Source organism: Eschrichtius robustus, chromosome 4, assembly GCF_028021215.1.
Source record: "Eschrichtius robustus isolate mEscRob2 chromosome 4, mEscRob2.pri, whole genome shotgun sequence".
Taxonomy (NCBI): Eukaryota; Metazoa; Chordata; class Mammalia; order Artiodactyla; family Eschrichtiidae; genus Eschrichtius; species Eschrichtius robustus.
The window spans coordinates 149,393,746-149,463,628 of NC_090827.1; the positions used below are offsets into that span (position 1 = coordinate 149,393,746).

Sequence of the window (69,883 nt, forward strand, 5' to 3'; positions counted from 1 at the left end):
ATGCACGCGTGAGCACACGTAGGTGGGCGCCTGCACACCCAAAGCAATACACACACCACATCAACACACACACACGTGCACGCACACACATTGCACATACATATGCACGTGCACACACGCGCACACACACACATCTCTATAAAACAACTATTAAAAGTTATACCCTCCATACGCGTCAATGGGGAGAAAGGCAGTAAGTCAGAAAGAGAAAAATAAATATCGTATATTCACACATATCTGTGGAATCTAGAAAAATGGTACAGATGAACCGGTTTGCAAGGCAGAAATAGAGACACAGATGGAGAGAACAAACGTACGGACACCAAGGGGGGAAAGCGGGGGTGTGGGGTATTGGGGGGTGAATTGGGGAATTGGGATTGACATGGATACACTAACTAATATGTATAAAGTACGTAACTAATGAGAACCCGCTGTATAGCACAGCAGGGTCCCTCCACCATGGTGCACATGTTAGAGAACTTCCTTCCAGATTTTGATAGAAAGATGTATAGGCATACATCCTAAGTTTTACCAAAATGGCATCATAGGGCCCCTCTGGGGTGTGACCTCTTTTGTCACCCTGGGAGGTAAAGTGACACTTTCCACTTGCTCTGAGTGGAAGCCTGCATGCCACTGCCGTGCCCCATGGCACACCATCCCTCAGACCCCCTGCCACGTGGCGTTAAGTCACGCCTGGTTTGCAGTGTCATAAATAGCGCCGTGGGAAGCATCACAGCTCAGAATCTGTGCAAAGCCTTAACTGTTCATCTCCTTGGGATACATTCCTAGGAGCCTGCTGTGAGCAGCGTTTCGCCTGTACGAGAATCCGTCCCTGTCCATCTGTCTGTCTGGGTGTCCCCGTCCCCCAAAGGCATCCTGCACAGGTTCAGGACACAGAGGGCGCTCCCAGACGAAGCGGGCGCTCCACTTGGAGGGAAAGCAGTGTGGGCAGAGACCTGGGGGTGACCACTGCCAGCCAAAATCTCCCCAGGTGGCGCAGAGGCGACAGACATGGGATGGCGGGGGCTGACTCCATCATAGCATGAGGCCCTTTATTGCCAGTAAACGAGGGTTGGGTCTTTTCAATTTTGGTAAAATAGATATAACACAAAGCTCACCTTTTAGATCATTTCTAGGTGTACAGTTCAGCAGCATTAAGTAATTCATAATGTTGTGCCAACGTCACCACCATCCATCTCCAGACAGATATGTCACTGCAGGGAGCCTGGCCAAGCAGGGAGGCAGAGAAGTGGGGTCTGCAGGGCCCCAGGAGATGGAGAGGAGGGGCCTGAGCCCCACCCTGAGGAGGCCCTGCAGCCCAATCCACGCACTGGAGCGCCAGGCCCGGAGCGGGGGAGGGGGAAGGGGTGCGGGCAGGGGGCATGCCTCGGAGGTGAGGTCACCCAGGACGGCTGGGCCAGAGCAGGAGCCCAAGTGCTGTGTCTGCACAAAGTCAGGGAGGGCTGGGGGGTGACCGGAGCTGGCCTAGCGCTGGGGCCTCACAGGGGACAGGGAACCTCGGGCCATGAGGCTGGAGCTCCCGGCCCATCCCGCAGGGAAATTATGGGGGCCCCCGGCCGCGCGCCGGATGGGAACAGTCTGGCAGGCTTTGCACGGACCGTATCCACACAGGGTGCTGAGGTTAAAGGGGCATCATGTCTGCAGCTCAAAGTGCCGAGCCCAATGCTGGGCACCACTGGGACGCGGCCCGGATGGGCACCATCCTCGCTCAGCCCTGCCTCGCCCCTCCTGGCCACACAGCGGCCAACGCCACCCTGCAAGGACACACGTCACCTCACCCTCCCGCCCCTCCCCCCCCAGGAGCCCTGCCTGGAATCTTCGGCCAGAGCCCACCTCTCCATCCCTGCCCACGCTCTGGCCACAGAGAGCCTCCTTCAGCCTCCTCCAGGGAGTGGGACATTCCGGCTATGCTGAGTGCTGCCCGGTGGGGCCGTCCACGCCACCATCAGTGCCCTCTGGCTGGGCCTGGGGGGCAGGAGCTGCGTCCAGTCCCGGGCAGCACGGCCCTGGCCATGGGCACTCGGCCCAGAATCTGGATCCTGGGAAGCAGCTGGCGCCCCCGCGCTGTGAGCAGCAGCTCCGTCTCTCTGCACCTCGACTCCCTTGCCGGACACACTTACAACTCTCAGCCACCTGGCAGCTCACAGGCCGAGCGTCGCCAGGTGGGAAGGCAGGTGTGTGCGGTGGGGCGGGGCAGTGTCCCTGCCTGTCTGCCCAGCTGGTGGGGAGACACGCTGCAGACAGCGACACGAGCCTGCCACGGGGAGGGCGAAGAGGCTGCCTGGGTCCCAGTGCCGGGGTCAGCACCTCTGTCCCCCACCCACCCCCCCCCACCCCCCCCACCCCCCATAAGCTGCAAGCCTCGAGGGCAGAGTCGTTAATGAGCCAGTGTCCCCAGGGCGCTGCAGAAATGCTGTGGATTCTTCCTGGTTTCAGATGTCAGCGCTGCCCCTTCCTGGGCTGGGTTCCCAGCCTCACGTCAGGCTGGACACTCAGACGGTCTGCCCTCTCACCTCACCCCGCCTTTGGTCGGGTTCCCCAGAAGCAGACCTGAGCCTTTGCTCACTGTGTTGTGGATATGCAGGGGGTGCCCCTGTGCTTAGGACACCCACGCCGAGGAATTGAAGGTAAAGGGATGTCACGTCTGCAACTCGCCCTCAAATATCCCAGGAGAAAATCTGTGCGAGAGACAGAGACAGGGAGATAGAGAGAGACAGAGGTAGAGAGACAAAGAGAGACAGAGACAGAGAGCGAAGAGGAGAGAATAGGCTTTGCGAGGACTTCTTGAGGAATGGACACTAAGATCAGAGCCGCCCAAGGAAGGGAGAGGAAAATCCCCAGGACGATGGCTGGCTCCAGAACACGGGAAAGGTCAGGCCTGGTCGTCTCCAGGGGGTCTGGGACTCAGAACTGTTGCCGAGGGGCACGTGAGCAGGATAGGCGATGGACAAAGTGCTGTAAATCAGAGTGGGGAAGGGGAGAGGGTGTCAAGACCACTCGGTGGGGAGAGTATAGCCTTTTAAACAAATGGTGCTGGGACCACGGCATCCCACATGCAAATGAATGAAGTTGGGTCCCTACTTCACCCCATATACAGAAATTAACTCAAAATAGATCATAGTCCTAAATGGAAGAGCCAAAGCTATAAAACTCTTAGAAGAAAATGCAGGAATAAATCTTTGTGACCTTGGGTTACAAAGGCTTCTTAGATATGTCAGGGTTAGGCAGAGGCTTCTTAGATATGTCACCAAAAGCACAAGCAACAAAAGAGAAAATAGACAAATTGGACTCCATGTTAAAATTAAACTCTTGTGCTTCAAAGGATACCAGTGAAAAGACAACTCACAGAATGGGAGAAAATATTTGCAAATTATATATTTCATAAAGGGATTTTATCCAGAATATATAAAGAACTCTTATAACTCAATAATAAAAAGGCATGTAACCCAGTTTAAAGTTGGGCAAATAATCTGAATAGACATTTCTCCAAAGAAAATATTCAGATGGCCAATAAGCACACGAAAAGATGCTCAGAAATGCAAATCCAAACCACAATGGGATACCACCTCATATATAGTAGGATAACTACACTAATTTTTTAAAAGACAGAAAATAAAAGGTATTGGCAAGGATGTGGAGAAATCAGAGCCTCACTGCTGATGGTAACGTGAAATGGTGCAGTCACTTTGGAAAACAGTTCCTCAAATGGTTAAACATAGAATTACCATATGACTCAGCAATTCCACTCCTAGGTATGTACCCAAGAGGATTGTAAACTTATGGCCACACAAATTTACATATGAATGTTCACAGTGTTTTCCATAACGGAAACAAGCCAAACATCCATTAATGGATAACAATGGATTACAAATGGACATGTAATATGTGGTATATCCACACGATGGAACATTACTTAGTCATAAAAAGGAATGAAGAACTGATACATGCGACAACATGGTTGAACCTTGAAAACGTGGTGCTCAGTGAAAGAAGCCAGTCACAACAGGACCACGTGTTGTATGATTCCATTTACATGAAATGTCCAGAATAGGCAAATCCACAGAGACAGAAAATAGATTAGCAGTTACCAGGGGCTGGGTGAAGGGGAAATGGAGAGCGACAGCTGACGGGTACAGGGTTTCTTTTTAGGGTGATAGAAATGTTCTAAAATTAATTGTAGGGCTGGTCGTACATACTTGTGAATATATTGAAAGACCACTGAATCGTACTCTATAAAAGGGTGAATTGTATGGCATGTGAGTTATATCCCGATGAAGTTGTTATATTGTTTTAAAACCAAGGAGGGGAAATTCTATGGCAGTCCACTGGTTAGGACTCAGCCGTGACTCACTGCCGTGGCCCAGGTTCAATCCCTGGTCGGGGAACTAAGATCCCACAAGCCACATGGCACAGCCAGAATAAATAGATAAAATAAAACCAAGGGGGATGGTTAGAAACTGAGATTTCAGAGGTGGAGCAGTTTCTGGTGATATAAGAGCCGGGACCAAGGAGGGCTGGAGGAGGAATTCCCTGTGGTGAGGAGTCCTGGGAACAGGTCACCAGATGTGCTGTCACACAGTCACTCGGTGGGGCTGGGGACTGACGTCCGGGGTTTGGGAGAGAGGGGAGGGGTGGGCTCGGGCCAGGGGAGTGGATGAGAGTCCAAGAGATGATGGGTGGGTGAGGGGCGTGTGTTTAGGCTGGAAACCGTCATCCACAGGGCTGGGAGTTGTGGGGTACATTTAGTCCTGAGGTACTTAGAGGAGGCAGTACCTAGGCTGAGAAGGGGGGACGGGGGCCCTGGTTCTTTACTGCCTGGTCAGCTGGTTACCTGGCGGCAGCCGAGAGCGATGTAGTGCACAGGAGGGTGAGAACCAAGTGTGCCCTTTTTTTTTTTTTTTAATAAATTTACTTATTTTTATTTTTGTTTATTTTTGGCTGTGTTGGGTCTTCGTTGCTGCGTGCGGGCTTTCTCTAGTTGCGGCGAGCGGGGGCCACTCTTCGTTGCGGTATGCGGGCTTCTCATTGCGGTGGCTTCTCTTGTTGCGGAGCACGGGCTCTAGGCACGCGGGCTTCAGTAGTTGTGGCGCACAGGCTCAGTAGTCGTGGCTCGCGGGCTCTAGAGCGCAGGCTCAGTGGTTGTGGTGCACGGGCCTAGTTGCTCCGCGGCACGTGGGATCTTCCCGGACCAGGGCTCGAACCCGTGTCCCCTGCGTTGGCAGGCGGATTCTTAACCACTGCGCCACCAGGGAAGCCCAGTGTGCCCATTTTAAGGAGGAGGAAACCGAGGGTCAGAGAGGTGAAAGAGCACTGACACGGTCACACAGCAGGACGTGGCAGAGCCTAGAACTTGAGCTTGGAGCCCCCTGCATCCTGGAGCTGGCTCATGGCTATACCATGCGCTGCCTCCCAAAGTGCCAGGCGTAGGCCATGCCCACGCCTCCTGCAGGGATGCTCAGAGCCAGCTAGCGATTCTCCCCTGACATGTGCGGTCCAGAGAGTGCCAGTGGACTTGGCAGGCTGGCTGCGCACGGTGGGGTCCACAGGGTGGGGAGCCCCATGGCCTCCCTGGTTCTGGATGTCCAGTGTGGCCAGGCTCTGGGCTCCAGCACACATGCAGTGCCTGGGGACTGCCTAGGGGCAGAGAAGGGCATGGGCTCTGGAGTCAGACAGACCCAAGTTCAAATCCTAGCCTTGGGTGAGACTCGGTGATCTCTTGGTCTCAGGTCCTCACCTGCACAAAGGGAACCTTGTCATGGGGGCATAAAAGAGACAGTGCCCAGCAATGGCAGGTGCTCTGTAAGTGGCAGGTGCATAACCCCCACCACTTGTCTGAGCTCTCCTCTTGAATCTATGTTTATTGTCAGGGTCTGGCTGGGCACAGCCCCTGTACAACAATCTAAGTCACAGGTAACTAACTGCAGGAAACTCAAATCAAGCTGACTTCAACATTACAGAGGATTTACTGGCTCAATCGACTGATAGCTTAGAAACAACAGCTTCAGGCATGGCATGATCCAGGCTCAAGACCAGCTTGCTTTCTCTCCTTTTCTCAGTTCCACTCCTCAGTTAGCTCCATTTCAAGGCAAACTGTCCCCTCAAGGTCATCAGATGGCTGTCAGTCCCACTTTTCCTGGCTCCCACGCTGAGGGAAAGTGTCTGGGCAGAAGGAAATGTTTCTTCCTAACAGTGTCAGCGAATGGTACCTTATGTGGATTGGCTCTCGTTGGGTAAAGGACCCACCCCTGAACCAATCACCATGGAAGGGGGATGGGATATGCTGACAAGCTCAGCCCATCAGGGCTCACGCTTGAATGGCACTGGGTTCAGACCCACCTGAGTTTCCTGACGGAGGACAGGAAACCAGGCTCCAGTTGATTGGGAAAATGGGAAGTGGTTCTCAAAAAGCACCAGGATCTGCCTCCAGAGCTTATACTGTCACAGGGTGGGTGCTGGGAGGTCTGCCCTGGGTCCAGGCTGAGAGGCTGAGGTAGCTGCGGAGAGCCCGGCCTGGCAGGAGAAACATGGGTGTGAGGTTCTGCCAGGCCAAGGAACAAAGGGGGGCAGGCTGTCCTGGAGGGTGTGTGGGAGGGGCTCCCATCCCTGAGCGGGTGCAAGCCCATCAGGAGGACGCTCACTGGGGACTCTAGACTCTTGTGGGACTCCCTCTGGCCCGGAGCAGGTCATCTTTGTGACTGTGTGACCTCAGTCTCCAACTGGCCACCCCACAAACCAGGGCCCAGCTGTGTGGCCCGCCGGTCAGCACCCAGGTCTGCCGTGCCTGGCTGTGTGGCCCTGGGTGAGTCACTTCACCTCCCTAGGCCTGAAACATGGGGATGGTAAGAGTTTCTGCACAGGGACCCCGCCCCCCCGGGGGTTAAACCACACCTGGGCACAGAGCATGGAAGGAACGGGTTTGACATTAGGACCGTTGACGGGGCGGGGGCCTAGGGAGCACCTGTGTCCCATTAGCGGCAGGAAAGCTCGGAGCGGAGTCCCACCGGGCCAGCAGGCGGCCTCCTCGCCCTCAGTTCTGAAGTGCTTCCTCTCTGGCTCACCTTCAGTCTAGCAGCCCGCTGGGACCGTGTGGACACAGCTCAGGGGTCCCGAAGAGCAGTGTGGCCCAGGGGCGAGGGGAAAGGGGCGCCAGATCCCTGCCCATCACTCCCAACAAGCCTGTCCATCCTGACGCCCTGGATGGCCAGAGTGACTGTTTCTGGGCATCAACTTGTCCCCCCAGCTCCGGCGAGGATGGAGGAGGGCCTCAGGGGCTGAAAGAAAGGCTGGCGGCTCCTCAGAGGGTGGACAGAGGCCCAGCAGCCTCCAGGACAGCTGCTCCGTTGGCTGGGGGGTGAGTCGGCTGTCCAGGGAGGGCCGCCTTGCTGGACAGGATGTACCCTTCCAGGAGTGGGGTGGGCCGCTCTGGTCCAGGGGAGGGTCACGTCCAACTCCTGTCAGCATTGAGGTGGGGCAGGGTGATTTCCAAGAAGGGCTTGGGCTGCAGACAGTCAAAGCTGAGAATTGTTGTCTTAAAAGAAGGGAAAAGGACCAAGCCCTGCTGGCCAGGCGGCTCTGATCTCATCATTTCAATCAGCCGGGACCCCTTTAAGACGTCTGCCCGCTCCTTCCTTTCAGCTTTCCTTGCCTGGCCCTCATTCAGGTCTGCTGGTTCCAAACCAGCTTTTGTAGGAGAGGCACATTGCCTGGGTTCCAACCCCGATTCTGCAGCTCCCTTGCTCGCTGTGTGACCTTGGGCAAGTTATCGAACCTCTGTGCCCTGCTCTTTTCATCTGTGAAACGGGCATGTCAATGGGAGGATGTGGTGAGGACCAGACACAGATGCTTTGTGCTGTTACGTAGTAGAGGCTCAGTCATGTGACCTTTGGTTAACAATTAGCCTGGCATCTCTGCAACCCACCTCCCCTTCTTGGGCCTCAGTTTTCCCTTCTATAAAATGGACGTGGAACAGAAGTGTGGTGCTGGGGTAAGAGCATGAACTTTGGGGTCAGATCCAACTATTTTCTAACCCTGGGTCCATTGCCTAACGGCTTCGGGGTCTTGGGAAAGCCACTCAACCTCTCCTAGCTTGGTTTTCTGCTCCCGTGAGGTGGGTGTAACTAGTGCCCGCCTTGTGGTACTTAAAGAAACTCCCCGAGAAAGGGCAGAGCTGGGCCAGCAGGCGGGGCCCAGGAGCGGCTGTCTCCGGGGCTGGGACTTGGCCCCAAGGTCTGCCTCCCCTCTTCCAGGCTGTTGTCCCCCCACCCCTCCAGCTGCTTCCCTTGACTTGCTCCCTCTGTCCCCTCAGAGTTAACGACACACTCAGCCCTCACCTCCTGTATTCATTTTCTGTGCCGCAAAACAAATCGCCACAAACCTAGTGGCTGGAAACAACGCACATGTATTGTCTCATGGTATCTGTGGGGCAAGACTCCAGCACGACTTAGCTGGTCCTCACTCAGGGTCTCACACAGTGTTGGCTACCTGCACCCCCGACTAGAGGCTCAGCGGGGAAGACATCTTCAGGCCCTTCAGGCTGTTGGCAGAATTCATTTCCTTGCGGTTGTAGGACTGAGGTCCCCACTGTCTTGTGGGCTGTCAGCTGGGGGCCACTCAGCTCCTAGAGGTCACCCCAGGTCCTTGCCTTGTGGCCCCCTCCATGGGTCCCTCACACTTCCAATCTCTCTACACTTTGAGCCTCTGCCTTCAGGAAGGGCCCAGGCCCTTTTAAGGGCTCACCTGATTAGGTCAGGCCCACCCATACTCAAGGGGCATATGAAGGGTGTGTACACCGGGGGCAGGAACCTTGGGGGCCATCTTACAGCCCTACCTACTGCCTCTGTTGGTCCTTAGGAACCCCAGGAGGAAGTTTCCTTCTTTTCATTCTCTAGATAGATAGAAAACTGAGGCCCAAGGTCACAAGGCAACTAATAGAGAAGAAACATGATGACCAGCCTCTGATGTTTGCAGCCTTCTTTTTTTTTCTTTATTATTATTATTATTTTAAATTTTCTTTACTATTATTTTTGCTTTTTGGCTGCGTCGGGTCTTAGTTGCAGCACACGGGATCTTCACTGAAGCGCGTGAGCTCAGTAGTTGTGGCGAATGGGTTTAGTCACCCCATGGCATGTGGGATCTCAGTTCCCCCACCAGGGATCGAACCCACAACCCCTGCATTGGAAGGCGGACTCTTTACCCCCGGACCACCAGGGAAGTCCCTGCAGCCTTCTTTTGTAGATAAGGGAACTGATGTTTTCTCCACAGTCTCCTGGGGTCCAGCAAAGTCCAGAGGTGGGAATTACAGGAGCAGCATTTAGCTCAATCGAAGGAAGAACATTCTAACAATGGGAAGGATTGCCTTAATGGGTAGTGAGCTCCCCGTCACTAGAGGTGTGCAAGCAGAGTGTCCACCTCTGTGAAGGGAATGCCCAGATCTGCTGGTCTCAGTCACTGTGTAGCTTCTTTCGGCTCAGTCTCTGAGACTTACCTTCCTGCCACCTGGGACTGTCATCTGGCTGGAAAATGCTGAGCCCAGCATGGGGTGATCAGAGCTGGACTGCAGGCAGCTGCTCCTGACTCTGCTGCCTTCGTGGTTGGGTCAGGGATGGATGTGAGAACCATCATAAGACACGCTGAGACTTTTGCTGGGACTGCAGGGGAAGAGGCCCCTTAGAGGAGGTGAGTCTGGTTCTGCTGGCAGCCATCCTGCAACCCCTAGAGCCTGAGAATGAAACCAGCGCCACGGGGAGCACAGCCCAGATGGGCCAGAGGACACTGTGAGTTCCTGGATCAGGCCATACCTGACGTTAGCTCACCTTGCACCTTCCAGGAAGGTGCACCGATAAGCCCTCTTTTGCCGAAGCCAGTTGGAGTGGGGCTTTCTGTCGCTTACCTGCAAACAACTTGGGGCCAAGGCATCACCTTGCACCTGGATCTCTGCAGAATCCCCCGCCAGGTCCCCTACTTTTTGCACACCCCCTTCTGGCCAATCCAGGCCCTCATGTAGCCAGAGCGAGCTGTCTCAAAACAGCTGACCTTGCTGTGCTGCCCCTTCTCCTCCTCCAGGGGTCCCCACTGCCCTAGAGAGAAGGCTTGCCTTCCCTAACCCTGCTGGCCCCCTCTGCACCCCTGCACCCTCTCCTGGGGCTCCCTGTCTTCCTGCTCTGTCCAGCAAACCCCTCCCCAGCATTCAGAGCCCACTCAGGGAAGGCCCTCCTTTCCCCTGGGCCCCAGAGTGGCCCCCGTCCAGCCCCCAGGCTTCCCTCTGTCCCAGCATCCTCCGTGTGTGCTGTCATGGTGTGGTTGCCCCGAGACAGTGCAGTGAACTGGCCGTGGGCATGTGCTCTGGAGCCATACACCCTGGGTCCGTATCTTGCTCCGTCTCGGGCAGGCTCTGTGCCTTTGGCCACCTTACTCCACCTCTCTGTGCCTTGGCTGCCCCACCTGCAAAATGGGGATTACAGTAGCACCTATTCCCCAGGGTCCCCTGAGCAGTCCTGAGTGCTAGCTGGTGCCTGCCCCTCCCCCTCTGCCCCTGGAGGCCAGGGGCCAGGGAGGACACAGGGGTGAGGAGGGAAGTCTCTCTCTCAGAGAGACTCACCTCCTCCAAGTGTGGTAAGGGCCAAGGGGCTGGGGGCTGAAGACAGAGTGGGTCCCACCCACCCTGACCCCCTCCTCCCCCAACCCTGTGCCGGGGGCCCACCCTCTGAGTCACCCACTAACATGGGCTGACGAATCTTACTGCAGGCCGAGGTGCGGCTGGGATGCGAAGTCCCCAAAGTGACCTAAGTCATGACCTCATCCAATGTGAAGCCTTAGACAAAGTTCAGGTCAAAGGGCAGAGGCTTCCCAGAGCTTGGAGAGTTCGACCCGAGGACCAAGGCCCGGCCGGCTGTCCAGCTCTGTGCAGAGACGGAGGCCTGCGGTGGAGGTCCCCCAGGGCTCCCGCCTGGATGGACTCAATTCCATTCCGATCAGTGTAAGTAACCTTGGCCAACGCCCAGCCTGGCCAGCGCTGGGGAGATGAGACACTGTCCCTCTCTGCGAGGGGCTGACATCTGGAGCAGAGTCAGGCACGACCCAGGTGGTGACCATACTATGATGGCAACCTGCAGCAAGGTTACTCTCTATAGCAGGAACCCCTACCTGCAGATGCAAGACCCTGAGCCCCACAGAAAATATCCCTTTGGCCCAAGAATTCGGGGGCGTCTCCCATAGGGCGCTTCTCCTGAGCTCACAAATGAGGCAGAGTCTGCAGGGAACACGACTGCCCTCTGCCCACCGCTCGCTGCTCTGCCGGTGGTCAGGGACATGCCAGGCAACCCCACCGGTCTCCCCGCCTGGGCCCTTGGGCGCCAGGCTATGGGGAGAACGCCTCGGTCCCCTGGGCTGTGTTTTGCTAGAGGGTCCCAGAGCAGAGTGTCTGGGGCCCTCGTTGACATGCTTCTGACGGTCTTCAGTCCTCATGGCCCGCTCCCCTCTTCTGGAAGCTTCTCGCCCTGCTGTGTTGTGTGCCGAGAGTCATATGGGCTGACCCAGCCCGCGCACTGAAAGGTTCGTGGAGCTCTTTCCCTGCGGTGTAGGGTGTTACATGGGAAGGCGTTCTCACGAGCGAGTGAGGCCAGCTCTCAGCAAGTTCAGTATCACAAGCTCCTGCTTCTGAATGAGGTTCTAGGATGTCCCACCAAGCTTGGGCACTTACTGCATAGCCCCCCTGCTCCCCCTGGGCCAGGCTGAATCCCACCTGCTAAGGAATGGAGCTTCTTGCAGGATCCCTAGGCTGGCTTGCCCCTCATTCCCACTGACAGCTGTTTTCTGGGGAGCCACACGGGACCGGCTGTGGAAGGTGTCAGGCCATCCTGCAGAATCCTTTCTGAGGCTCCCTGGGGACACCTCTTTCCCCTTAGTAGTGAGAAGTCAGGCTGCTTTGGAGTAATGGCTTCTTTCTGCAACATGGACATCATGTTTCCATCTTCGCCTTGGCTACCAGGAAGCCCGGAGCCTAATTTATGGGCATATACTAAAAAATAGCATCTTGTGACAAGAATTTGTATCTTAGCTCCATCTCTGGTTTCCCATTATTTTTCTATCACTCTTTTTTGCTTTACTTGGTTTCTCTTCCTTCCTTTTGATCTTGTTCTTGTTTGTAAAAGGCCTTAAGTAGCAACGGTGGGGGTAACGGGGAGTCAATATAAATGAATGAATAATAAATAGGAAGAGCCTCCACCTTCCTTGAAGCACCTAGGGAGCATCCTAGGCCTTCGAGGACATTCACCCACAGGAGGGGAGACTCAGATCCCGCGGGAGGGGTTCCTGCAGCAGGCAGGGAAGCCACCAAAGGTGCCCTGCTCTGCACCCAGAGGCAGGATGGAGAGGGAGCAGCAGGGGGCGCTGCTCCCTCCGTCTCCCCGGCAGCTGCACTAACATGTGGAAACAGATTCCCTTTTTACCGACAGAGCACTCTGGGCCTGGGGCCAGCCATGCTCACTGCAGCCTCTGTGAGAGGGGCCTGCCTATTTCAGGCAAAAACAAAGGCAACCCCAGGGACTGCACCCCAGTTTCAGAGGGGAGAAGGGAAGCGACGGATGGGTCCTTTCACTTCGGGCCTCAGTTTCCCCATCTGTACAAGGGGAATAAATATCCCCTTTGCACGACGGTTGTGAAGGTCAGATCAGGTGACCGTTGGGGGCAGCGTGGTCTTGAGGGAAGAGCATGGACTGAGTCCCAGGCTGCCACACACCGTGACCCGTGCATCCCACAGCTTCCTTCAAGGATCGCGATACCCACCTCCCAGGGCAGCCGTGAATATGGCACCAAATCATGTAAGCAGAGCACCTGAACAGCCGCAGGGCCCAAGAACAGCAGGCGTTGTCCCGTGTAAACTGTAGAGGGCTGTGAGAGCTCTGGTCTGCAGCTGTGGCCAGCCCAGGGACCTCTCTGAGACTCAGTTTCCCCACCTGCAGACAAAAGGTTTAGAAGAAAGGAGCTCTCGGTCCCCAGGTCTCTGCTTTTCTGTGCACTGGAGCATCCTGGCAGGGTTGGGTGTCTGGCATGCCGAGGCCCCCCAAGGAGCCTACTCTGGGTCATGGTGCCCCCAGGACGTCCTGGGCCCATGGGCCACTCCCTCTGCCCCTCAGGCCTGCACCCTCCCTAGAGGAGAGACAAACCAGGAGCCCTGGCCAGGGTTGGGGGAGGCCCAGACCAGCCCTGTGGTCCCCCACCCCTGGCATTCTGGGTTATTCCAAGGAAGACCTGAAATTCTCCACATCTTCAAAGCAAAATGCATTTCCAGTTTTTCGAGGCAGAAGTGCATATCCCATTGCCCTTTGTCAAAGGGCCTTTTAGAAAGGGAAGACCCAGGCTCCTCCGGCCCGTTCTCCTGCTGACCTTCAACCCTACGCACACGGCCACTGCCTCTCAGGGGCCCCAGCTCCCCTTCTGTACCCCAGCCTGAGCCACTTCCTCCAGCGTGCCTGTCTGATGGGCCACATCCCGTCTGACCTCTCAGCAGTGCCCAGTCCCTCAAGGACGCCAAGGCCCTCAGGGACCAGACACAGTCCCTCCCCCCCCGCCCCCAGCTCCCTCTCCCTCCTCTGAGCCAGGGGTTCCTAATCTGGGTGTCTGAAAACTTGGATGAAAAAAAAAAAAATCTTTATTTTCACCAGCCCCTCCCCTGAAGCCCAGCATATCCTTCCATGGTGAAGCAGGCCCAAGCCACAGGGCCCCTGTGACCCTGTCACCGAGAGGAACACAGGTATTTCCCCCCATGCTGCAGCGGCTGCAGGCACCTCTAGACCCCCTTGTGCTCTGAAATCTGGCCGGGTGTCCCACTGCTGGCCAGATCTTATTTAAGGGGTTCACAGAGAAGACATGTACTTACCGTGGATTTATTTGTAGTTTTATACGTTTAAATAACTGGATTAATAAGAGCACTGCTTCCCCTAGTAACGCCGTGCAGCTTGTTTTATGCATTTAAAAGACATCATTCCGAGCAGGGCTCTCCAGACTTCACCAGGCAGCCGAAGGGCCTGCCAGAGAGGGTACAGACCCCCAGCTCCAGGGTCTGCACCCGAGGGCTTTCTCTGCCGAATGGGTCGCCACTCTGACTTGCCTTTGCTTCTGGACCCTTGGCCTAGGTGGGGCAGAGCTCCTGGCTTGACCCCGCCAGCCCCCAGGCCCATGACCACATCCAGATCCTGCACCCTCTTATTTATTTATTTATTTGGCTGCTCCAGGTCTTAGTTACGGCATGCAGGATCTTTAGTTGCGGCATACGGGATCTGGTTCCCTGACCAGGGATCGAACCTGGGCCCCCTGCATTGGGAGCACGGAGTCTTAAACACTGGACCACCAGGGAAGTCCCAGACCCTACACCCTCTTGAAGCTCACCTCCAAAGGAGGGTTCTGCCCTCTCCTTGGATCCCCACAGCCCTTGTCGCGCTGATGACATCATGGTCACCAGGCTCTGGGCCCTCGGGCGGGGCCTGGGTCTGAAGTGGCTTTTCAGAGACCGTGTGCGGAATAATCAGGATGAAGCAGCCTCCCGGTCCCGTGGGCCGACCGCGTGCCACGCACACAGTGCTTGCGGACGTTCCTCCGCCATCCACTGCGTGGGACTCTCCCTACATCCTGTGAGGCAGCAAGTGCTATTCCTTCCCCTTTCGTGCAGAGGAAACTGAGGCACAGAGCTGTAAGACAACTGCCAGGGCCACAGAGCACCGAGAGCCGGGCTGCAACCCGACAGACCCTGTCCAGAGCCTGGGGGAGCACATCCTCCAAGCTCTAAAGACTGAGGACAATGGGGTGGGGGGGGGCACTTCCTGAAGGTTTGTCCCCAGTGGAGGTGGGGAGCCAGGAGGGGTGACATCCATCCCTCCCACCAACGTGGATCGGTCCGAGTCTGTCCGGAGGGCTTCCCGGCTGAGGCGGCCTGGGGTGCGGGAGGGGCGCCGGGGGCGGAGGAGAGGGAGGGGAGGCAGGCTGGGGAGGAGGAGCTGGGACGGTCTGGCCTTGCCCATTTCTATGAGGGGGAGGGTGATGGGGGGAGTAGCTGAGGTCAGTGGAACTCAGTCATGAACTCGGCTAGCTCAGGGATTCCCAGGGGTGCCGGAGGCCTGCACACTGGCGGCTCCTCCTCCCCAAGGCCCCTACCCGGGGGCGGGGTCGCAGAATATCCATCACACCGGTTTCCCAGACCGGGCAGGCCCAGCTTTCGGCCGCGGGTGGGTCCAGGCCCGGAAGGCCGGGCGGGGGCGGTTGGGCCGGGGCGGAGCTGGCGGAGGGGCCGGGCCGCCCCCTTCCAGCGAGGGCGGGCGGGAGGCCGGCGCCTTTAAACGCGGCGGGGCCGGTTACCCGCAGACCGTCTGCCCAGAGGGAGCGGGCGCCTCCCCAGTCCCCCGGGTTCTCCGCGCCCCGGGCATGTCTCTGCGGTCCCGGCGCCCGCCCGCCTGAGCCGCCGGCGCGTGTGGCCGCGCTCCCGCCCGCCTTCCCTCCGTCGGCGCCCGGAGCAAAGGCCTCGGTGCGCCCCTGGCCGGTCCCCCGCGCTGCCGCCCGCCGCGGGCCCGTCCGCCATGCAGGCGCGGGCGCTGCTCCTGGCCGCCCTGGTCGCGCTGGCGCTGGCCCGGGAGCCCCTGGCCACGTCGTGCCCCGCGCGCTGCGACGTGTCACGGTGCCCGAGCCCCCGCTGTCCCGGCGGCTACGTGCCCGACCTCTGCAACTGCTGCCTGGTGTGCGCCGCCGTCGAGGGCGAGCCGTGCGGCCGCGCCGTAGACTCGCCGTGCGGGGAGAGCCTGGAGTGTGTGCGCGGCGTGTGTCGGTGTCGCTGGGCGCACGCCGTGTGCGGCACCGACGGGCACACCTACGTCAACGTGTGCGCGCTGCAGGCGGCCAGCCGCCGCGCGCTGCAGCTCTCCGGGACGCCCGTGCGCCAGCTGCAGAAGGGCGCCTGCCCATCGGGTAAGCGCTCGGTCTGGCTGCTCCGCTAGCACTGCGGGGGGGTGGAATGAAGCAGTCTCCTGGGGAAACAGGCTCAGAGCCGGGGCGGAGCCTCAAGGTCCACACTTCCCGGGCACAAGGGATGGTTTTTTTGAGAAATCATCCAACCAGCCTTCTGGTCTTCCAGGTGGGGAAACTGAGGCTGGGAGAGGTAAAGTGCTGTCCCCAGGGTCACAGAAGTAGGTGAAACCCGGTGCTCTCCTAACCACCCCGAGGGGCCTGGTCTAGCTCTACATCTCTCCAGCCTCTGGCCTCATCAAAACTTACCCATGTTGTGTCTCATTTCCCCTGGTCCCCATATCCCTCCCTGCCTGGGTGTTGGATGCAAAGCAGTCTTTCCTGGCCTTAAATATCCAGTCTGGATATTCAAGAGACACCAGTTGAGGGACATGTGGTGTCTTCTTTCTTGTCTTGCACTGCGCTTAAAACGCATGTCCCCGGAGGGCTGTTTAGGAATGGGGAGCGGGCCTGTGGGGCCTCTGGACCGCTTGGAGCTCCGTGGGGACCGGCCGTCGGGGTAGGAAATTTCTCAGTCCCGTCAAACCTTAGAACAGCCTCCCGTAACCTGGCCTTGGCTCTGGGTGGCTTCTTGCCACACAGGTTGACCCTGTGGAAGAAAATGCTGGGAAACCCTGCTGTGCCCTTATTTGTTTGGGGCATTCCTCTTAGGAATGCAGGCTCAGGCGTTGGTTCCGCAGGAGCTCTGAGTGCAACCACCTGCGCTGGGCCCGGAGTTCACGGCGATGCAGTTGTCAGGCCCCGTGTGTGCCCTCAGCCCGCAGCTGCCCACCAGGAGATGCTGACCGCCAGAACAGGCTCTACCGTGGGGAGCACGGCTGCCTGGGGTGCCGGGAATCCTTCAGGGGTGAGGGGCATCTAAGCTGAATCTCCAAGGATGAGGACACATCTTCCAGGTAGCGGGAGGGATAGGCTTTCTGGGAAGAGAAGACAGCGTGAACCACCACGTGGAGGCACGTGCATGGTGAGCCACGTAGCCCAGAGCAATTGTTGTGCAGGGGATGCGTGTGTGCGCGCGTGCGTGCGTAGGCTTGTGAGAGACGCCCAAGGCTGGGCAGCTTGGCTGGGACAGGACCACAAGTGGCCCATAAATGTCGTGTTTTAGGCTTCATCCTGTAGGCCAGGCTTCCCGAATCATGTCTGGGATTCTGAAAATAAGTGTCCTGTGGCCCCAAAAGTTTGGGAAAGTGAACGTCAGCCCTGCAATGGGGATTCACACTCCGCTTGAGTCTATCAGAGCTTCTGAGAACACCTACAGCGAGGAAAAAAAAAAAAACCCACAAAATGATAAAACCCAGGGTTTCCCAAGAGAACTTCAACAGAGCTCTTTCCTGGCAGGACACACGTGACCTCCTCCTGGCACACCGGGGTTCCGGGGAGCCCGGTTTGGGAAGCGTTATGTGGGATTAGCCATGATTATACGGGAGAGCCACTGAAGGGTTTTAAGAGAAGTGAGGGTGATTAGGTCAGTCTTGTGTTTGGATTGTGCCCAGGAGACTGGGAGCATGGTGCCACTCGACGTCATGGAGATGGGCGTTATCATTTCTTGAGCACCCACTGCACCTTCTGACTTGGGGCTCGGAACCAGCCACCTGGTGGGTCTGGGAGGCAGAGGGCTCAGGGTGGGCCTGGCGCCTGCCCACTGCAGCTCGGTGGTGTCTGTGGGCCCCTTCCCAGTGCCAGCCCCCACAAGTAGTGGATGCTGTTAGAATCAGGCTTCAGGGTGCCGGGGGTCAGCAGGGAGGTTGGAGGTGGTCTAGGCATTTTGAAACCTTTATTCTTGACTGAGGGAGTCCACGTCTGTGAAGCACCTTCTCTGTGTGTCCCGCTGGCCGTGGGCTGGTAACAAGGCCCCCTGTAATGAGGCAGACCCCATCTGTGTCCTGGAGAACCTCAGACGGTGGGGGAAACACAGGAGGGTGAGAAGAGGACGGTAGCTCCGTGACCACAGACAGACGTCTGTCCAGCACCTGGGCTCAGTAGGTGCTGTGGAATGAAAGGCTGGCCCACGTGGTGGGTGTCCCTCCTTGCATGCCTCCAGTGATGATGGGTTCACTACCTATCCGTGGAGCTCTTGTGTACTCCCGTGTCTGTGCTAGGCAGTTACTACACGGTGTGGGTGAATATCTGTCAATGGGAGAGTAAAACCCAGAGAACTGTGTGCAGAGGGTCTGCGTAGAGCAGAGGTGTCCCTTTTCACAGCCTGCCTGCCTACAACTGCAGACAAATAGGCCTTCAAGCGTGCAGTTAAATCAGAATCTCAAGCCCTGGGCGGTTCACAACGTGGCATTTAATCATCAGCTTTTATTGTTCAGCCCCAGTGCAGGTGCCAACAGAGGCTCTCGGCTCTATTTATTTAAGCGCTTTGTTGGCTTTCGATTTTTAATCCTCTTAGCAGCTTCCTGGGGCCTTGTGGGTCTCAGAATTCTGCATTCAGGACTCATCAGGCATCCCCACTCCTCTCACTCCCCCTGCCCAGACAGCAGAGCTGAACTGCAGCATCTGTTGGCTCCTGAGGACTCGTGAAGAGCCAGGAGTCCAGCCAAGAGGAGCTTAAGGCCCAGGGTGCTGTGCAGCTGTCCTTTTCCCTCCAGGGCTTGGCCTGGGAAGCACCCTCGCCGTCCACGCTCACTGAGCTGGTCTGGAGGTGCACTGGGATCCCACAGCACCCCGTCCAGTCTGTCTTCCCAGGCCTCTCCCCTTCCCATGCACCTCCACACGGCGGCCTGAGGGGGCGGGTATGAGACGCACATCTCCCCAGCCCAGAGCCCTGCTGTGACTCTGGGACCACTGCCTTTGGGACCAAGCAGGACTTCTGATGCAGCCTGCAGGCTCAGTACGTCCTGGCCTCTGCAGCCTGCCCACCATCACCACCACCAGCCGAGTCCTTGTGAAATCCCTGATCATCTGTGTTGTGAGGGACAGATGACAATGTGTGGAACTCAGGGGAGGGAGAACCCGTCTCCGGGATGGGGAGAGACATAGATCAGGGAGGGCTTCCTGGAGGAGGTGGCATCTGAACAGCCATGGAGAGGTTGATGCAAAGAGAGCCTGTGCTGAGGAGGACAGCAGGAAATGCTGAGCATAAGCTGGTGCCAGATGGAGGAGCTGTGAGGGTGACCCATCTTTAGGAGGTGAGGGACCCCTGAAGGCTTATGGGTAACAGGTGTGCAGAGTGGGTACAGGGGCCCAGCTAGTGCGAGTCTGGTGCCCTGAGGAGGAAGAACTGATGAGGCCTGAGCTAGGGGGGACAGCCGAGGGGGGCAGGCTCCAGAGGCATTAGTATCTCCTGACTGATGGGCGTAGGGGGTCAGGGTGGGTGGCGGGGCCTCTCCTGGAGCAGCGGGTTCGGAGAGTTGTGATCAGGTTCTGGCGGGGGGCTCTGGCGTGGAGGGTGTCTAGTGGGGCACGGGGTTCCCTGACAAGAGCCTGGCTGATGCGTGGCCCTGTCCGTGTGTTGGTGGCAGTACTGCTCTGTTTGTGTCACTGAGAAGGGGTGGCCTAGGTTTGGGCCAGGGTAGCAGGCTTATCACCTCTTCAGGCTTTGGGGGCCCCGCCATGACCTGTGAGGCCTGTGGAGCCCCACCGCCCCCCCCGCCCCAGCCCAAATCCAGGTCCGTCCTTGCCTTCAAGTCCACATCCGAGGGGACCCAGCAGAGGCACCCAGCCGCTTTGGGGATGAACTGCCCTGACTTGGTCACACTGCGAGCATTGTGCTGGGTGAGCTGGAGCAAGGGTGTGCCAGGCTCAACCCACTGGCTGCGTCCACCTGGCCTGACACGTACCTCTCAGCTGCCGGGAGCTCTGGGGATAATGAGGCCAAGCAGAGATTCACTTGGCCTCCGTGGAAGCCTGGGGTTCGTGCACACTGGATGACGGAGTAGCCCTCGGCTGACGGAGTAGCCCTCGGCTGACCGAGTGAGCCGGCGTGTCCTGCCAGAGGGTCTGAAAGCGGCCTCCTCCTGGGCCTGCTGTGAGGGTGAGAAGCCACCAGGTTTTACCAGGGTCAAGGGCGAGACCCTGTGCTCTGGGCTAAACACACATCGTGTCTGGGTGTTTTTGTCAGGGCCCTTTAGAAGAAAAGACTCATCAAGGTGTAGTGGGCTGCCCGAGGTCACCAGGTGGGGAGGCACAGCTGTGCTGAACCCGGGTCCTCCTGACTGCATCTAGTGCCCTGTACCCCGGGCAGGCCTCCAGCACCTTGAGGAAGTGGCCTCCCTGCTTGGTTTTGATAAGGGTGTTGAATAAACAGGTTGGAAAGAGAATAAAATCACAGACCCCTTGTCCTCAGTGTAGCAAAGATGTGGCCAGGACGTGTGGGTGTGTGCGCATCCCAAACTGAATGCCCGGTCTGGTGCAGAGGGTAGCAGTGCACAACCTGCCCAACTGTATTCTGTAGCCCCTCTAGCAAATAATGGGCAGAGCCACAACCGAGACCCAGTTCTGTTCCCGGCTGCTCAGGGGTGAGTCCCAGCTCTACCACTTCCTGTGGAGAGACGCTGCAAGTCTAAGCTCTCCACACCTCAGTTTCTTCATCTGTGAAATGGGGACAGCAGATCCTCCTCACTGGGTCATTGACAATCAATGAGATAATGAATTTCAAGTGCTTTGCATGATGTAAGCGTTAATTAATAGGCGTTAGTGGGAATAAACCTAAATGTTGACCAGTGGATGTATCTGACATAAGTGGAGTTTGTGAGGGGAAGGTGGGGCAGTGGAGGACGGGAAGGAGCTGGAGGGCAGTGTTTGTGGAGCGGCTGCCACGTGCCAGGCCCTGCCCACGGCGGTTCCACTGGCCTCGCTTAGTACCCACGTCACAGCTGAGGAGCCTGAACCCAGAGGAGTCAGCTGATGGACCAGTCAGGGCAGGGAGGGCTTCCTGTAAGAGGAGGAGCAGGGGCTGACCCCACCGTGGCTTCCGTGGCTTGGGCGGCCCTGTGGGCAGCCCGGAGTCCTGCCTGGCCTGTGGGGCCCCTTTGACAAAGCACAAACGAGCTGATAGCCGAGCCCTCTCCTCCACAGGGTTGGCTGTAGCCCCAGTGGGATTCACAGCCAGAAAAGCCAGGCTGGCCCTAAGCTGAGGACTGGCCAAGGCTGGGCTCTCCTGGGGGCGGGACAGCCGGTCACCCTGGCTGAGGACCAGCACGGGGAGAGAGACGTGCCGGGGGTCAGGGGTCTGGGACCTGGCTGCGGGCCTTGGCGGGTCTCCTGACCTCTCCGAGCCTTTTTCCTCACCTGTAAAATGGGTGAAGATCCCTGCCCTGAAGAACTGCTGTGAGAACTCCCTGCTGTCATAAGTGCCCGGAACCCCGGCTGGCGTGGCCCACGGAGAGGGAGGCCCGGCTGCAGCCCTCAGCCCTGGGTTCCAGAGACGGGAGCCGGGGGGGTCGCAGACAGCAGCATCGCCCCCCCGGGAGCTGTAGCCACCGTCTTTGGCTGGGGGGAGACAGTTCACTCGGGGACGGGCATGTTTTCAAGAAAAAGAAAAACACAGGCAGGGAGCCATCCTGGGAACTAATCAGACCCGGAGGGCGGCTCTTGGGGCTTCAAAGCCTGCCCCTTGTGGGTGGTGGGTGGGGCCTGGGGTGAGGGCGAGAGGCTGTGGAGGAGGCCCTGGTAATTCCCCTGCTCCCCTGCTGCTCTCCGCTCACCACTGTGGGTCAGGGGCGCCCAGCCACGGGGACAGTCTCGAAGGACAGGTCTGGGAGGGGTCGCCAGGTGCCTTGGGCCCCAGACGAGTGAGCTCAGTCACTGAGCCCACTGAGTCAGGGCAGGCTCCCCAGGGGACGTGTGTTGGCCTGGGCCTGGGGGTGACGAGGGAGGGACTGATTACAAAGGTTTGGGGGGGGGGCACTTCAGAGCACGCCTGCTTGGGGCACCAGAGCCGAGGGTACTGGGTCGGGGGCGTGCAGCAGTAGCAAGGCTGCAGATGTAAATGGGACCTGGACACCCAGGTCCGTGAGCCCTGCTGAGAGGTTGCCATCTGGCCTGCAGGCTGTAGTCAGCGTTATGGACAGATGGGCGCAGCCTGGGACCTTGTGGGCACCTGCGGATGGCCCCTCCATTCCCAGCTCTTACCTAACTACTGGTTGACGCAGGGGCGGTGTCTTCTGATTGCAGGAGGCAATAGAAGAAGGGGCAGTGACCTCGGAGTTAGAGGAAAGAACTGGGTCTCAGTCCTGGCTCTGCCCATTGTGTGCTGGACGGGTAACGCATACGGTTGTGCAGGTTGCGCACTGCACAATTCCAAGGCAGGTAGTCACGCTGTGATGTTTGTTAAGAATGGTCCTGGAGCTGTGCAGTACACAACCCGTGCAGCAGTATCAGTGGCCCTGCGGGGTGTCTGGGCCAGTCAGTGTCCCACCCTGGGCCTCGATTTCCCCATCCATTCCATGGCAGTCGTGACTGTCCAGAGCTGGCACATCATAGGTCCTCTTTCAGGGTCTGCCGCTGTGCCGGAAGCCCTGCCATGCAGAAATGTGGGAGGCGGAGCCCCGGGCCCCACCTGGCTCCCTGCCAGCCCTTCTCCCCGTCCCTTTCCGCCCTGGCTGTGCCCCTTCCTCTTGCGGGAGGGCGCTACCGCTGGACACCTGGCCTTGTTTGCTTTGCTCTGTGTCAAGTTCTTCCTGACTAGAACTTCCAGAGCCTGTGGATTGCAGCTTATTTCTGAAAACAAACAAAGAAAATGCTAACAGCTGAATCTGGTCAAGACTGACTGTTGACTTCAGAACTTTGGCTCCAGGACAGTGTGAGGGTGGGGATGGGGGTTGTCAAAACCCCCAAATAAACAGAGTCTGCCTCCCAGCCGTGGGGCCCAAGGTTTTCATGTGGAAAGAGGCAGTGGGAACCACGTCTTCCCTTCCCACTGATTCATGGGATGATTCATCTCTGTGTGGGGAGGAGGACCAGGAAGCAGGCCCTGCCCGCCTCCCACCTCCTCCCCGCCACCCACCTCGCCGGCTTAAAGGGACAGGGCCTGGCGGGGCCTGTGGCACCGGCCGGCTGACCCAGGAGCTCCGCACGGGAGCCCCAGGCCGTGGGGTCAGGGCGGGCGCGGGCTCTGAAGTCAATGGGACTGGGCGCTAGCTCCAGGCCTGTCTCCACCCTAAACCATCTTTGTCTCCGGCCTGTTTCCTGGGACACACTGACGCTGCTCTTGTGAGGCTGCTCCCCCCAAAAGCTGGTTAACAGGCTGAACAATGTGCTTTGTGGCGGTGTTTGCAGACCTACTGTGTGCTGGGCCGGATGCGGTCAAGCAGAGCATGCTCGTCCTTGGGTTAGGGTTAGGGTTAGGCCCTCCCTCCCATGCCCCCTCTCAAGGGCTGCCTTGGGGGTTCGCGTATGCTGGTTACAGCTGGGCTATCGGGGGATCCGGACATGTCTGTGTCCCAGAGGAGCTGGTGCCTGGGTGGGAGGTGAGCCCCGCCCGGCTTCTCCTTGGAGCTTCCACAGCCCGCCAGTCACCAGGGCCCTGCCGGGGATGGTGGGAAACACAGCCCGGCCTCTCGCTGTCTCACACCCCAGCCCAGCTCACAGCCCGTCCAGGCCTTCCTCTCTCCCTTCTGTTTCTTTCTATATCTAACTTGCTTACGGGAGAACATTTGGAAAATCCACAAAAGGAAACAAAATCACTCATAACTTTACCTCTGCCCCCGAATATCCACCATGAAATATTCTGATGTGTTTCCCGCCAGCCTTTGGCCTATGAATATTTCACAGAGGGTTTTTGTTTTTAAATCGTCATATGAAATTGAATGCCGCCTATTTTAAGTGATCTCTGGAGAGGCCACATTGGAAAGAAAAGCATTTGGAGGGAGGCCGCCGTGCCGTCCAGATCTGCGGGTGGCCAGGTCAGCTCCTTGGCTGCTTGGGCAGCTCGGGGCGCGCAGCCTGCGGGACCTGGGCTGGGTCAGCCAGGGGCTGGACAGACGCGCCTAAAGCTTTGGAGTCACTGAGATCTGGGATCGAGTCACGTGGCAACGCAGCCTCTTCTGATCAGATGTTTTCACCCCTCCTCTGTCTTATTCACACTGGGCCCGGTTTGGAGTCGGCCGAATCCACCCATAGCTGCCCGCATGCGTGATGCTGTGTCTTTGCATCTCTGTTCCCCTCCCGGTGTGCTCTTCCAGGCCTGGATTAGGGGTGCCACTGGACTCCCCCATCTCACCCTGGGCCTCCCCCTATCCCGTCACTGGTCACACAGTGCTGTGCCTGGCTGGTCACTGGCCTGTCCCCGGCACTGAGCACACACATGGAAGGCACTCAGCCTCCCTATGAGAGCGAGTGTGGTGGGTGAGGCATTATGCTGGGAACCCCAAGGAGAGCTGGAAGAAGACTGCCAGGAGGAGGAGAGATTTGAGCTGCACCCAGGACAGGCCAGAGCATCGTGGTAGGGAAGACTGGGGAGTGGTCCACGTGGGAATGGTGGATGATGGAGCAGAGACTGGGGGTAAGTGGCCCCCACGGTTTACAGAGCAGGGAGGGGTGACACCTGGCCTCACCCGCCTGGGCTTGCCTGTTCCAGCATGGCATGGTGGGCACGAGCCTTGGCCAGAGGAAATCCAGGCCTGGTGCTGAGTCCTCCCCCTTGCCTGGAGTCCTCCGGGACCTTGGTGATGTGGGGGTTGCCTGGCAGGGGAGCTTTCTTGTCAGAAAGCAAAACCTGGAAGGGGCAACAAGGTTGGTGGCTGGCTTCCTTCCCTGCGCCTTTAAGATAGAGCATGAAGGCAGGTTCCCAGTGCCCTTGGGATTGGGCAGGCAGAGCTAGGCTCGGGCCCCACAGGCTAGCTGACGGGTAGCTTCTCCTCCAGAGTTTCAGGGACTGTTGGCTATCCACGTGGAAATAAACATGCCTGGCACCCACGTGTGCTGGGAGAGGCAGAGCCGTGGCCCGGCATGGGCCTTGCCCACAAACACAACCTCTGACTCTTAGATGCCACCCCTCCACTGGGCTTTGCCTCTGGGAGGAGGGCTCTGGGCACAGCAGCCCCTGGCGGCCGCAGTTTGATCATCAGGGAGCCACGAGGTGGCCCGCAGCGGGCCACGTCTCCCAGCCCGTCTCCAGCCACCCCTGATAGGCGGCCTTTGATTCAGGCTGACCGCAGGGGGCTGGGCCCGCCATGGCCGGCACCCACAGGCTGGTTGAGAGGCAGACATCACAGGATCCGTGGGGTGGGCCCTGCTCACCTCCCCGGCCCGAGGAGCCCCAGGCAAGCTCTCCTCTGGGCCCCGAGTCCCAGCTCAGGCTTAATTCACAGTCAGGGCCTTGAGGGGCCACGGGGGGGAGGGGAGGGCCCTAAGGAAGGGAGCCCTGTAGCCCCTGTCCTGGTTCTCCTCGAACTGAGCCTCAAGTTTCCCCACCTTTAGGATGGAGCTGATGACCCCTGCCCTGGCTGCCCCCCGGACAGCTGCGGAGATGAGTCGGGCCGTGGATGGGGACCGCACTTGTCCACAGATGTTTATGAGGCGCCGACTGTGGGCTTGCACGCCGCTCCTGTGCTGCACCCAACCTGCTCCCTCCCGTCCCTTTGGACAACCAGGAAAACCAGATTTTCACTAGATCCTGATTATCGGTCACTTCCCAGAGACCATCGAGAGACATCAGCTGCAAAGCTGGACCTTACAGGCCGAGCCCTCTTTGTTCACCAGCATCAGGGAGCAGGGTGGGTGGTGGGCTCCCCCCTTCCCCTCCCACCCCTGCTGAGGCAGGAAGCATTTCAGTTTGCAAGTCACAGCCTATTCCCACAGCTCCCTGGGGGATGGGGGTGGAGAGGCACCTTTGGTCTCACATTTCAGGTGAGGTGTCGAGGCCCAGAGAGGGTAAGTGATTTGCCTAAAGCCACACAGCTGGAGCTCAATGGTGCTCAGCCCAGTACTCATTTCAGGCCCAGGGAGCCCTTACAAGCAGGGCTGCGCAGCGTGGGTTCCAGACAGCGCCGGTCTCTGGCGGGGACCTGGGAGACCCCAGCATGTGCCCGAACAGGGAGACCAAAGGGGTGTGGGCCTTGTGCCACCCACACGTCTCAGGCCTGTGGTCCTGGCGAGCAGCAGCCCCACTGCTGACGGCAGCAGAAATCTGAGCCGGCGAATGTTCCAGGGAAGGTCGTGAGCTGCCTGGCAAGCCAGCCTGGGGCCTGGCTAAGTTAGACACAGATCAGGGTCGGGGTTGGGGGGGGGGGGCCTGGCGACTCAGACAGCGGCAGCCGACCTGGCCCAGATGGGGGCCACACCGTGGCCAGGAGCGGGCAGCTCAGAAGGGACCACCCAGGGGCTTCTGCTGTAACCTTGCCCAGCCACTGCAGTAGCCCAAGGCCTTGAGGGACAGGCCAGAGCTGGCAAGGGGAAGGGTCGGTTTCCTCACGCCAGGGCATTGCTGTATCTGAGAGAAAGGGCAAGGGCCCAGGGGGACTAGCCCAGATCCAGCGTGAGCGTCACGTCAGTGCTGTGTGGCCCAGGGCAAGTGTTCTGACCTCTCCGAGCCTCCTGGCCGGGCTGGCGATGTGAGGTGAGGAAGCTCAGCATTAACCATCTTTGGGGCAAGTGAGCCCCCCTTCCCAAATGTCTGGGCCGCACTAAAGCACCTGGTTCTTCTGCCAGTACAGGTCTCCACCAGCTGACCAGCCCGCGGTACAAGTTCAACTTCATCGCTGACGTGGTGGAGAAGATCGCGCCGGCCGTGGTCCACATAGAACTCTTCCTGAGGTACGTGGAGCCCCCCTCGCCTCTCCAAGGTCTCCCCCCCCCCATCCGCTGGGCCCAAAGTAGACTCAATTCTAGCACTGGGGGGCAGTAGAAAGCAGAGCGGGCGTGGGGTCCGGCAGGCCTCGCTCAGACTGCCAGATTGCTGTAGCCCTTGCGGGGGATGCCCCCTCCCCGACCCTGACCTCCTCACCTAAGGAGACAGAAAGCACCTCTCAGGTGACCGGGCTGTGGCACGAGCAGGTGCGAGGTGGGGGGTTGCTGAGGTGTCACAGGGACACTGCAGACCGCTGGCTCCCGTGGAATCCTGGGGTCTAGTCCCAAATTGACTTACACCCCGCAAAGAGAAGACACGAAGAGCATGACTTTTCTCACATGTAAAGTGTTTCTTCCATCGAGTTTCCTAACCTTTTGGCCAGTAGCAGCCCAGATGAGACACACAGGGTCAGAACCCCACTCCATCCTGTTGGAATCGGAGGGAGCCAGGCCTCCGTGTGCCGCGCTGCCCGAGGGGACGGTCACTGAGGCCTCGGCCACGACCCCAGGGCCTCGCTTGACTTCACAGCGCTCTCCCCAGGTGGTGGAGGCCGGCCAGTGTCATTAAGCCCGCCTGAGGCACAGAGGACCAGGTGGCCCTGGGGGTTCCCAGGAGTGGGCAGACTTGCTCGCGCCCTGACTCCTGGCCCCAGCACAGGGCCCCCTGCTCGCTGGCCGTGGAGCTTGACGAGTGGGAGCCCTTGTCACTGGGCGTCGCTGCCCCCCGTCTCTGGAGGGCAGGGACCATGCTCTGCGCGGGGCGGGGCGGGGGAGACTGACGGTGTGAGCTCAGCAACGTCCTCAGACGCCTGCTGTGTGCCCATCGCCGCACGGGCTGCCTTTCCTACAGCTCCTGTGCCGCTCCAGACAGCCCTGCTGTGTGCCCGCCTCCTAAAGGAGACACCAGGACCGGGCAGCCTGTCCCTTAGCGCTGACTGACAGCCTATGCACCTTCCCATGGATCCAGAAGGCGGGCTCCCACGTTCCCATTTTCTGGATGTGGAAACAGAGGCCCGGGGAACTGCCCCAGGCTCAGAGCTGCAGAGCTGCCCCAAGTCTCTTGGACCTCAGAGCTGAGCCCATCCCCCTGCGATACGCTGACCCCTCGCTGTCCTTTCCACGGGCCCCAGACCCTGAGACGTGTCATTAAGGAAATGACAACTGGACATGTGAGTGGCACGTCCCTGGCCTTGCAGGTGGCTTGGAGGGGGCAGCGTCTTTCCAGAAGGCCCCAGGCATCAGACCCCCAAACCAGCAGGGCAGGCGGTGATGCCATTTCCACGTCAGCCTTGGAGGCTGATGTCCGTGTGGTGAGGCCAAGGCGGGCGAGATCCCAGACACCAGAAAATGATCCTCCAGCACAGGCACCTCTGGCTGTGACCCTGGAGCCGGAGAGGAGGCCCTGGGCTGCCTGGGGCCCTTCTGCAGACACTCGACAAATCCTACACATGGCAGCCCCGCGGGGCTCAGGTGCGGCTGCCACTCAGGGACCCACGTGGAACTAGGCGGGGGCAGAAGCTGGTTGCTGGTGTGAGTGAATAGATACTCTGGTCACCCTGCAGAGGGGCCAAGTGACCAGGCTGCCTAGTTCAGACCCCTGCTGTGCCCTTTTCCTGCCTGACCCGGGCAGCTGGTTCGTGTCACTGGTCCTGTTTCCCCACCTGCGAACTGGAGGCCTGCCTACCTTGTGGGGCGGCTGTGAGCGCGAAATGACTTGGTCCCTGGCTCAGAGGGAGCTCTAAGTGACATTAGTTGTCCCTGGTCCTGCTGGTGGTGAGGTGGTGTTTCTGCACCTCCCAGAGACCCACTCCCCGGAGACTTCCCTGCCATCCCTGCTCCTTCCCTCCCGTCGTCTCTGCCAGGCAGCCTCAGGCACTGATGATCTGCTCCATCCAGGCCCTGCACTGGGGTCCCAGAGGCGACCGACCCCCCTCCCGGGGTAGGTCCCAAGCTGTGTCGGGCATCCTGGGAGCTGAGGTTGCTACTCAGAGGGCTCCAGCCGCGGCGGGGTGTTGTCCCCCACCAGAGAATACTGACTCGGGCCCCATGCCAGCTGCATCACCTGTTCCATCCCATTTTACGGAGGCAGGTGCTAAGGCCGGTGTCCCTGCCCTGCCACGTCCAGGGCTCCCCCTGTAGGCGCGTGGCGTGGGATTCACGGAACGGAGCCTCGCCAGCTCTGCTTACGCCATCTGGGGCTTCAGAGTAGGCAGCAGTGGGGAGGCGCCAGAGGGAGGTGGGAGCACACTCCCCTCAGTGTTTAGACCCTCTCTCTGCGCAGCCAGAGATCTGGGACACTGACATCCCTGGGGACCTGCTGTGTGACAGTCCACGGAGGCCCGGTACACATCCCTGCGTCTTCCCTGTGCCAGGAGCAGCCCTGCTTGTTGACCAACTGCCTGCAGGCCCCCGGCTCAGTGGAGCAGGTGCTGTTAGCCGATTTCCTAGATGGGGAGACTGAGGCTCAGAGGGGTCGGCCTCCTGCCCACAGTCAGGCAGATGTACGTGGGGACTGGACTTGAAGTTAGAATCCTGGTCTGTCTAGCTCCAGGGCAGGAAGTGCTTGCTGTATCGTCATGGGTCTGACATTCACGGGCCTCCTGACTCATCCTCGCAGATGGCAAGTCACAGATCATGGGCCCCTCTTTGCGGCTGTGAAGTGGGTCTAGACTTAATGACCTGGCCAAGGCCACAGCCAGGAGGTGGCAGAGCTGGGATTCGATGCAGGGGCTGGTGGACGCCAAGCCCAGGCACTAGCTCTGCTCCTTTCCCCCCGGCCCACTGCGGTGGCCGACCCCCACCCCAGTCCTGAACGCCCGCCTGCTTGCCTCCCCGCAGACACCCTCTGTTCGGCCGCAACGTGCCCCTGTCCAGCGGCTCAGGCTTCATCATGTCGGAGGCTGGCTTGATTGTCACCAACGCCCACGTGGTGTCCAGCACCAACACCGTCTCGGGCCGGCAGCAGCTCAAGGTGCAGCTGCAGAACGGTGACACCTACGAGGCCACCATCAAAGACATCGACAAGAAGTCGGACATCGCCACCATCAAGATCCACCCCAAGGTGAGTGGGCGGCGGGGGATGGGGGGAGCCCTTCCTGGACCCCGGGGCTCTGAGACGCGCTGGCCCAGCCCTCCCGTCAGACACTCGGAGGAACTGAGACCCCCGGGGACCGGCGATGTGTCCCCAGTCTTGGGTCTAGTCAGACTAGAACCCGGGCGTCCGGACATCGCCCTGTGCCTCCCCTGAGCCGCCCGTGCAGGGCAGAGCAGGCTCTGTGCTGCCCATAGCCGCTCCCACACGGAGGGTCTCCGAGGCCCAGGACACTTCCGTTGTCCCTCCCGGGCCCATTCCTGGGGATGCCGCTGTCCCCGTGGGCGTGACAGAGGCCAGTGGGGAGCACTTGGGATACTTGACCCCCTCCATCCCCCCACTTCCACATCGGCACCCCAGCTGAGCAGGCAGACCTACCCCGGGGCCACAGTGCTCCTCCGTGACTACCACTGGCCATTTCTGGGAGGCCAGCCTGAGCACACCCCCCAATCCCCACCATAGCCCTTGGCGGGAGGGGCGCCAGTGTCCGGCTATTTCAGAGGGGAAACTGAGGCCTGGGGAGTCAGGTGATTGCCCGAGGTCAGTCTAACCAAGGGCAGGTTGGGCCCACTCGGCTAAGTCCTAGACTCCCTCCAGCGTGTTTCTTGTCGTCCAGCGTTGTGGTCACGACTCTGGGGGCCACTGCGGGCTCACCTGCGGTGACCTGTGCCCTGCCTACGCCATGAGGTCTCTGAGGGGCGGGCCCATCTGGGCTGGCGAGTCCAGCTTGGCTGAGTCTGAACCTGGCTTCTGCTCTTTCTGAATAATGTTGCCAGCACTTGAGATGATCGGTCTTTTGCAAGGAGGTGTCCTCTTGCCCGATCACGGGAGAGGAGATTTAGTGGCTCCACGCCACTATCCTAACGGAGACCCTTGCCCACTTTTGAGCCCTTTCCCAGTAGTTATTGAGTCTGGGAACACCACCTCCATTTTAAAGACGAGAAAACTGTGGCTGGGGAGGAGGGACATTGTACTCAAGGACAGAGGCTGGCACACTTTTTCTGTGAAGCGCCAGGTAATAAATGATTTAGACTTCGCGGGCCCTGTGGTCTCTGTAGCAACTTCTCTGCACTGGACTGGGAACAGCCACAGGCCAGATGGCTGGGCTGTGGTCCAAGAAAAGATTATTTACAGAAGAGGCTGCTGGATTGGGCTGGATTTGCCCAAGGGCCACAGTTTGCGACCCCTGCCCAAGGACCCCTGTGGGGAGAGGCAGAGCTGGATTAGACCCCAGGTCTGGCTGTCTCTGGGTCTCTCCCCTTCCAGGCACTGGAATCCCAGGGGGGGGCAGGGGCGCACCCCAGCGGCCTCCTGGGGCCAAAGATGCCAGCAGAGTCAGTAAGACCCAGGTGCCCTGGTGCCCAGAGATGCCCAGCGCCTGCAGCGGTTCTCCTGACAGCAGGTCTGCCTCTTAGCCTCCGAGCCCTGCACGCGGCATCAAACCAAGCTTTGGGGAAAGCTGCCGACCCGCGTTGTTCTTCTGGGTCCTCACCCCGATTGCAGCGCCCGGTTCCTCCACCTGGGACCCTTTGTGCCACTTACTGAGGCTTCGCCGTCCAGCGGCACAGAAAGTGGCGCGTCGAGACCCCTCGTCTCCCACGTGGGCACAGCCGCTTGGTGTCTCCTTAACCCGCCCGGAGGTCCCCCCTCACTCCGTTTACAGGCGTTTACCTTTCTACCTTTATCGAGAGCTGCTATGAAAAACAGGGAAAAATTCTTATTTGACGTGGTGGCACTGCGTCAAAAGGGGAAACTCCTGACACGGGAGCAGAGAGCAGAGGCCAGATGGAACCCACTGTCCTGAGGGTCCACAGTGCGGGATCCTGCCCCCCGACTTCCAGAGTTAGCCGAGGCCCCTGTGATCTGAGCGCGGCCATCTCCGGGGCTTTTCTCCCTTTTTCCACTGTGTAGTCTAGAAGCTTTACTCCCCTCCACAATTAGCACGTGGACTTCATGTTATTTAGTTCACCTGGAAGTTTGCTTCCTGTAGTTGCCTTTATCACTGACGCACCATTGGTGGGGAAACTCCAGCACCTTGTGAAGAAGACTTCTTATCTGGAAATGAGAACAGACCCACAGGAAGCTGCGGAAGTGGTGCTGAGGGGTCCCACATGCCGCCCCTCCCCCCGGGGTGACATCCGACATGAGGGGTGCAGCATCCAAACCAGGAAACCCTCCAAGTTCACGGGCATCTCCTCCTCTGAGCTTGCTCCCTGCAGCTTCCAGAACAGGGAGACAAATAAGGCACGGCCCTGCTCAGAGCTCCCAGTCCAGATGCAGAGTCAGACAGACAGACAGACAGACAGGCTCCGCTGGCTCCAGGAGAGGAGAGTGCGGGTGTTCCTCGGTGTGCAGGGGCGGGACGGGGACGCAGAGCGTGGTTAAGTCGCTTTATCTCTCTGGCCTCAGCTTCCCTGGGCGTCTATATTGGGAGATCAGGTTGAGCTGCATCGGATTCCAAAACCAGCATCGCGGGTCCCCACTGGGCTCCAGGGCTCCCGCAGACCCCATTCCACACATCAGTGTGTGCATTTTCCGGGTGCTGCTGTGCATGGCTTTTGTCGGATTTTCAGAGGGATCTGGGACCACTGAACCACTGGGCTCAGTGACCTCGGAGGCCGTGCCCGGCTGGACCCTCTGTGCACTCTCCCTGTGACGGACCCCTGACGCCTGCCCTAGGGAGACCTGTGGTCACTGGGGGGCTGAGCCTCTGCTCTGTGAACGCCAGCCCCGGGTCTCGTGGCCACCACGGGGCAGCCAGACTTGCCTTGGTCTGCAGCCCTGACGGCTCTGTCCAGCTGCTCCAGGGACCACCCTGCCGGGGGCCTGGACGTGGTCTGGCTCTGGTCCTACCGAAGGCCGACAGCTGAGCCTCCCTCCCCGTGTCCTCCCCACCTCCCCCCAGAAAAAGCTCCCGGCGCTGTCGCTGGGCCACTCGGCAGACCTGCGGCCCGGCGAGTTCGTGGTGGCCATTGGTAGCCCCTTCGCCCTGCAGAACACCGTGACCACAGGCATCGTCAGCACGGCCCAGCGGGACGGCCGGGAGCTGGGCCTCCGGGACTCGGACATGGACTACATCCAGACAGACGCCATCATCAACGTGAGCGCCCGCCGTAGCCACGGGGCTGTGTCCCCAGAGCCCTCTCCAGCACTGGGCGCAGCCACTGGCTAGAAAGTTCTTTCTTTAGGTGAAGCGGAGCTCTGACTCCCTGTGACTTCTACCCATGGGTGCCAGGCTGGCCCTGGGACTCAGAGGCTGCTGGCCTGACCCGGGACAGCCCTTCAGGGAGGTAGAGGCATAGCCGAGGCCCCCGAAATATCTTTGCCCAAATACACACCCCAGTCAACATTGATTGTTACTACTATTGTTATTATTACTATTATGTTGGATGGCACCTTTTGCATTCACAAAGCACTTTGACGGCCGGCGCCTGCCTCTCTGGCTTTGCCGTGGTTCAGACCCTCTTCTGGAAGCGTTAGTCTTTGAGAGACTCCTCGAGGCTGGTGGGATGAGAAATGGTGCCCCATCCTGCAGCCGCCTGCTGCTGCCCTTCCTGTGGATGTGAGGCTGGAGGGAGCCCCTGAGGTCTGTGCAGACAGCACGGGGCAGGTCAGACCCTGATGATCAGACGGCCGTGCACTTGGCCTCTGTGGGCCTCAGCTTTCTTATCTATGAAACGGGAGACAGTGATGAGGCCTTTCGACGTTGTCCGGGGATGACATTCAATTACATGTTTCTGTGCTGGTTGGAATGGTAGTTGGAAGAAAAAGCTTCAGGAACCCTCGGGGTCGGGGGGCCCAGGGCACAGCTAATGTCGAATTTCTTCGCCCTGCAGTACGGGAACTCCGGGGGACCGCTGGTGAACCTGGTAAGTGTCCCCTAGAGCAGGGGCCTCGAGTTTTCGGGGGCTCTGCTCACATGGCGGGTGGGGCACAGCCTCGAGGCAGGCGTGGGACCCAGAACACAGCCAGCAGCCTGGAGGCCCGGGCGGAGGATATGACCCCGAGCACGTGCTGCCCCGTGCCCCCAGGGGAGCTGGTGCTGTCAGAGGAGTGAGGGACGCCCCGAGAACAGCAGCCCAGGCCGGGGCTGTGTGCCTGTGGTGGACCTGGGGCAGGGGACACAGGTTGGGGACGAGTCACCCCCTCTGGCTCCCCCTGTTGTCGTGTTGACAGGAGACGAGATGGGCGTGCCACGCACCTCGGCACCCAGGCTCCCTGGGTTTGGTCCCTGCATCTGGGCCGTGTAAGGATAGACCAGGCCAGCTGAGGTCCAGCCCTCTGTAAGACACAGATGCCTGTTCCCCCAGTGCCAGATCTCAGGGGAACGCCTTAGCCTTGCCATTCAGGCAGTGCTTGGGAGGGGGTCCCATCCAAGGAGGGGGTCAGGCAGGGACACACCCAAGCACAGTGTGAGGAGCAGGGAGGGCTCCAGAGGGACACCGGGCCGGGGGACCTGGCAGCTGACATGGGATCAGGGAGGGCTTCCTGGAGGCAGGAGCATCTCATCTGGGCTGTGGAGATGGAGGGTTTGGGTGGATGGGGACGTGCAGGAGAAGGATATTCCGGGGAGAGGGCAGAGCATGGACACGAGGTGGAGGCGTACATGCAGGTGTCGCTGCTGGAGCAACAGGTGGGAAACAGCGCAAGGAGGCTGGTGTGCCACGTCCTGACGCGGAGGGTGCGTCTCCCCGCGCCCTGACAAGCCCTAGGCTCTTCCAGCAGTGCTGAGGCCATAGCGCTGGTGTTCAAGAAAGCTCGTGTGGGAGGACCTTAGGCCAGAGGCCAGGAGGCCACGCCCTGTGGTCCAGGCGGAGGGGGATGGGCATACAGGGCCGATGAGAGACTCTCCATCCCTGGATCCTCTCCTCGCCTGGTCCTCCCACCTCATGGCTCCTGGGGAACAGGTGGGGATGGGCACTTGGGGGACCAGGCAGGCGAAGTATGCCTTTGTCCAAAGCTCTGAGGCAGGCCCCAGAGGGGACCCCTGGTGACCAGGCCAGGCCCTGGCCTGGGTGTCGTGTGCAGGTGTCACCCCCGGGGTGAACGGGAGAGCCAGGGCAGGGGTGCCTGCCGGGCTGAGGGAGGGGCTAGGTCCAGGAGAGAGGCCTCAGGCTGCAGGTCCGACAGAGCTGCAGCAGCCTCGCGGTGGGCAGGGCAGGGCAGGGCAGGGTGGGAGCCCAGCTCCAAAGGGACAGAAAGGAGGGGGGATGCTGGGGGCGGCCCTGGGCCCACTTGCCCCACCCTGCTTCTAGAAGGAGGGGATGGGGGGTCCCACAGTCCTCATCACGTCCCTCTTGGCTCCAGCCCCTCAGAATGCTGCCTGGGGGTGTCCTCGGTCAGCGGGCTCTGCTTCTCAGGGGCAGACTGCAAGCTTCCCCGGCTGACACTCTCCAGCGATGGGGGCGGGGTCAGCTTTGGAGGCAAATGGCGGGAGAGGTGGGGGTCCCTGACCCAGGTGTGAACCCCAGAGCACCTTTTCGGAGCTTCTCAGGGAGGGCGCTGATGGCCAGGGTCCCCTCTGGGAGCCGAGCCGCGGACACGCTGCTCTGCTGCTGAGGGCAGAGGTCGCTGGGGCTCCCCGAGTGACCACCCGCTCTGATCACCTGCCCAGGACGGCGAGGTCATTGGCATCAACACGCTCAAGGTTGCGGCCGGCATCTCCTTTGCCATCCCCTCAGACCGCATCACGCGCTTCCTCACGGAGTTCCAGGACAAGCACGGCAAAGGTACGGAGTTCCCACGTGGAGGCAGGGAGGCTGTCCCAGGGCTGAGCCCACAGCCTCCAGCCGGGCCAGGAGATCCTGCGGTGCTGTGTGCCCACGCTCACTCCTGACCCAGTCCTGACGTCCTGAGACACCCCCGCCCCGGGATACCTCAGCCTCTTTCAGGTCTTCCACTTCATGGCCACGTTCACGCCTACCCCTCCAGACTGGCCCCTCCGGCTGGGGATCATCAACCTCACCTCCCACCTCCAGGGGTTTGGCTCTTGGGCTTCACTTGTCTGGGCTGCTCCGTAGCTGTCAGAACCCAGTGCTTCCTTCCTTGCATCCACCCACCCACTCACCAACCCACCCACCCATCTGCCCATCCACCCACCCATCCCTTCACCCACCAACACACCCATCCATTCACCCACCAACACACCCATCCCTTCACCCACCAACACACCCATCCCTTCACCCACCAACACACCCATCCCTTCACCCACCAACACATCCATCCCTTCACCCACCAACACACCCATCCATTCACCCACCAACACATCCATCCAACCACCCACCCCCCTATCCACCCATCCATTCTTCTCCCCACCCACCCATCCACGCACCCACTCATACATCCGTTCATCCATCCATCCACTCATCCCTTCATCCATCTATCCTTCCTTTCTTCCTTCCTTTTCCTTCTTTCTTTCCTTCCATCCCTCCTTCCTTCTGTTCATCCATCCACCTATTCACCCTTCCTTCCTTCCTTCCACCCATCCACCAGAGCCCGAGGTCCTGATGCTTGGACATCACCCTCTTCTCGTCCTCCATCTCCTACCCCCCACACACAGGCGTGTCCAGCCCACCCTGCCCGCTCCCAGGTGGCCACGAGCATCCACCTGGGAGAGGCCTTGACAAGGCCAGGTGACTGTCCCCTGTCCCTAGTAAGGACAGGCCAGCCGCTTTCCCAAAGTCGGTGGTCACGGCCACTCTCCAGAGGAGGGCCGCGTTTCTGATCTCAGGACCTTTCCTGGCGGCCTCCACCTTCCCACCATTCTCTTCACCTGAGCAACTTCTCCTTCCGCCCATTTTGTCTCCCATGACCCCTCGTGGCCAGCGCGCAGACCTGACTCAGCCCTCCTGCTCACACCTTCACGTTGCTCCCTGTCTCCTCCCAGCCCCCTCGCCAGCAGTCCACTGAGGGCAGGGGCACTTCTTCACGCTTGCCCCATCCTCCACGCCCCCACCAGCCAAGTATACAGACTCCAGTACAGCCCAGACCAGGGCTAGGAGGACTGGTCCCGTGAAGAACCGCAGTTGAGGACCCCGTTTGGTTCATCCGTGTCCCTTATGTGAAGACAGCCTGAAGCCAGGGCACAGCCGGTCTTCCCTAAAGAAGCTGAAGGCTTCTGTTGGCCAGGGGATCATCTCACCTCTTGAGCCCTTTTCTCCTTGGCTGCTAGGAAGCTCAGAACTTGATCCAGGGCTGCACCTTCGTACCACACTTGGTTTTTTTCTCTAATAACCAAGTTTTCCAGTTTAATTTTCCTCTGCTCCAGGGGTGCCTTTGACTTTGGCCACCTTCCTGGAAATCAGTGGGGCTGTACTTGGCACAGATTGAGCTGTGGGGTGACTGTTTTGTTGGAAATGGGGTGATAACATCCTCTTCTTTTTTCTCTCTTCCTCTGTTGTTGTGCAGGGACTGTCCCCATCCTTTGTTGTACGGGGACTGTCCCCTTCAGCACTGACCTCACCCCAGGCCCCAGGGAACACTCGTCCCCTGTCCCCAGAGCTGTCACCTCCCCGAGGACATGTGGACTAATGAAAGAGCCCACAAATTTTAGCTGAATGACTGAATTTATAATTTTAAAGCCTTCTGAAATTGACTGATGTTCACTTTTAGGTGTTTTTTTTGAAATAAAAATACCAAATCATCCAAACCCAGTTAATCTAAATTTCTTTAAGACTAACCGTCTTTTTATTATAGTGAGGGGATGTTAGTTAAGGTGCGCTTCTTGTTTCCATCTAGGGGTTGGGGGGCAGAGGCCTCTGGCAGACTTTCAAGGTAAGAGTGGCCCCAGGAGTGTCTGGGGGTTCAGCCAGCCTTAGGACTAACTTGTACCCACAGCGGGTGATTGAGTTAGTGGGCTGGGCCATCCTAGGTGTCTGCCCAGAAGGTACTCAGATAGTACACAAACTTATGCCCAGGACTGAGGGGCAGAAAAACAATGGTTCAGCTCAACTCCCTGAGTCATGTGTGACCCTGGACTGGTCCTGTCCTTCCTGGAAGCCTCAGAGAGTTGGAGAGGGAGGAAAGGGAAGAGGGCCAGTTATGCTTACACATAAGTCTAACCCTGACCACACTTGGCCACTGTCATTCAACATGGTCTAGGAAGTCCTAGCCATAATAGCTAAATGAAAAAAAAAAAAAAGAAAGAAATAAGAGGAATCCAATGGCAGAGGAAAAAGGAAAACTGTCACTCTTTGTAGATGACATGGTACTCTATATAGAAAATGCTGAAGGCGACACCCAAAAACAAATAGAACCCGTCAGAAAACTCAGTTAAGTTGCAGGATACAACATTAATCTACAGAGTCCATTTCGGGGAGACAAGAGTCGATGCCGGAGACCAGTTAGGGGCCCACAGCAGCCTTTCTGGCGGCCAGGCTCGGGGGTGGCAGCTGTGGGGTGAGGGCTGGTTGGGTCCGGGGTCTGTTTTGCACTTGGAGCCAATAGGACCCGCTGGACCGTGGGGTGTCGACTATACACCGACATGGCGAAGGCCCGAGCAAGGGGGAGTGAGGGGCATTTCCTGGGAGGGGGGCCCTGGGGCAAATCAGAGATTAGTCTTGATGCCAAGAAGTCCAGGTGTGTGCATCAGTCTCGTGTCTGCTTGTTTGTTGAAGTGAGAGTCAGTTCACGTGGCGTGCAGTTGACCATGTGAAAATGTACCCTTCGGTGCATTCCTCCTTCCCCGGAGACCATCCGCCCCCTTCAGGCAATCACTTCCCCTCCCCTCCTGCACGGTTGTTTTGTTACCGTCTTTGATGTACTTGCCTCACTTTGGATCAGCGTGGTTCCGTGACATGTTTAGAAAGAAACAGGGCACCCAGCCTCCCTCCAAGCCTTGTTTCCAGCATCGGACACGCATCACTTAGGTGATTTTCCAATAAGGACGGGAAGACGAAGGGTTGCAGTTATGATTCTCTTTCTGGAGAGCCCGCGAGTGGGCGGGGCCCGCTGCTCCCGGGTCGGTGGAGGGTCAGGGATCTCCTGCCCCAGGAGATCTAACAGGACAGCCGCTGGCCTCAGGTGACCCTGGGCTACGCTTCTCGAAGCCGCGGCTTTCTTCCTCTTTGGTAAGCATGACCTTGGGGCTGTGAGCGAAGCTGATCAGTGGCCAGTACTCATGTCGGGAGCAGGATGGAGGGCTGAGGCCTCAGTTCCCGGGCCCTACTCCTCTCCTCTGAGGACCTCATCCAGTCTTGTGGATTTAAGTGCCATCTAGAGAGTGACTCCCCCAAATTTACACCTCCAGCCTGACTCTCTCCCCAAACCCTAGACTCAGATGTACAACTGCTTGTCACCCCCCCACCCCCACAATCTGTGTGTCCCCATCACCATTCCCCTTCTCAGTTACGGCAGCTCCATCCTTCCAGATTTTCCCACCTGCATCCAATCCATCAGCCAGCCCCGTTGGCCCTACCTTGGGGATCTGTCCATCCCCTACTGCCCTCTTGCCATCTCCAGCTCCACCCCCCAAGCCAGCCACCAGGGACACTCATCTCCTCTCTGCTCCTCTGTCCCTGCCCTTGCCCCCCACCCCGACCCCAGACTCTTCCCACTGCCGGAGGATCTTCTTTCAAAATTTAAGGCAGACCGTGGCGTGTCTCTGTGCAAACCCTCCCCAGGCTCCACCTCACTGGGAGTAAAACCCCAAACCCAAAGCCCACCAGATCGATGGGGTCAGGGCTCCCACGTGCTCTGACCTCATCTCCCACAGGGTTCCACCATCTGGAACATCCATCAGTCTTCCTTGGTGAAATGTCTGTTTACATAATTTGCCCATTTTTAAAATTGGACTTGTTCGTGTTGTTAAGTTTTGAGAATTCTTTATGCATTCTGGATAGGATCCCTTTGTCAGATAAATGAATTGCAAGTATTTTCTCCTGGTGGCTTGTCTTTTCATTCTCTTAAGAGCAGAAGTTTTGTAAATTTTGATGAGTCTAATTTACCAATTTTTGTAAATGGATTGTGAATCTAGTGTTATATCAAAGAGATCTTTGCTAACCAAAGGTCCAGGAAGATTTTCTCCCAAAAGTTTTACTTTGTGAGGTTTTAGACCTAGGACTATTATTTGCTTTGAATTAAGTTTTTAAAATAGTGCCAGATATGAATGAAGTTATTTTTTCTTTTCTTGCTTTGGATGTTCAGTTGTTCCAGCATCACTTGTTGAAAAGACTGCCCTTCTTAACTGAATCACCTTTGCAAAACAAAATGAGTATATTCCGTTCCACTTGTCTTTTTGTCCCTCTTTATACCAACATTACTGTCCTCTTTACTGTAGCTTTACGATGAGTCTTGAAGTCAGTCCTCCAACAGGTCTTCCTTTTCAAAGTTGCTTTGGTTCTTCTAAATCCTCTGCATTTCCATACAAATTTTAGAATCAGCTAGTCAATTTCTACCCCCCAAAAAAACCCTGCTGGTATTTTGATTGGGATGTGCTGAATCTATAGATTAATTGGGGGAAAATTGTCATTTTACCTATATTAAATCTTCTGGGCCCTGAACAGAGATACCGCCTCACTATTTAGGTCTTCTTTGATTTCTCTCAGCAGAGTTTTCTAGTTTTCGGAGCACAGGTTTTACACATCTTTCATCAGATTTATTCCTGAGTATTTTGTAATTTTGATGCTATTCAAAATTATCCTTCTATATTTCAATGTCTGATTGTTTGTTACTAGAATATGCAAATAAAATTGATTTTTGTATGTTGATCATAAGAGATCCTGCAACTTTGATAACTCACCGATTAGTTCTTTTTGGTAGAGTCCATCAGGTTTTCTAAATAGGTGATTATGCAGTCTGTGAATAAAGACAGTTTTACTTCTTTCCAATCTGAATGCTTTTTTTTATTGCCTGGCTAGACCCTTCTATAAAAATTTTGAATAAAAGTAGTGAGAGTGGACATCCTTGCCTCATTAATGGTGTTAGGGAGAAATCTTCAGTTTTTCACCATTAATTAAGTATGATATTAACTAAAGGCTTTTCATAGATGTTCATTATCAGGTTGAAAAAGATCCCTTTTATTTGTAGTTGTTACTAGGAGTAGATGTGAGATTTTGTCAGATGCTTTTTCTGCATCTTTTGAGACACTAGTTTTCCTTTTTAGTCTGTTAATATGGTAAATTTCATTGGTTGGTTTTTAAATATTAAACCATCCTTGCATTCCTGGAATAAACCTCACTTAGTCATGACGTATTATCCTTTTTATATATTGTTGGATTTGATTTGCTGAAAACATTTAAAGATTTTTTTCTCATATATCTTCATGAGGGATATTGGTCTAGTTTTCTGGTTTTGGTATTGGGATAATGAGTTGAGAAGTTGTTTAGGAAAAAAACTCCCTCTGTCAGTCTCTTCTGCTCTCAATTTTGTACTGCGATACTATTTCACTTCTGACACATCTGGTCAGCAGTGTGAGGGGTTTCCCCACGCCAAGCTGGGTGCCTTACAATTTAACTCAAGTCTGACACCGTCTACCTGGAGATAGCATCAGACCCCACAAGTTAAGGGCTCAGTCCTACAAGACTGCCCCCCTACCCTGCTTTCAGATGCCAATTGCACACCTGTGACTATAAATCAGAATTGCCCATGACCCCCTTCTTGGGTTGGATCATTTGCTAGAGCAGGAAAACTGTTTACTCACTAGATTACCAATTTATTATGAAAGGATATGTCTGAGGAACAGCCTGATGAAAGAGATGAATAGGGCAAGGTATGGGGGAGGGGTGTGGAGTCCGTGCTATCTGGGTGCACTGTTCTCCTTGCATCTCCACATATCACCAACCCAGCAGCTCTGCGAACCCATCTTTTTGGGGTTTTATGGAGGCTCCATGACATAGGCATGATTGAATAAATCATTGGCCATTGGCAATTGATTCAACCTGTAGCCCCTCTCCCCTCCCCAGAGTCAGGGTAGGGAAGGCTGGGGCTGAAATTTCCAATCCTCTAATTACGTGGTTGTTTCCTCTGGCAACCAGCTCCCATCCTTAGGAGCTTTCCAAAAGTCACCTCATTAACATAAAGTCAAGTGTGATTGAAGGGGACTTGTTATGAATAACAGAAACCCATTTCACCTTTATTGTTCTGGAACTATTTCAGGAACTGAGAGCAAAAGATGCCCCCTGTGGCTCTAATCACTTTAGGAACTTACAGAAGTTTCAGGAGCTATGTGTTAGGAACTCTGGGCAAAGACCAAAATATATATTTCTTATTATAAGTCACAATGTCACAGAAGTACCATTTTCCATTTTCTAGAGCCACTTGTGTAGAATTGATATGATATCTTCCTTAAACATTAGTTAGAATTCTCCTGTGAGGCCGTCTGGGTCTGAAGTTTCTTTGTGGAAAGATTTTTAACTACAATCTCAATTTCTTTAATAGATATAGGGCTATTGAGGTTATCTATTTCTTCTTGAGTGAACTTTGGTAGTTTGGAAATTTCAAGAAATTTGCCCAGTTTACCTAAGTTGTCAAATTTATTGACATCGAGTTGTTCATATTAGTCTCTTATTATCCTCTTAATACGTGTAGAATCTGTAGTGATGTCACCTCTCCCACTCCTGATATTGATGATTGTGTCTTTTCTCTTGTTTTCCTAATCGGTTTCCTGTCAATTTTATTGATCTCAAGGAATCAACTTTTGGTTTTCATTTATTTTCTCCACTATTTCTGTTTTCTATTTCTTTGATTTCTACTCTTTATTATTTCTTTTCTTCTGCCTGTATTAGATTTCATTTGATCTTCGTTTTCTAGTTTCTAAGGAGAAAGCTGACATTATTGATTTGATATCTTTCTCTTTTTCTAATATTGGTACTTTAGTACTATTAATTTCCCTCTAAGTACCACTTTACCTACATCCCACAAAGTTTGGTACATTGTATTTTCATTTTTATTCAGTTTAAAATACTTTCTAATTTCCCTTTTGATTTATCTTTAAAGATGGGTTATTTAGAAATATATATTTGGTTTCTAAGTTATTGGGAATCTTGTAGATACCTTTCTATTTGTGATTTCTAGTTTAATTCCATTGTGGCCAGAGAGCATATTTTTATGATATGACATTTTAAAAATGTACTGAAACTTGTTTATGGTTTAAAATATGTAAATGCTATTTCTGGGTCTGAGTCACAGGCTGGAGCAGCTGGGGGCAAAGAGGTACCATCTTAGCCTATTATGTGTATGGTGCTCCAACCAGAGGGCCTGCCACATGGTTAGAGCTCACTGGGTATTGTCAATTAATATATTATTTATGGAGAAGGCAGGGGAAGGTGACGAGTTCAGACCAGAGTAAGGTGAGTTTGGGGAACCTGTGAGATGGAGGCTGGAGAGAAGAGCCCCACTGTCCACTGGGGTTTGGATGTGGGGCTTAGCAGGAGAGCAGATGTCAGAGCCGAGGTAGTTGGATGGTGCCTGAGAGGGTGAGGGTGGGCACGAAGCCACAAGATTAGAGCCAGGACGTCTCCCAGCTCCTCAAGAGCAGCCAAGTGGAGAGAGGTAACTCTAGGTGCCTGATCACAAGGGGGCTGGGCTGGTCCAAGCAGGGTGGCTCCTGCTGCCTTCTACTACTGGTGTAGGGGGTGGGGGAATTCTGCCCCTGCCTGCCTCCTCGGCGGGGACAGAGGCTTTCACGATGGCTCTAACCAAGTCCCGACATGTTCGGTTTCTAGACTGGAAGAAGCGCTTCATTGGCATACGGATGCGGACCATCACACCAAGGTGAGTGCTGAAGGACGCTGCCCCCTGCCATCCCTCCGTTCTCATCCCACACCTCGAGCTTCCTCCCAGACCCTGGCCCCGACATGCCCGGCCACCTGCAGGTGCTCCAGCAGACCAGACACACTCAGGCTTCTGAGCCTTTGCTCAGGCCGGTCCCTCTGCCTGGAATGCCTTTCCCCCTTTGCCTGATAGGTTCCTTTGGCTTCCGTAGGACTCCATTCAGGTGCCCCTCCTCCAGGAAGCCTCCCAGGTTAGTTTCCTGTGGCTTCCATAACAAATTACCACAAACTCGGTGGCTTAAAACAATAGAAATTCATTCTCTCACAGTTCTGGAAGCCCACAGCCCAAAATCAAGGTGTCAGCAGGGCTGCACTCCCCCCAGACGCTCCAGGGGAGGATCCTTCCTTGTACCTCCCAGCTTCTGGTGGTTCCAGGTGTTTCTTGGATTGTAGTTGCATCACTGCAAGCTCTGCCTTTCTCATCGCATGGCGTCTTCTTCCTGTGTGTCTGTGTCCAATCTCCCTCTTATTTCTCTTATAAAAACACCAGCCATTGGATTAAGGGCCCACCCTAAGTCAGGCTGATCTCATCTAGAGATTCTTAACCAACCACGTCTGCAAAGACCCTATTTCCAAACAAGGTCACGTTCTGAGGCCCTAGGTGGACACGAATTTTGGGGGTGGGAGGGACACTATTCTACCTCCCCAGGCTACTCGAGTGGGAGGAGGTGCCTCCTCTTCACTTGCAAAGCTGTGCTTCCCTCGCCAGCATCGCATTGGTCCCATGGTGTCAGAATTGCCCATCCTCAACCTTGACCATGAGCTCCTTGGGAGCAGGGACTGGGTCCTGCTCATCTGTCTGCTCCCCACCCCTCCCAGAACCCAGTCTACAGCAGACTGGGTGCCTGGAAATACTAAGTGAGTGAAATAGAGAAGGGGGTGGGGAAGAGGAGGGAGAGGGAGGAAGGAAAGGAAGCTGAAGGGAAGAAAATGCAACGTCAAGTCCAAGGTTTGAAGAAGGAAGAGGTCACTGCATTGGGGAGCTCTGGGAAGAGATAAGCTCACCTGACTGACCTTCCCACCCACTCATTCCTTAAAATGACCTTCTTCCTGTTTCAGCAACTGTTCACCTAGGGAATAAATCTGAAAGCAATTTGGAATCAAGACCAATATGCCAATTTATCTTCTAAAGGTGTTCTTTCTCTCTCCCTATCATCCATCCATTCATCCATCGCACCATCCATCCAGTCTTCTGTCTCTCCAAAGCATCATTCACCCATTGTCTGTTCATCCTCCTCTACCTTTCCTTCCTCCCTCATCCTTCCTCCCCCCATCCTCCCATCCATCTGTCCGTCACCCTTCCCTCTTTACACTTCTAACCATCCACCTTCACCAAGGTTTCTCTTGAGGAGCCCATGTTGAGTAGGGGACACAGACAAGAATCAGTGACAACCCGGAGTGGTCAGTGGCAGGACAGGGCAATGTGGGAGCCCAGAGGAGACGCTTGGTGTGGCCTGGGTGGTGGAGAGAAGGAAGAGTCAGTTTAGAGGCTCAGAAGAAGTGCCTTAACAGTGGAACTGCCTTTTCAGTTTGGTGGAGGAACTAAAGGCCAGCAACCCAGACTTCCCGGCGGTCAGCAGTGGAATTTACGTGCAAGAGGTTGTCCCAAATTCACCTTCTCAGAGGTAGGCTCCACCAGAGGAAGCAGGGAGACTGGGCAGGTGGGTACAGGGCCTGGGCTGGGCTTCACTGATTTGCATGACCTTTAGCTTCCTGGCAGCATGACGCAACGTGGAGTGGCAGGTGGGATTCTGGCCAGTCGTCTAAGCCAGAGGCAGGCTGGAGAGGTGAAGGCCGTGCCCTTCCTTGGCCCAGAATGTCCTTTCCTTGGGTCTGGGGAGACAGAGTAGCAGAGGTCACCCCGAGCTGAGAACTCTGCGTCAGCCTGGCTCTCACCAGCCCAGTGGACCAGCCTGGGTCTTTGCGGGCCAGTGTTCTCATCTACAAAATGGGCATGATTCAGCCCACTCTTCCTGTCCCGTGAGACATTGTCAAGATCAAATGAGATAAAGCCTCGTTTTCTTGGAAACCATCAACTACTAGAGAAAGGTCGAATGTTGCAGCCCTGGGAGCTGAGGCAGGCAGTGTGGTGGGTGGGGTCTGAAGCACTTGCACGGCTGACCTGTGCCCTAGACCAGCTCTGAGCAAGCGCCTGCCCCTCCTCTGCCTCAGGGCTCCATCTGTGCAGTGGGTGGGCTGCATCAGATCCCGCTTTTAACTGTAACCCCGGGAGCTGGAGATAGTCCACGCTGAGGTCTTGGGCTGCTGTAAGGGGTGAGGGCAGAGTGCGGAGTGGAGCTGGGCAGGTGGGCCCCCCAGCCCCTGTGGCCCCTTCAACCCAACAGGACCCCTCCTGTTTTGTGTGCTGGGCTGGAAGACGCGGACCCCTTATGTCCTTCCGCCGTGAACACGGCACACGTGCTCAGCCCGCAGCCGACCTGCAGTAAAAATTGTTGAAATACCGATCCATGAAGCCAAAGAATAACCACCCCAACTCAAGCTCTTTATTCCGAGTTGCTGCACCCCACTGATTCAGCAGACAGCAGTCACCGAGAGCGGCCACACGTAGGGCACCCCGAGAGCCAGACAGGGGAGCTCGGTGGTGATGGTGGCCGCCGCTGACCAAGGCTGCATGTGAGCTGTGCGCTCCACATGCATCATCTCAGTTACTCCTCACTGCAGCCTGGGACACGCAGGCTTCTGCTCTCGCCCCATTGCTCAGATGGGAAGACTAAGGCTTGGCAAAGTCACTCCTCCAAGGTCACACAGCCCACGCGTGTGGATCTGGGAGCTATCACCCATGCATCTAACCACGGTGCCACCCTGCCCGCCCTCTGGGTGGAGGGGAAGGTCACGGCGAGTCAGGTGCAGAAATGGGGGGGCCAGCCCAGCTCACTCTGTCTCTGATGGGAAAGTCTTACGTTAGAATCAACCCCCTGGACCTCGTAATTTGCAAAGCATGTTCCCACATAGGGCTGTAGATGTGGAAACTGAGGCTCGAAGGGGCAGAGCACCTGGCCCAAGGCAGCCCAGCTAGGGAGGCTGCAGCCAGAACGTGACCCCAGCCCTTCTGATGTATAGAAGTAGACCGACAAAGCGTTAGTCCGTTGTAGGACAGTGCTTTCCATCTGGTGTGAGAGCCTTGCAGTCAGGGCCCCGTTCTTCCCTGTTGAAATGAATTTTCTTAATGTGCTGCTGTTAAAGCCCACTGTGCCCAGACCCGGGCCCGGGCCTCTCGGGGCGGTGCTGTGACCCTGTGTCTCTCCTGTTGGCAGAGGGGGCATCCAAGATGGCGACATCATCGTCAAGGTCAACGGGCGCCCTCTGGCCGACTCGAGCGAGCTGCAGGAGGCCGTCCTGACCGAGTCCCCCCTGCTGCTGCAGGTGCGGCGGGGGAACGATGACCTGCTCTTCAGCATTGTGCCCGAGGTGGTCCTGTGAGGGTGGGGCCACCTCCCTCCATCGCCGACCGGAGCCTGCAGCCGGGACAGGGGCCAGCAGACGGGTTCCGCCCAGAGCCGCTGCCTCCCATGGGGTCAGGACAAAGGACCGAGGTCGGTCCTCAGCAGAGCCAGAGGCCTCCTCGCGGCCGTCCAGGGCCAGAGCCACAGGCTGGGCTTGGCCAGGGGTCCGCATCTCAGCCTTCTGGGAGGATTGGCTCCAGCATCACGGTGCCCCTGGGGGCAGCCCAATGTCCCCCCGCCCACCAAATGCTCCTGAGGGCCCTTCCAAGTTCCCAGATCTAGAAAACTCTTCTATTTCCCCGGAGGAAGTCCCATCCTCTCTCCCGCCTTCCTGCCTTTGCACCTGTCGATAGGATACCTCTCTGAAATGCCCGCTGCTCCTCCCCTCCCCTCACTGACCCTCACCTGTTCAGGTCTCAGCCCCCAGCCTCCTCCTCTCCCAGGTGCGCCTCCCTGGCCTCCCACACCCAATAGCACAGTGCCCACCACGTTGAATGACCAGGGCTGTCTGCCCGGCCGATCTGCTCCCCTTGAGGAGTCAGGTGTGATGGGTCTGGCCCGGAGCTGGCACCGCGGGATGTCCCCTGGCTGTCCAGCCAAGCCCCGGGGCTTGGCGATGAGGTCCGCCTTCCCAGGCGCAAGAGAGGCTGGCAGGGAGCAGAGCGTGTCTGACCCCCTGGAAGGCCGCCCGTCCTCCGGGAGCGGACCCTGGGGCGGAGGGCAGAGGGCAGAGGACGCTGGGACCTGCAGGGGGAGGGGAGGGGAGGACTGAGCCGGCTGCACCTCCCTAGGCTGTTCTCCTCCCTAGGCTGCGGAGCGGGACTCACGGCATCGCCCCGGAGCAGGCGAGGTGCTCCCCTCGCCGCAGGGAGCCTGTTTCCAGGCGGCCCCGTGAGCTTCACTGTGCGGTCGGTCCCCCGTGTTGCTTGTACTGTACGTTTCTCTACTGTATGGGAATTAAAGTTTACAAGCGCACGGTCCTGTGCCAGCAGGGGCGTCTGGGGCAGCCCACCCGCCGCTGTGCAGCTTCTCCTGACCCAGAGCTGACACATCGGTGGGCACGGAGACCCGGGGCCAACCGCCTGGAGCACCCAGGCATCCCCACGCCCCGGCCACCCCACCACTCAGCCCTGGCTCCCCACTCACTCCCAGCCCCCCGGTCCCCGGCAAGACCCCTCCCCTCCCCGTGCCGTGGCCTCTCCCCCCAGGCAGGAGGGTCCTGAGACCACCGACCTCCTGGCAGTCGGGTCCTGAGACCACCGACCTCTTGGCAGTCGGGCAGAGCCCTTGGAGAGGCGCCCGGCTGGCAGCGGCGAGCCCGCTGAGTGTGCAGTGTGTGCCCAGCCAGGCCGTGTGATAAAGGCTTCCCTGCATCTGTGCTGTGTCATCCTCACTGCAGACCACCCAGCAACAGGGAATGAGGCAGAACAGGAGGGACAAAGCTCGCTGCCCAGGGACACCGCGGGGGCTGCCCAGAGATGGCGGGAGCTGTGAACTTGCCCAGGGCCAGCTCCCAGGGTCACAAGTGGGGTTGTGAGGGTGAGGGGCGCCCATCAGGGCTGAGAGGGAGGGGCCCCGCCCTGTGTTCTGGACCACCGGCCTGAAAGGATCGAGGCCCCTTGGTTCCAAACCTCACAGAGCGGCAGGGTCTGCCGCCAGCCGGCCTCTGTGTGACCGCGGCCACCTTCTGCCTCGGGGGTGGGGCGGGGAAGTGACCTCAGACTGCAGACTTCAAGTTTTTTCGAGCTCCGAGAGCCTGAGGTTCAATAGGTCCAGACTTAAATGACCCGCCACGGGGCGAATTTCAGGGGATGGTCTCAGACGGCCATGGCGGCAGCCGGAATCCTGCTCAGTACCTAGAAGGGCTCACAGGAGATGCGTGGAGACAGGCACGCGGGCGCTGGAGATGCTGAGTGTGGCCAGCTGGCCGGATGGGGGAAGGGAAATCAGACCAAAAAGCACTCAGCACCCACACGCAGAAAAGAACCAGAAACTGTCACAGGCGGCTTTTTAATGACGGCTCTGGGATCTGGTTCACCATCCCAGTTTTGCAATCCCAGGGCTCAGATGATCATGTGAACTGAGGACCCTTCTCAGTCCCCACCCCTGGGGTGTACCCAGGCCCTGCTGGGGAAGGAGGGGGCCAGGCATAGAGGCAGCCCTGCGAGGCACCTCCCAACCCCTACCAGGCCGTGGTCCCCACTGCCTGCCGGCCCGCCCACCCCCTCCCGTCCCCCCTGCGCTGGACTCCCACAGTTAGAGCGGTGCCAGCATCCTCCGAAAACATCAGAGCACGGCCCCCGAGCCTGGTTCAGCCCACTCCGCGGGGCGGCCCCCCTCCCAGCCAGCCCCCATCCCTCCCCTCCCATCCAGAGCGGGCCACACCGTCCCCACAGAGCAGGCCCTGTGCCATCCCACCCCTCAACCTAGAACAGCCCGAACGTCCGAAGTCTGTCCGCCCTCTGAGGTCTCTGCTTTCACTCCCACCGGGCAGGCCCCCTGCTTTGCACACTCGCAACGGCCCACGCAGCGTGGTCCTTGCTCTCCATCGTCAGCCGCCCCGAGCGCATGCCCAGCGGCCACTTGGTCCCCCCTGAGAGTAAGGAGCCCGGGGCTGTGGAAGCGGCAGTCCAGGACACGGCCGCTGGCGTGCGGGCCTGGACTTGGGCAGAGGGTGAGCTGGAAGCAGGGCACTGAGAGTAGAGCCTCAGGCTTGACCAGGGCCAGGCATCTGAGAGGGATCTGGGGTCCAAGATCAAGGGGATCCACTCGGTTCCCAGCTGCCGAGGTCGCTGCTCCTGTGTGCACACGTGGCGCGCGGGGCTGCCCATAGGGCCGGCAATCCCACCGTGAAGTCCCCACCCTCACCGAGCCCTGCTCACCCCCAAGGCCCCAACTCTCCCTACCATCACGCTGCGGGTAGGGCTTCAGCATATGAATGTGGGGGACACAATCCGGTCCTTAGCACAGCAGCGGGGGTGGGGAAGGGAGAGAAGCCAACTGAGGCCGGCGGTGGTGAGCTGGTGGGCTCAGGCAACGGGGCGGACCCGGCTGGGACCCTCCAAAGAGCTGTGCAAAATGGAAAGCGGGGTGGTCGTCCACAGACCCCACCCTCCCTCATTCCAGGGGGCGGAGCTAGTGTCCGCTATGCCCGAAGGGAGCCCCCAGGCCAAAGGCAGAGGGACGCAGGCCCTGGAGGTAAGGCTGACAGCGAGCCCAGAACTGCTCTGACCTCAGAGGTGGGGCAACGTGGGGGACACCGACAGCCCCTCCTGCCCAAGACCTTGAGAGACAGACGTCGGGCGTGCCCAGCACTTGCCCAGCAGGTCCAGTCGGGTCACGTGCTTGCCGTACCCCAGACGGGTCACCGGCTCCCTCTGGGCATTTCAGGGAACCGTCTTCCCCTGAGGTGTGGAGCTGGGGTGGACCGGGCTCCCTGAGCATGGCCTCTGCGGGCAGCAACGGTGACCAGTTCATCAGCATCCCCCCTTCTCCACCGCCACCCAGAGACCCTCGGGTTTGGAGGGGAGGGAGGAAGCGGGCAGACGTGGGACGCAGCCCCGCTGCCCAGAGAGGGCGGGGTGAGACCCATCTGTCCCTAAAGCGGCTTTGCTGCAGTAAGTGCTGAATTAAATGTCACATAGGGCACTTCCCTGGCAGTCCAGCGGTTAGGACTCGGCGCTTTCACTTAGGTGGCCTGGTTCAATCCCTGACCCGGGAACTAAGACCCTGCGAGCGGCATGGCACCGCCAAAAAAAATTGTCACACAGGGGGTTCCTGACTCAGTCTGGCCCCAAAGTGCCCAAAGTGTCACTTCACATCCGCTTGCTCCCTGCCACCAGCCCCTGGGGTGACATGGCTCCCCTACCCTCCGTGACCTCAGGCTGTCCATGTGTGAAACGGGAGGTGGGGCTCTCAGCTCAGGAGTCAGCTGGGCCTGGGCCGTGGTCTCGGCTCGGCCCCTCCCTGGCTGACCTCTGTCGGGGGCCCTTGACTCTACGCATCTGCATCCAGGGAGGCTTATGGATGCCACCTCCCAGGAGGAGGGACCCCTCGCCTGATGCTGGGGGCCGCCTGCTCGCCCGCCCCAGCCGGCCCTGCAGTGGTGGGCTCTGTGGCAGTCAAGGCCTCTGTCCTCCGCCAGCCACTCAGCCCTGACCGCCCCCCGCTGGGCAGAGCTGGCCTCTCCGCAGCTACTCTGGCTGCTCCAGGAGAAGAACAACTTTCTCAGAGCCCGCCAGCTGCCGCCCAAGCCGTGTGCAACCCCCAGGCTCCTGACGCAGCCCCTGGTGGCTGAGCTCACAGCCCACCCCCTACTCTGCGTCCCAGGAGCTGTAAACAAGGTGCTGAGAAGGTCAGAGCCCCGTGGGGAGGGGGACCCCCGCTTCCAGCCTCGGGGTCCCGCCCTAAACACCTGGAGTTCTAGAAGGATGGGACTGAAAGGGGCATCACAGCTTACCAAACAACCCATTGCACAGAGGCTGAGACTGAGGCCCAGAGAGGCGAAGGACCTGGGGTCACACATGAGCTGGGGGCTGGCCTGCAGGGGACAGGGCTGGGCTGGAGCAGACAGCTGTGGCCACAGCTGCAGCTGGACAAACATCCATCTGCCCGAGCACGTGGGACCGGGCCAGGAGCTCCCAGAGCCAGCGTTCCGGGGTAGGGTCGCTGTGAGCAACAGACCTGCAGGTCATGGCATCTTCCTCCCAGAGTTCCTCCCCGGCCCCCTCCGGGATTAGTGGATCCAGAACACAGTGACCAAAGATGCAACTTCTGGAATGGGTCAGAAACATGCGAGGGAAACAGCAGAGGACCTGGCACTGACACCCCAGCCTTGAGCCGTGCCTGGGGGAGACCAGGCTGGGGCCCACCTGCCAACACTGCCCAGCTCTGTGTCTCCATAGGGCGGGTCCCGCCTCCAGCCACCCCCTGCCCTCCACCGCAGGCATGGAAACTCGCCTCCCCGCCTCCCCGCAGCCCCCATGGCTGCCCCGCTCTTGTTGCATGTTTATCAGGTCTTTCGGGATCTGGCTCTGCTCTCATCTCCCTCCGCTCACTTTCCCCCGTCCCGCCTTTGTGCGGGCCGCTCCCTCTCCCTGGATGCTCTCCCAGGCTGCCTTGTGCCTGCTTCTTTCTACTGACCATCCCCTCCTGAAAAATGGTCCCACAGGTGTCCACGTCATACCCCCCGGAACCTGTCATGTCACCTCACGTGGCCAGAGGGACCTTGCAGCTGTCATCAGGTGCAGGATCCTGGGATGGGAGGTCACCCTGGATTCTCCGGCGGGGGGGCACGTGACCACAGCGTCCTGATAGAGCGAGGTAGGAGGGTCAGACAATGGATGCGAGGTTGGGGTGACATGAAGGGGCTGAAGACTGTGGGAGCCCCTGGAAGCTGGAAAAGATGGGGAAATGGGTTCTCCCCTGCAGCCCCCAGAGGAACCAGCCCTGCCCACACCTGGAATTCAGCAGTGACACTGACCCTGAGAACTGTGAGAGTAAGTTGCACTGTTTTAAGTCACTGCATTTATGGTGATTCGTGACAGCAGGAGCCTGAACCCTCTCTAAAGCCCATCCATCCTCTCTCCCCAGGAAGCCTGGCCGCACCAGGCCCCCAGGGAAGTCCCTGCTTCCCACATCCGGTCTGTCCCACTGTTCAGTTGTATACTGACTGCTTCCTTTCCCAGAAGGCCGGCTCCAGGAGTTTGTGAATTTCTCTGAAGTCCCAGCCACGCCCCCAGAGCCAGCCCCGTGCCTGCAGCAGAGCAGGTGCTCAGGGAAAACACTCCACTCAGGTGGGGCTCGTGAAACCGAGGTCCTCTTAGCTCTAACATTCTGGTGCCCGTGCCTGCCGCGTCACTGCAAGCCAGATCCCCAAGTTCCATATAGGGAAGGCCAGATACCCAGGGGCGTGGAGACTCAGGGAGGGGAGGGGAAGGGCGATGGGGGAGGGCGGAGAATGGCCCCAATTTCCTCATTGCCACGGATTTCTCTGAGCCCCGGGAACAAGCCTCCCTACACCCACAGGTGTCCACTCTGATGGAGCAGACCACGTGCTGTCCCTTTACCCACCTGGAGTCACCAAGCCCCACCCGGGACCCGCTCCAGGCTCTGGGGACATCTCCGGCCAGGAGAGCCTCCCGGGGAAATGGACCGCCCTCCTCAATTTGGCCTCCATCCTGTTCCCTCCCCTCACTTCAAAGGAGGCCCCCCCACTCTGGGGCCACCCCTCCAGGGCTCCTCAGAGGCGGTGAGCCTCTCACCTCACCCATCACCGACTGAGAGGGGCCCTCCTCCCTCCGGCTGCCCAAGTCCTCTCTGACGTCCGTCATCTCTACACACGGTGGTCACAAGCCACACGCTGTCCCACAAACGGCTGCCCTCTGTCTTCTCAGGTCCAGAGGCGAGGCCAGAGTCTGGCCCTGACCCACCTCTGCAGACCCTCCCAGACTCACAGCCCCGGCCCCTCCAAACCCAGGTAAACGGAACAAGATGTGACAGCACACGCGCTCACACTGCACATGTGACTATGCACACGGCCACATGTAAATATACACATGCAGACACGTGTGCACACACACAGCACACGTGAGTGTGCACAGGGCACACACGTGAATATACACACAGACATGTGCACGCACACACAGCACACACGCACGCGATCGCCCCGCTCCCCATCGCACCTCTGTCGGCGTGCCGTGTCCTTGTGCACATTTCTTTTCATTCCACGTGTCAGGTTATACCCACTTTTCTTGAATTCAATGTCGTCTTCTTCTATCAATGTCTTTTTCGTTTTGGTTGAAATGTTTCTTCAAGTAAATGTTTTCTAAAAACGGCACAGTGGGTAAATGAAGAGTTGACGTGCTTGAAACGTTTTTATTTTTTCAGAATCATTTTTCCTGTGAAATGTGACACATAGAGAAAAGGGCCCACGCCTACGGTGGAGTGTATCATCTGAAAACAAACCCACACCACCACCCCCCCTTGTCAAGAACAGAAGCCTGACAGCCCCCAGACCGCCTGCAGTCCCTCCCACGGCGCCCCCTCCTTCCCTCACTTTGTGGTCATAATTTCCTCCCTTTGCTTTAAAGTTTTATCACCTACGCCTGCATTGCTAAACACAAGTTGAGTTTCACGTGCATCTTTCACTATTAAAAATGGGATCTCACGGTGGGTCCTCATTTGTGTGTTTTACCAAATATGGTGCTTGTAAGCCTCATCCACAGCGATTGTGGCTTTAGTTATTGATGTTCATCAGCACTGCAGAGCGTCTGGTCCACGAGTACCTGTCTCCTGGTGACAGACCCTTGGGCTGTTTCCAGCTCGGGGCTGTGCCCCAGCTCCTCCACGCAGCCGTGAGCACGTGTGTGTGTCTCCAGCGACTGGGCGAGCATTTCTGCTGGGTGCCTTTCTAGGAGTGAAACGGCTGGGTCATTGGGTGCATGTGTATCCCGTTTGGGTAGAAATATAAGCTTTTTGAAGTGGTTTTACTAACTTGCACTCCCCCCGCCCCCCCGCGTGGATGAGAGTTCTCACTGCGCCACACCCTCACCAGCGCTTGATGTAGCCAGCCTTGAATGTGAGGCATTCTGTGGCCACAGAGCAGTAGCTCTTGATTTCAGTTTGCAAATCTGTGACTCCTGGGAGCCTGGGCAGCTCTGCAAACACTTGTTGGTCATTTAGATGTGCTCTCTGGTGCAGGACGTTTCACATCTTGCCCGTTACTCTCTAGAACAGCCTTTTTCTTATTGCTTGGTGGTTCTTTTATACACTGTAGAAATGAGCTCTTTTCAGGATTTTTGTGCTGAGAATACCTTCTCCGTCTCTGTAGCTTGCATTGCCACTCTTCAAACGGTATCCTTTGATGAACAGAAGGGTTTGTTTTAATAGCCCAATTTACCCATCTTTTCCTTCCTAGCCAATGTTTTTTATATCTGGCTTAGAAAGTATCTTCCTACCTCAGGATCCCTACCTTCCTGATAGCTTCCTGAAGCTTTATTCCTTTACGGTTTACACTTAGATACATAATCCAGCTGGAACTGACTTTTATGTGTGGTGCAAAGGAGAGGTCAAGTCCCATCCTTTTCCATCTGAACATATGGAGATATCATTGTCCCGTAAAAGGCAATTATTTCTCCCTTTGTCAGAGCCCAAGCTCCCATATATGCCTGGTCTGGTTTTGGACTCTTCTGTCCCATGCATCTTCCCCTCTATCCTTGTCCCAACACCATCCAGTCAAAATCACTTTAGTTTTATGATCTATTTTATTATCGAGTACAGTAAAACCATCCACATTGTTCTTTTCCTTCAAGGGTGCTTAGCTGTCCTTGACTCTTTGCTTTTCTGCATATATTCTAGCATAAGTTTGTCAAGTTCCACCTCTTGTGAATTTCATTAGTATGGCACTGGATCTACAGATCAACTTTGAGAGAGGTGACATTTATAATATCCAGGCTTCTACTACATGAACATGGGTATTCCCCCATTTATTTAAATGTCCATTAATTTCTCCAAAGATGTCATATAGTTTTCTGTGTAGATAGCTTACATTTGATGTTGTAAATGGTATCCTTCAAACTTTTTTAAAATTTTCTGACTATTGCTGATATATAGCCTTGTTTTTATGATTTTTTTCTTATTTTTCAATAATTTTGTATACTGGTCTTATATCCAGCAACCTTGTTAATTCTAACAATATATATAGAGAGAGTATTTTGGATTTTCTACATACTCAATAATATCATCTATAAATAATGAGTTTTGTTTCTTCCTTTTCAATCTTAATACATTTTACTTGTTTTTCTTGCCTTGTTGCACTGGCTAAAACCGCTAGTTCAATGTTATGTAGAAAAACTGATAATGGACATCTTAATCTTGTTTCTGATCTCAAAAGAAGAGATTTCCACATTTCACCATTAAAAATAATGTTTCCTGTAAGTTTTTTATACTAACCTTTATCAGCTTAAGAAAGTTTCCTTTTATTGCTAGTTTGCAATAATAATAAAAACTATGACTATTGAATTTTAACAAAAGCCTTTTCTGCTTCTACTAAAATGATTAAATGATTTCCTCCTTTGCTCTGTTACTGTACTGAAATACCTTGATTTTAAAATGCTATACCAACCTTGCACTACTGGACAAAATCTTATTATGGTGTAATATCCTTTTTTAATATTTTGCTGGCATTTTGTTTGAGTTTTCTGTGTTCATTAGTAGTTGGTCTGTAATTTTCCTTTTTCCAGGTGTTCACTTTGGAGTTTTCTATCACGATTATTCTGACCTCATAAAATGACTTGGGCAGTGTTTAATCTTTTTCTGTTCTCTGCAAAAATCTGTATAAGATTGACATTATTTCTCTCTTAAATGGTGATAGAATTTTCTGGTAATGACATCTATTCTTGGAGTTTTCTCCAAGAACCTTCTTGGGAAGGTCTGAACTATGGATTCAACCTCTTTAGTGTAACAGGGACAATTCAAATTTCCCACTTCTTCTTATGTCAGCTTAGGCAAGTTGTGTTTCTCTGGGAATGTGTTTATTTCATCTAAATTTTGCAAGTATTGACAAAATTGTTCATAATTTCCTCTTTCTATTTCTTTAATGGCCTCTGTTTCTCGCATTATGTCCCATTTTCATTCTTGACATCACCATTTGTGCTTTCCCCTCTTTTTATCCTGATTAGTCCTATTAGGGGGTAATACATTTTATTACTCTTTAAAGAAGATTTGACTTTATCGACCCTTTCCATTGTATATTTGTTTTCTATTTCACTGATTCACAGACATGTCTCAGTGTCCAGCCCAGAGTGGACGCCCAGACCTGCTGTGCCCCAACTCCTTGTTCAGAAGATGAACCATTTCCAAACAGACCCAGCTCTGTTCTCAACTCCCCTTGGCTCACAGCTTTCCCAGGGCTCCTGCCCCAAAGCTGGCATACCTTTGGGCTGGGATGGATATGTCTGAGTCTCTTGGGGTCAAGCTTAGGTGCAGCTGATTCCCCGCCACCTGCAACCTGCTCACACACACGGACAGCGTGCCATCCCGCCCTCCTCTCTGCCACCCAGGCCCCCCTCTCCATCAGCCAGGGCTGAGCTTTGAGCAAATCTCCTGACAAAAGACTGTGCATGTGAAGAGCTCAGGGACCCAGGGCCGCACCAGCCAGGGGCCAACAAGGCCCTGTGTATATGCTTACGTTCACTGAAATAAAACTATGAAGACCACCAATCTGTTAGATGATCTGTCATGACCCAGATCGCAGGGTACTGAGAGGCAGGGAGTCTGTGAATCAGTGTACTGAGGGGCAGGGAGTCCTGGGCGCCTGCTTTGCCTTCAGTCCAGACCTGCTCTGCTGGTCCCACAGAGAGCAAGAAGCATGCCTCTCTGTGTTCACTCCTCCCGGCCTTCTGACCCAGCATCCTCACTCCTGCCTTCAGGCCCACCTGGATTCCTGAGACAGCAACTCTGCTGCTCGACATGCTGTGGGTTCATCCATCCCACAGTCACCCAGGGTCGCGGCATCCCCGCCGGGCTGTGCCGCTTCCTGCACCCGGTCCTCCTCCCGCACCTGGCTCCCTTCCATGGTTCCAAGTCCAGGCTCACCTGCGCATTCTCAGCCTCTTTGAGGCCCCAGGACTTCTTTGCAAACCCTCTATTCTTCCCAGCCATCGTCTTTACCTTTATCTTCTATCCCCACCTGGGACCTCTTTTTCTGCTTGTTCTAAATAGGAACGACAGACTTGTCAGATAACAGATGTCATTGTCGCTGAGGGGCAGGTGTGCAGGAAAAAACACCATATCCTGGAATTCTCTGAAAAGAAGAGTTGGAAGGAGGTGAGGGTTGGAGGCACACCAAGGTCGAAGCATTTACACATGAGGTGTCTGAGGCCAGGTCCCCCAGATGTTGACCCCGAGCCATGGATTCAGGCGTAGGTGACCCCCAGAAGCCCTGTAGGGAGTGGGGAGTTGGGACAGGGAGGGAAAGGAAGCCAAGAAGCTGGTGACTTCAGAGGCACCTGGGGCGTGATCCTGCTGGGGGAGAAGGGAGAGGGGGAGGAGGAAGGGGAGGAGGGGGAGGAGACAGAGGCTCCTGTCTGAGCCTCCATTTTCTCATCTATGAAATGGGATAGCAATGTATCCATCTCATGGGGTGGTTATGTGGCTTGAGAGAGGATTCAGGTGAAGTATTAGTACAGCACCAGCCCGTAGTGAGAATGCAATGAATAACTAGGGGCTATTATGATTTCTGTGTTCCTGAGATGGTCCAAAACTCCCAGTTCCCACATCCAGTGGCTTTCTAACTCAGGGAAGCCATGATAACGATAAACGACATCGAGCACACTCCTTTAGCAAGTAGGATCCACTGTCTCCCTGAGGTCTGCCTGTTCCCACATGCCTGACGCCGAGATCTGCCCCAGGAAGAAGTGCCTTTTTATGAGGTTAACTGCAACGTGTTTCTGCAAGCATTTTTATACTGTATTTGGGTAGGAAGCATCGATGTGTCCAGGTCATCCAAGGGCGGGGCTGTCTGGATCTGTCCGCTGAAGGCGAAGCCTTGGCCAGCAGGCCATGACATCCACAGATAGAGCCATTTTCTATTTTGGTGTCGCAGAGTGGGCTGCTCGTGGACAGGATCCAAGTTGGCCACTATCTTGACAATGTGTTTGCGTTTAGAGCTGAAATGGGTCTAAAAGTAGGTCTGGGAGAGATGGCTGCTGAGGCCGGCATTCTGAGTGCCCAGTGGCAGGTTTGGGGGCTCAGGATGGAGCCCCGGCTGAGAATGTGAGCAGAGCAAATACAAGACCCTGCCTGCTGGCCTCCCCAAGCCGCCATCTGAGCATGCCTCCTCTTCTCTCCAGGGCCAAAGGCCACCTCCTCCAGGAAGCCTTCCCAACCCCTCAGCTGAGGTGGCCTTCTTGTTCCTCCCCTGTGGTCAGTTTACCTGCCTGTCTCCTCCATGAGACTGTGAGCTCCTTGAGGCAGGGCTGCTGCTTCTTTGCCTTTCTATCACTTGGCCTTGATACTTAGTGAAAGCTCTGAGTCAAGCCCACATGAATTTTCATCTTGTCTCTGAGTCCCTAGCTCTGTGACCTTAGGCACAGGCTCTCCCTCTCTGGGCCTCAGTTTCTACACCTGGGAGGCAGAACATCAATCCCTCCTCATAGGGGTGGTTGTGAGGCTCAGAATATCCAGGCACCCCCTTCCTTGGTGCCCTTGGACTCTTACACCTGCAGGAGCAACTCTTTCACCTGGAGCAATGGGGACATGGAACTCATGCTGGGAACGATAATGGTGTACACTTAGAGAGGGTTCATTAGGAATAAATGGGATAAATCAGGTAAAATAAAATTAAAACTGTGCCTGAGACTTAGTAGGTGTCCCCAAGTATTAGGAGCCATCATCACGTTCACCATCATCATCATCACCACCATCATTAACATCACCATCATCATCATCACCATCACCATCATCATCACCATCATAATCACCATCATCATCACCATCATCGTCACCATCACCATTAGCATCGTCACCATCACCATCATCACCATCACAATCATCGTCACCACCACCATTAACATCACCATCATCATCACCACCATCATCACCATCACCATCACCACCATCATCACCATTACCATCATCGCCACCATCATAATCACCATCATCACCATCATTGTCACTATCACCACCATCATCATCACCATCACCATCATCGTCACCATCACCATTAGCATCACCATCATCTTCACCATCATCATCACCATCACCATCACCATCATCACCACCACCATCACCATCATCACCACCATCATTATCATCACCATCACGATCATCATCACTATCACCACCATCATCACCATCATCATCACCACCATCATAATCACCATCATCATCACCATCATCATCACCATCACCATTAGCATCACCATAATCATAATCATCATCGTCACCACCATCATCATCACCATCACCATCACCACCATCATCACCATCATCATCACCACCATCATAATCACCATCATCATCACCATCATCATCACCATCACCATCACCATTAGCATCACCATAATCATAATCATCATCATCATCACCACCATCATCATCACCACCATCATCACCACCATCATCACCATCACCATCATCACCACCATCATCACCATCACCATCACCACCATCATCATCACCACTACCCCATCATCAGCATTACTACTGTGATCACCATCTTCTTCAGTATTTCTCAAGAAGAATCCTCTTGCAAACTATATGAGAGAAATATTGACTACTGAAGATTTCGTGGAGAACAAGAGAGGGAAGGTACATCACAGCCTCACAGCAAACAACTTAAAAATGTCTGCAAACTACAATAGGGTTGCTTCCCCTGGAACCCCAGTCCTCACTGGAGGACTGCCTTCCACTCTGACCCCGCTCCACCTGCTCTCTGCACACTCCCCCTTCCCCTCCCTGGTCTCCCCAACGAGCAGCAAATCCCCTGCCCTGGTTTGCAGAGTATCCTCCCAGCAGGCAGGCTCGCCACGAGGCATTCCCTGACTCAAGCACATCTATGGTGGCTTCCACACACTTGTTCCACGGTGTTAATGAACATGCACCCAGCCCCGTGCTAAGTGTTCAGGGCACAGCATCTCATCCAGTCTTTCCAGAAGGAACTACAGCTCAGAGATGCCAGAGGACGCACACTCAGGGCACAGCTGTAGGTGGTGGTTCCCACAGGCGCACTGTCCAGCAGGGTCAGCTGTTATGTCATCTGTGCCATTAGTTCAGTGGAACTAATGTGGGGCCTGGAACTGGCTGAGTGGGCCTCAGTTTCCTCACCTGTAAAATGGGGATAATAATACCTGTCCTTGTGGTTTGGGAAGGACGGACACAGGCAGGCGGAGAAGGCGTCCACGAGGCTCCTCTGAGGAAAGTGGGCCCAGCAGGTTTTTCTGTGAAACTCCGAGGACGGTCACGGCTGGTCTCAGCCACACAGTTCAGCGGGCATGCCCAGAAGTGTCCGAGACAAACCCTGCCCACTGGGGGAGCTGCCCACATACAGAGAGGGACGCCTGACGCCCCTCGTTTCGGGGGACAAATGCTCTGGCCCCAGAGGAGCCCACTTGTGGATTAAGGTGCCGCCTGCCAAGCTGCTTCTCTGACCCTCCTTGAAGCAGGAACAGCTGGGCCCGGGAGGCTGCGGCGGGGAAAGCCTTCCTGGGTTGTCCCCAGCAGGCTGGACTGTGTGCCCCTCCCAGCGCCAATGCTCACCAGCATCATGTTGGTGGCTCAAAATCAGCCACTGTGGGAGAATTTACACGTGACAAGTGGCAGACCCCACAAATCAGGGCTCTGTCTTTGTTTTACCCACGGAGCCAGTGGTTAAACAGGTACCAGCACCTGGCCCTCCCTCTGCACCTACCTCCTGCATTTACACGGGACCCAAGTGTGCCTCTTCCCAGCCACCCTGGGGAGTCAGCCAGACGACCCCATCCCCGCCTCCCAAAGCCTCAGTTTCCCCATCTGTGAAATGAGGCATCTGGGCTCAGACTTTTGGAGTCTAGAAAATGAAGTCTTTCTAAAACTGGGACAGTTTTTCTACCTCAGTTCTCCTAGCGCTGTTCTTAAATAATTACCGTAGACTCAAGGCTCCTGAGTTACCTTCCACCCTCCTGCCTGCAGGCTTCTGACCCTCTGGGAAGCCAACCGTCCAGGTAGTGGGCTGGTCTGTCTCGTCCTCAGCATCGGCCCCGCAGGCTGCAGTCCCGGCTCCCTGCTCCTAGGGACAAGGCCTTCGCCACCAGAGCCCCAGTGAGAGCTGCTGATGTTCCCCAGAGAGGGGACGTGTCCCCTGCCTGCTTGCACAAGGACAGGGCCAGGCACACCACACAGAGGACAAACAAATGTCAGCAAGCACAAGGGAAGGGGCCAGCGTCACCAAGAATGGGGGATGGAAAGTGACAACCACCACGAGATGCCATGCTACCATCACCAGCGGAGCTTGGAGGCACTTAGGTCCATCCGGGCCCAGGTGCGGAGACAGGCCACACACCCACCGCGGGCAGGAGACCTTCTTGCAGGGCAGTTTGGCCCATGTGTCTATTAGAGGGTTAAATGCTCATCGCTCCAACCCAGAAATCCATACCAGAAAAATACACATCTGCGCCAAAGTATGTGCACTCCTGGCTGGTCCACTCATTCCACGGCTAACGAGAGCCTCGCAGGGCTGCCCTAGGGAAAACTGTGGTCACTTCCCCAGCTCCTGCTTCCCACAGGCCACCCCTCCCTGCTGCTCTCCCTGGGGCCACTTGCCCTGACAGGAGGCCTCCCGGGCCGGCCACTCTGCAATGTGGCTTCAACCCCTCCGCTCTGCAAGGGCTGGTGCTCCTCCCCCGTCTCCCTGCTCGCCTGGTACCCTCGGATTTTCCACGGACGCGCCCAGCTCTGTGCGGCTCGGAGAGACATCTTTCTGCCGGCAAGTGGTTCTCTCCAAGCCCCGCACCCGGCTTGGGGCCTGCACGTGCCTCTCCTCTCACCTGGGAATGGAGGCGCATGGCTCCCGGGCAGCTCGCCCCTGAGCACCCTCGCTCAGGTCCCTCTCAATCACGATCACCAGAAGCGGGTGACGGCTCGGGTCGGTGTGCCCAGCACCCCTTAGTCACCCCTCAGTCACCTTTTCAGAGAGGTTCTGGCTCCTTCTTTAGAAAGGGTGGGCATTAGCCCGCTTTGCTCTCAGAAACAAATTCTGGGTGGGGAGAACCCCATCTCATGGCCCGTTACCATTGTGATGCCGTGCTGACCACTCGCCAGGTGGAAGGCTGTGCTCTGAGCACTTGATGTCTGGGTGGCATGGAATCCTCTGATGACCCTGTAACTGAGTTTGTTTCCCACTTTTGCAGATGAGAGACGTGATCAGAGAGGTTAAGGGTATGCCCAGGCCACACAGCACAAAGCGGGTGGAGCTGGAATGTGATTCCAAAGTCAAGCTGCGAGCTCCGCGCACACTGCCTGCAGGGCCAGCGCCCCTCCCGGGCCCGAGCCTGTTTTACAGGGACCAAGGGTCCTGCTTTGACTCAGAGTCTTGGAGCTACTACCAGCTCCTGTGACAGCCTCAGGTTCAGGGCCTGGCAGATCTGGGGCGGCCGATAAATATTTGTTGGATGAATGAAAGCTTGTCACCTCCCCGGGATGGGTCAGAGCTGGCACGGACTCTCCCGGCTGTTTTCTTCATCAAACCTCCGGATACCTGCTCTGGGCGCAAGGAGAGAGGGGCTGGGGGAAGTGGCAGGCGGCCTACCTGGGTCCTCAGCCTGCCTTGCATCAAATGTCACTCCGGGCTAGCGTGGGGGGCGCAGCCTCTGGGGTCCTGTGGTTGCCCCAGGACACGGGAGGAGGCGTGGTGACGCCCCATCCCCACCCCTAGGCCAGCCCACCTGCTGACGGTCCTGTCACTCCAGCCGAAGGCTGCCTCTGTCTGCCATTTCAGGCCAAAGGACCAGCCTGCAAGCGTGCCAGCAGGTGTCCAGGCAGGACGGACATGCCTGGGAGGCTACGCCCAGGAGTGGCCCTCAGCCAGTGAGGGATGGCCGCCTGCGGGTGATGCCAGCTTCCTCATGCCTGGGTGGGACCACTCGAGGTGTGCTCCACAGTCTCCCAGGGGGCCCCACTGGGATTGAGCCCCAGGAGCCTGCAGCTGTGATTCTTGATGCACCCTCCATCCCCCACTCACTTCCTCACTCCCCTGTCAGGGGTCACTGGGGTCAGCCTGATCCCCTTCCCTAGGTTCCTCCACGAGGAGAAAAAGCTCAGTGACCCAAGACAGGGCAGGTCAAGCACACTAGGACACCAGACAAAGGGGTGAGCACTGTGGGCCCAGGAAACCAGAGGGGGCTTCCTGGAGGAGGTGGCACTGGAGAAAGGCCTTAAGGCCAGAGCAGAGTCCAAGGAGCAATGCCCTCACAGTCCTTGGGCCTCCTTGGGGCCTTTCTGCTGCAGGCTCTGTGGACAGGGGACTTGACCATGAGGAACTGCAGTTGGGCTTTTCGGCAGTATCTGCTCCATCATCCGTTTCAAAAGCCTTTTAAAAGAAAGGACTCCAGCTGGAGAAATAATCCCCTCTCGGCCCATCCAGACCATAGAAAATGGATGCTTCCCAGGTGTTCCATCTCCACAGATGTAAAATGCAGAGAGGCCCAGACCCCAGGCCAGTCTGAGTTGAATTTCACTGTGGGACTATCTCTCCAGCAAAGCCCTTGGATGGGGCAGGCTGGGGGCGGGGTGCCCAGACACCGGCAAGGAGACGTACGACAGCTGGCCCCAGTGACACTCCTGGGTCCCGTCCAGCCAACTCCAAAAGGCTCTGCTGCTAAACTCTTCTGCCCGGCCCCTCTCTGCTTACTTTTCTTTCTTTCTGCATTTATTTCTTTTAAAAAATATATAACTTCATTGCTCTTTTCTAATGTTAAAAGCAGCATATGCTCATGGCAGAAAAATCAGAAAAGCACAAGTAAAAAAATTAAATCACTCGTAATGGCAGGGCGCAGTGGCAGTATCTGCTGACTTTGCTGTGTCCTTCTAAGTCTTTTATCGACGTCCACAACAAAACAGGCTGAGATTTTAATTGGGTTGCTGTGAATCTATAGATCAAGTTGGGAAACTGACATCTTGACAATATAGAGGTTTCCTGTCCACGAACATGAAATATCTCTCCGTTTATTCTCTGATGTTCGTCTTTTTCCTATGTCCGAATCTTGTTGCATTGAGATCACACTGTAGGTAAATTTCAGTGCTGCTTTCCCACTTCATATTATGTAACGTTAAGCCTTTCTTCAAGCACAGATGCTAATTCCTGCCTAATTTTCCGATATGTGGAGACACAAGAATGCACTAATCATCCCCCATTATTGTACCTCTAGGTTGTTTCCAGGCTTGTTTTGAACTATAATAACAATAATGAAGAAATGCTTGTCTTCTGTTCACTAAAACTTGAAAGCAGTTCAGCAAACAGCTCAGAAAACGGCTCATGCACGCTCAGTCAGCTGTCCTTCTCACCATGCAAGCTGCACCCACCCTGTGTGATCACTGAGACCTACGGTGAGCAGGCCCGGGGCACTCAGAGCACAGGAGAGTCCAAAAGCATGGGGTCAGGACAGGAGACCCATTCACCGATGCTCGACCAGCCTGAGGGCACGGGACTCACCCCCACCCCGGGCATAGATCCTTCTGTTTCCAAAGCACCTCAGGCTGATTCCCTTGGGGGCTCTTTGAGACTCTGCACACCGTGGGCACCCTCAGAGCTCGCTGTTGACGAAGACCCTGAAACATTACGACATGTCCTTCATCCTACTTTCCTGTGATTCCTTTGTTAATGAACCTTTTCCTGGCTATAACATACATACAGAGCAGCTCTAATCATCAGGGTACAGCTGGTGACTTTTCACAAGGTGACCGTGCCATGCACCCAGCCCCGGATCCGAAAGGGAACGGTACCAGGAATGCCTAGGGGTAACCTCTAGTCCGGGGCTCTCGGCTGGGGCAGTGTTGACCCCGGGGCACGTCTGGCAAGGGATGCAGACACTTTTGATTGTCACAACTGAGAGGGCGCTGCTGGCATCGAGTGGGCAGGGGCCAGGGACGCTGTTCAAAACTCTGTTCTGCACAGGCTGGTCCCCAAATGGAGAACTATTCAGCCCCAGGTGTCCACAACCCTGAGTTTGGGAAGCCCTGCTCTCGTCTATTCTGACTTCCAACTGCATAGACTAGTTCTGTCTTGTCACTTAATTCAACGACCAAACCTGGTTCAATTTGATCTTTCCAGAATCAGTTCACAGTTCCCATCCATTCCTTCCTATCCTCCCCGACCTCTGAGTCCAGACTCTCATCACATCCTGCCTGAGTGAGGGTCAAGCCTCCCCAGCCCAGACGCGGCGTGGTGCCTGACTTAGAGGTCAGGGACGAGTGAATGGAGGAACGATGCCTGCCACATCAAGCGAATGCTCCCCAGGGCTGGGACAGGTCACCAGGGTCCCATCTCTGAGCAGGACCCCAGCGCCAGGCAGGCCCCCAAGTCGTGTTCTAGAAAAACCCCAGGCCCCTGGGAGGAACAGCGATACCCCAAGGGAGGAGGGGTGGTCAGGGACTCTCCCACGCTGGGCACCCAGAGATGGACCCAGGAGGCCCGTGCCCCTCAGGAGCCCCTGTGCCGAGCCCGACCAGGAAACAGTCAGGGGACCTGCAAGAGAGTGACTCTGGCCAGTGGCTGGGGGGCAGCAGAGGCAGATGGAGAAGCGGGAGGAGTGTCAGCCTGGGAGGAGGCCGGAACGGGGGAGACCAGGAGAGATGGGGAGGCCGTGACTTCTCAGGGAAGCAGGAGGCCAGGTGATGGTCCTGGGGGAGGGGACAAGCCAGGCCCAGGAGCTGGATGCCGGGAACAGGGGCCAGGCAGGCACACGGGGTGTGGGGGACGAGGTGCAGCTGAGCAGCAGGGCCACCGGGCTGGGTCCCTGGCATCGGGTGACACCCCCATCCACACTCCTGGCAGGCTGGAGGCTGCCTGGCAACCCAGGAGAGGCAGCTCTGCCCTCTCTGTGTGCCACAGCCGCTGGTCACCCAGCTGCCGAGCAGGCATCAGGCTGCACCTAGGATGCCCAAATCACGCCTCTGCACTTGCACGCCCCCGAGAGTGGGCACCTCGTTAACCTGTGCCCTGGGCACCCACCCTAGTCCAGCCCTGCGTGAGCCACTGGGAACAGGGACCCATCAGCACGTGAGGCCCCCTGGGTAGGGCCTCACCCTTCACCTCCCGAGCGCCAGGCCCAGGAGGACGGCACCCTGCACGGAGCTGGCTCGTGAGGGAGCCGTGTGGTGGAGACACCCGGGACCTCCCGGGGTGTCAGCGTCTCCCCAGAAGCCAGCAGGGAGCAGGTGGGCTGCCGACTGAGGGTGTGGGTGGGGAGGAGGGCGGGTTTCAGGCCCCTGTCCCAGTCGGCTGGGCTGCGGTACAGACCGCATGCTGCTTCTGAGGGCACTGGAGGTGGCACGTTTGATGAGACTATGTTATTCTTCAAACCAGAAAGAAATAAATTGTATCTAACCAAAAATTAAAGTCTGAGAATGTTTTAGCACTACAGCCCTCCGGGGAGAATTGCTCCTGGAACCAGAGATCAGACTCCCCAGCATGAGACTGGACCAACTCTGGAACATCGAAGCCTGGAGTCCTGGATGCCTCGGCTGGCCCTCGCATTCTTTTTTTTTTTTTGGCCGTGCCGCGCGGCATGTGGGATCTTAGTTCCCCGACCAGGGATCGAACCCGCGCCCCCTGCACTGGAAGCACGGAGCCTTAACCACTGGACCGCCAGGGGAGTCCCCTGCCCTCTTATTCTAAACAGGTCCTTGCTGCCCAAACCATGACTCCCGGCCCCCACTCCCACCCCCTACCTGGGGGGGACCAGACAAGGAAAGCGAGGCACCCGGCGCAGCACTGGAGGAGGTGCCGCTCGCAGGCCGACACCCGAGAGAGAGAGAGCTCGGCCTCCTTAAATGTTGCCCCTGGTGCCTCTCTCCCCTCGCCTGCCCCACCCTGGGCTCAGGCCTCGACCTTGACTTCTGGACCACAGAAGACAGCGACCTGTCACCTCCTCACCACATGAAAGGCTCCAGCAGGCTCCACACTCAGCCTGAGGCTCGTTGGCGGCATTTCAGGAGGTCATTGGGCCTGCTGTCATCAGAAGGCAGGGAAGTGCATCCTGGCCCCTCCACCCACGGCTCTGAGACCCTGAATTGATCAGTTTACTTCTCAGACCTCAGTTTTCTCATCTGTTAAATGGGTACGGGCTCTACCCCACAGGGTCACTATGAAGAGTCTCCGAGACCACCCCTGGGCGAGTGGTCCAGCGCTGCACGCACTGCCTGCCCCTCCATCCTCATGATGTGAGTAGCAGGATGAGTCTGAGACATGAAACACACCCACCCCCCCCACCCACCCCCAGATCCCACACCTAGCTCGAAGCAGACTCAGGAACTTTTGTCCCCTCTCTTAGGCTGGCCAGCTGGCTGTGGCCATGGTCCCGCAGCTGGCAGCCCTGGGCGGGTGAGGTAGTGTCTGTGCCGGGCCCGGCTCTGGTGCCCGCATGATGTGGGTGCAGGAGTGGGGGGCTGGCGGTGCAGAGCGGAGGTCTTTGGGGAGACTCAGGGAACAGCAAGCTGGCTCCCTCAGGCAGGGGCCCAGGTGGAGGGCACCGGGCCACCCCTCAGCCCCTTCCCCTCGTGGGACCACCCCCCCACCTGTGCTGCAGGAGAGAAAACTGAGCTGGCCTCCTGCCCAGGGGACTGAGGGAGGTGGGCAGAAAGATGAGGTCACAGGGACAGAGGGCGTCACTTGTTTACAGTCAAACACCCACAGCCAGAGACACTGCATGGACACACACGCAATCCTGTGGACAGACAGCCCTGCACGGAGAGGGTCGGGCAGGCGGGGCCTCAGTCGTCAGCCGGCTGGCATGTCTGGACAGCAAGGAGGTGACACATGTCACATGCAAGCAGCGGGCTATCAGGGCTTCCGCCACATGGCCCAGTAGGAGCCGTGCACAAGGCTCCCTGCTGGGCTCCACACGAGGGGCCCAGGCACGGCCAGGAGACCTGCACGGGGAAGGGGCCCAAGGGCGAACCTGGGTGGCCTCGGACCCATAGACAGAGAGACCCCGAAGGCCCCAGAGGGACCACAGGCCTTGGTCTCCCCAGGGCACCTGGGGGAGCAGATGACAGAGGTATCAACCCCTCCTGGGTCTTTTTTGTTTGTTTTGTTTTGTTGTTGTTTTTGGTTTTCGGGTTTTTTGGCCAGGCCGCGCAGCTCGTAGGATCTTAGTTCCCCGACCAGGGATTGAACCCGTGCCCCAGCAGTGGAAGCGCTGAGTCCTAACCACTGGACGCCAGGGAATTCCCAACCCCTCCTGTTGTAAAGCAGGAGCCACTAAGGCATGTTAAACGGGAGTGAGGGGTGACCAGGAGTGTGCCAGGTGGCCTGGGCTCCCCTGCAGCCCTGGGAGAGGGGGAGGCGGGCAAGTCTGGGGGCTGCAGTGGTGGGCAGCCAGGAGGTCACCAGCCAGGAAGTAACACACCCCTACTGAACTCACATGCACACTAGGCGGACTCACAAGTTCCCACCCACTGAACTCACGCTCACACACACACACACCCTGTGCAGTCCAAGCCCCAGGAAGACGTGGGCAGCCCTCCTCTCAGCTCACCAGCTGGCACCGCATCCCACACGCAACATCTGAGCCTCCGCCGCCCAGAGGAAGGGAATGAGAACACCACGTCCACTTCAGCCTGGTGTCGGGACCTGTCCTCACCGCTCAGGACGCGCACAGCTACCTCCCGCCCAGAAGCCGCCAGAACCAAGGAGGTTGCCCTCAGACAACCCCTTGCCTGTGGTTGGCAGGAGGAAATAGAAGGAAGGGAGCAGGTTGACCCGCCCACAGGTAAGATCAACGTATTGCAGACCCTGAAGCACTGCTTGAGCACCATTTATGCACCAGGCCCAGTGCCTGTCCCATGAGACAGAAACTACTACTCACTGCTAACCAGGGGCTCCCAGGGCTGTGGAGGGGTGGTCTTCACCACTGGGGCAGCCGAGCTGGCACTGTGGGACTGCTGAGAGAAAAGAGAGCCCGTCTGAGAGGCACGGTGGGGCCTGGGCCCTGACAACACTGTTTGAGCCCTGGATCCAGCAGTGCCTGAATCCTGACGTGCACTTAGACTTATCAGTCACTGAGTCAATCAGTCACCCTTTGCCTGAAGCTGGTTTGAGT

The 69,883-nt window shown here is 56.9% G+C and overlaps 1 protein-coding gene across 4 annotated transcripts; it reads left to right on the plus strand.

Moving 5' to 3' along the window:
* Nucleotides 1-15,292: 15,292 nt before the first annotated feature.
* HTRA3 (HtrA serine peptidase 3) lies at nucleotides 15,293-48,062 on the plus strand. 4 transcript variants are annotated; one of them, XM_068543494.1, is made up of 9 exons: nucleotides 15,300-15,972; nucleotides 26,631-26,730; nucleotides 29,602-29,824; nucleotides 32,760-32,954; nucleotides 33,691-33,723; nucleotides 35,469-35,583; nucleotides 43,516-43,564; nucleotides 45,153-45,284; nucleotides 46,899-46,956. In XM_068543494.1, the coding sequence occupies exons 1-8, from the start codon at nucleotides 15,588-15,590 to the stop codon at nucleotides 45,250-45,252; spliced, it is 1,200 nt and encodes a 399-aa protein (XP_068399595.1). In that variant the 5' UTR covers nucleotides 15,300-15,587; the 3' UTR covers nucleotides 45,253-45,284; nucleotides 46,899-46,956. The 4 variants fall into 4 exon arrangements, with proteins under 4 accessions (XP_068399596.1, XP_068399597.1, XP_068399595.1 ...); XM_068543492.1 differs by having other exon boundaries at nucleotides 15,301-15,972; nucleotides 45,153-45,248; nucleotides 46,899-48,062; XM_068543495.1 differs by lacking the exons at nucleotides 43,516-43,564; nucleotides 45,153-45,284; nucleotides 46,899-46,956 and adding an exon at nucleotides 37,262-37,502 and having other exon boundaries at nucleotides 15,293-15,972.
* The last annotated feature ends 21,821 nt before the right edge of the window (nucleotides 48,063-69,883 follow it).

Excerpts from the sequence above, each read along its gene's own strand:
- HTRA3 (XM_068543492.1), top strand. The coding sequence starts at position 15,588 with ATGCAGGCGCGGGCGCTGCTCCTGGCCGCCCTGGTCGCGCTGGCGCTG. Across the intron at positions 29,825-32,759 it reads CCATCAAGATCCACCCCAAG|AAAAAGCTCCCGGCGCTGTC; the intron begins GTGAGTGGGCGG and ends ACCTCCCCCCAG. Across the intron at positions 32,955-33,690 it reads AGACAGACGCCATCATCAAC|TACGGGAACTCCGGGGGACC; the intron begins GTGAGCGCCCGC and ends TTCGCCCTGCAG.